The sequence below is a fragment of the Amblyomma americanum genome, chromosome 2 (genome assembly GCF_052857255.1).
Source record: "Amblyomma americanum isolate KBUSLIRL-KWMA chromosome 2, ASM5285725v1, whole genome shotgun sequence".
In the NCBI taxonomy this organism is placed as follows: Eukaryota; Metazoa; Arthropoda; class Arachnida; order Ixodida; family Ixodidae; genus Amblyomma; species Amblyomma americanum.
Genome location: NC_135498.1, coordinates 132468564 through 132529511, shown reverse-complemented (window position 1 = coordinate 132529511; position 60948 = coordinate 132468564). Strand labels below are relative to the sequence as shown.

Sequence of the window (60948 nt, the reverse complement as noted above, 5' to 3'; positions counted from 1 at the left end):
TAGGTAAGGAAGGGAGGTAAAATACATGAGCTACTGGCAACTTGTTCGCGATCGACTGAGAAAAATGGACAGTGGCCTCCCGCGATGCGACCGTATCCTTCCTCAATGCTCAGTAATAATTTTCTCAGTGTTCTTGGTCAAAATACACTTGTTTAGGCTGCGATATGGAAGACTTACTTCGTCACAATGAGAACTGATGGGCGAGTTAGTTCCTCAATATGACGAAACAGCATAAGCGTCATGCATCGGCTGAAGGGCAAAGAAAAAGACATGTTGCAGCGATATTTTCGCGGGTTCTTTGCTCTTGTGCTATTGGGTTGTTTCACCTTCACGACTTTGATGGGAGCCTCCTTTTAGAGCTACTGAGAGTCGGCCTTCCCGATCTGGTGTGAAGACGCGTGTACGTATGGGCTACGGCCATTTTTCCAATTTTAACCAACTTTTGTCCTTCCCCCGAATTTTATTTAGGTCTCCCCTAGTTCATGAACGTGCCCGGCACCAGCCCAGCCCATTTTTGGGACCGCTGCTCTGATTTTGTGACCTGCATGGACACTTGTTTCAACCGAGGCCAGCGCCAGCCTCGCTAAGCCTACCTCCGCTGGCGATAGGCTCCCTTTCGCTGCCGGGCCAAGTTCTTCGCCAATCATGGACGTCGTCACCATAGGGGGAGAGGATCTAGCCCCTAAAGAATATTTACCCACGAATTGCGAATAGCACCTACGTAGCCCTCTGCTACGAACGTGGCTCCGCCGCTCCATTATCTTCGAAACGCACTCCCAAGCCACCGCTGACGGCGTCACCTTCCGCGGCCGCAAAGCATACCGTTTCCCAACAGCTATCTCCCACCTCGTCACGTAAGCTACCACGCCGCGCTCAGTCACTGCCACGTCACCCTCTTGAAAACTTTAAAATCAACAATCACTAGCCTTCGAGGGGGCCTCAATAAACGGGCCTGGGGCGAGAACGCTCTTCGCAGAGCAATCACTTCAAGCCTTGATTTGACGTTCTCCGGGTGAATTTCGTTCACAACACCCTCACCTTTAGCACCCCGAACCGGGACCGCGCCATTCCTTATGCGAAGCTCCAGGCAATTATCCTGGGCCCAAAAAGCTACCCAGGTGCCGCCTATTTGGCCCCATCAGGCGCATACGCCCGGGGTATCATTCACCACCAATACGTGGATGAGACGCAGGAGGCAATCGTCGAGTACTTGATACCCCCAAATTCAGAACACTGCATTCTCTACGCCAGCCGTTTAGGCAAGACCCAATTTGTTGTCGTAACATTCGCAGGGACCAAGTTCCCCCGACAAGTCTCCTACGCCGGCAGTGCTGTGCGCTACGATATATCCAAAAACAAAATGGAAGCCTGCCTTAACTTTCGCGAAACGAGACACCGAGAGGACGTTTGCCCGTCTCCCAAGCTCTTGAAGTGTCCTCACTGCTGAGCTCGTGGCCCTGACCAGGCCCATGAATGCACCCCCACTTGCTTGTTTGTTCTGGTCCCCAGTAGACTTGTTCCTCCAAGTGCAAACGCCGCTACAAAGTGCCTCCTGTCGTACTGTAACGCCAGCTACAAGCTGCGAACGAGAGAGTGCCTCCACCTACCATCGTTCACGATACCGGACCCGTCGCCAAGGGGCTGAGAAAACCTCTGCCAAAATGGATTCCGACCGCTCCTACTCGTCTTACCGGCGCTCCAACCGGAATCGCTCCTGGTCCTTCCCACCCCTGGACTCCAGATTGTCTCCTCACCGAGTGTCCTCCACGAAAAATTAGGTGAGCTGGGCAGTCGCGGCTTCTCAATCTCAGCAATCTTAGTCTCGCGATTCAGAGCTGGAAACCCTGCGCGACAAGATAATAGCCCTTAAAGCTAGCAACCATAGGCTACAACAAAAAACGCTTCTTTAAAGCGTCCACTCTTCGCAGCCCATCCACCATCTCAAACAAATCCTACTCTACCACTTCAACCTGTTCCCACCACCTCGCTTCAGGCGTCCACATCTACTCCCCCGCAACCCAAAGATACTACATCCAGTCTTCTCTCTAAGCGGACAGCTACCTCCCGCTCAGAACTGTACTCTAATTTTGCAGACGTCGAGGAATTTCAGCCTCTCTTAGAAGTCGAATTAGAGGCTAAAATTGATGCTAAACTCGAAGAGAAATTTGCTGAGTTTTCTCGACAAACCCAGCAGCAAATGCACCAGTTGCAACAACAAATATGGCAGAAAATGCTACAAATTAGCACCCTCGTGCTACAATTCCAAGCACGCGTCACAGGCCTTGCAGCTAGGGTAGATGCAACGCCCGCCTTCCCCACGACGCTAGTTAAACCATACGATCGCTTGCCGCCCGCTTTAGCTCCCAAACCCATCTTAGCTTCACCCACACTTAACCATGGCGCCCCGCCACCTAATTAACGTGTGGCAATGGAACTGGAAGCGGTTTCGCAGCAAGCGAGGCAACCAGTAGCAGTACGTCCAAAATTCGGAGATCACCCCTGATATCATCACCCTCCAGGAAACCCATGGCCCCAGTAAAACTACCCGGCAATAAACCATATTCCCCCCTTAGATGTCACCGCTCCCGACACCACTTTTTTGTTTCAACGCAACCTGCCGGTCGTCCAACGCTCCTCAGACGACGTTGGCGTAGAGAGCGTCTTGCTCGAACTCCTCTCGTAAAAAGGGCGACAAAAGCCTCTTGATTCCTAACCTTTTTAGCTCCCCAAAAGACAGAAGACGCGACTTCACCCCCCTTCTTTCCCGTGTCAACAAGTTTTCGCACCATTTAGGTCTCCTCATTGAAGGAGATTTCAATGCCCATCACCCCGCTGGGCTTTCCACGCCGCCAACCGAAAGCGTAACAATCCGTGGTTACAGGCACAGGAACTGGGCTTCACCTTTTTTACTGACCCTTACACTCCCACCCGTGTAGGGAAGAGCGTGTCTGTTGACACTTCACCTGATCTAACATTCTGCAAAAACGTGCGCTTCGATCGGGGGCTCAACACTAGAGATACTCTTGGCAGCGACAAATATATCCTCGCTACCACCGTCACCACGTCCCCGTAAGGTCGAAAAGGTCGCCCGACCCTAATGGCGGATTTGGAGAAGTTTCGTTCCCTACGTCCTCAGAACGCCCCTACCCGGATTAATAACCTGGGCGAGTGGATCTCCAATCTCCAGGCAGATGTCTCTGCTACTACTAAGGAATCACCTGCCATTGCTGATCAATCCAATACAGACAGCCGTCTCCTCCACCTATGGCAAGCCCGCGAAAGCACGCAAAACCGCTGGAAAACACAACGCCTATATGGAACACTTTAGCGTCGAATAACTATGATAGACAAAAAGATTGAGGTGCACACTCTCCCCTTGGCTGCCCAGCAATGAGGTCAAGTTTGTGACAACATGCGTGGCCACCTCGAGCTAACCCGCACCTGGCACCTCCTTCGATACCTTTTAGACCCCGGACGGTTGCAAAACATCCCAACGAGACAGCATTTCCTGCAGCGTCCAACAACACCCCGACTCTGACCAGAATCTTCTCAATGAACTTCGTGTTTGGTATCTCAATACTACTTCCCCGGACCCTCTACCCCCCCCCCCCCCCTACATGGGTGGCTACAACCCTGCCCTTGATGCGGACCCAACACCATCCGCTATGTTTTTCGACGAAAATAAAGTTTGCCTCCACCTCCTTAAAGTACTCCGGTTTTGGTCAAGGTGCCTTCTTGGATGTATCTTATCGCTCTTACCGGGGGTGCGACTCTGATTGTCGCCGGGATGCACTCACCTTCCTTCGGCTGAAGGAGGCAGCTTACGATAATACGGACAGTTGCTGTTCTCTTACGGGAGCGTTGTGGTGCACCGCCGATGTAGTCTTGGATTCGATTTGATCGTAAGTTTCATTTGTTCTTAGCATTGCTTTTTTAAATCACAATTGCCAGTAACCATGCGCCAACATTGTTTATTCGACCACGTTCAAAACGCCGCACGCTTTTGTAGAACCGTATCATCACCAAGTTTTTGCGTTATGGTAAGGTAAGCTGCATGCGTGCGTTCCCGCTAACGTGTCTGCAAATAGTGATAGTTGAGTCTGCTCATTGCTTGCTATTCATACAAAACTGAAGTGAGAGGGAGATGTTCGACTGCAGAAACGCGAGCCGTCGGCCCCAGCTATCATTCCTCGGCTTGCTACGGAGCTGCTTGCGGAGGGGGTGGGGGCGAGGGGGGGGGGCGGTGGCTGTAGGGTGATCCACATAGGTTTGTTCACTTCTAAGTTCATCTTTCTTTTCCTCAATACAGCGGTCGCGCCCTATGGCACACGATACTCCGCGGAGGAAATGTATGCCCTTTTCCCAACTCCGCGCATTACGCTACCACTGGCGTTGAGTATGGCTGACGCGTTCGCATGTGAGTGCATTAGATTGAGTGTCTGTATTATTATCAGCCTATATTCTCTCTGTAGTCTTTGTTTGTCATGGTGAATTCGAGTGAACAACCGATACCAACCTGCCTTCAGCCAGATCCACAGGAAGGAAGTGCTCAAACATTACAGTCGTGAAGACAATAAAGGGAATGGCTCGCCATGATGTTATATATCTATGCTACATGCCATTTTCTCAACTCCGCGCATTACGCTGCTACAGACGTTGAGTATGGCTGCCGCGTTCGCGACGATGGAGACAATAAACAGAGCTGCTGCCATCCCAAGAAATCTTGCTTGAAGGAGCATTATAGAGACGCCGAGGAGAAATTGCACTTCGCCTTCATCGATACGGTATCGTGCTCTAAGCACAAACATACCAATCTCACTGAAAACGGAGATTTTATAAGCAAAAAGACAATGAATAAATTACAGGTATCTTAACATCCCTGACTGATTTCCCAATCAAACTGCTTTCGTCGACCGGATTTTTTTGCGCGGAAACCATAGGCTTCGCTACACCGCCATTCGCTTGAAACCGTTGGTGAGCATTACTTTACAATAAAAATGTTGCGAATTCAATTCGGCTGGCAGGAAGATATTAAAATCCATTTTCACGGTAGTAAATTCATATTTCGCAGCCGCACGAACGTCAACATACCGAGGTAGATGCAAAGAATGAATTTTTATTGATAAAGTACTGTGTTCAGTAATCCTCTTATCTGTTTTTAAAAAGCGAATTGTTTAACAACATTAGCGAAGATACTGGTTTTCGTAAGGGTCTGTATCGGGAGCTCTTGTCGTGCGAGGCACTTCGCCCCCTACTGGCGCCATAGGATACCCTTGACACCGTCATCCATTATCTGCAGGCACTCAGAGAGCTGTCAACAACGGGAGGCCGCAGTCGGATGTGCGTGCTTGTGTGTGTATGTGTTTGGGGAAAGGGGGTGCTCTTTTGCCTTACGCGAATGTTGGCAGGGTTCTGCAACCGCGAATCTGCCCTATCACTGCAGAATCAAACCACTTCTTTCGTACTTTATGTGCTTAGAGGACGCCTTGAACGAAGCACGGATTGTTGATTTTTTAGTTTGTGATTTAAAACTGGCTTGTCGGTGGTAAGATCTAGCTTAGTGGCAATCGCAGTCCGAGTTCTCACTTGACCGGTCTAGAAATTTATCGCCTTTACTAATAATTGAAGCCAACATCTCTACTGCGCTTGGCTGCGACCAAGTGGCGCTTGCTGTAAGATTCAATAATAGAGCGCTGAAATTATGGAAACAAATATTTAGGGAACAGCGGAGATCTGGCCACCTGTTTCAGAGGAGCGGAAGTTACTGTTCTTGTTTGCCGCATAAAATGCGACATACACACAAGGGGAATTGGCTGCAACCAGGTGGAAGTAACATCTTTAGACCACTTGGCCCGAGACCATTTATTTGTTTGAGATGGTATTTATCCTAGTTATATATTGTTACATGCAAATGAACTGTGTACAAACCATTAGGAATGATTGCCAAATCAACACGATGCTTATTACTACACACCTTAGCAAGCAAGCACTATAAAAGTGCCAATGCAGAGCGCATCAATAATGCATCGTAATACGACGAGCCTAAGAAACCAAACACTAGAAAGAAGTCCATGCAGTATAGATCACAAAAATTGAGTGCCGCTCACGCTCGAACTGGCCCTACGCATAAGCTTCCTTTACATGAGCAATTAGACAACTATAGTGGTCTTCTGTATAAACAAGATTCGCAATTTCTGCCCATCATTCGTGCTTTCAGCAGGTAGCGTCCACTTAGAAAGAAAATGCCTTAGGGATCACCAATAGAAGGCTGTGCCGTGAGATACTGCAATGATTGTGGCAAAGATTGTGGTGTGAAATTGTGTTTTCTTTTTCAATATTCTTTGCATGATACCTCAGAAGTGTATTTGAACTTTATAATTAATGAAACAGGGCTCAATTGTTTCTGGAGCATCTCATGGCGGCAGTTAACAAAATATACAAAAATGCCCCCCTTTCTAAGCGTAATTTAACGGGTAATTCTCTAAGCGTGGCTTATAAAAAATGTATTTTTACACAACAGCAGAGTTTTACGTACTCCTTTGACTACGTAATCTCCAAGTAAAAAAAAAGAAAATGCAGTGAGCGGTACATGGTCGCAGGAAAGAGCATACAAATTAGATTCGTGCGTAACCATTTTCTCAGCACTGAAAGCAGGACCGCAGGGCAAAACAAAGAAGTAGGAAACGAAGAGCCAAATGAGCCTCATGCATTAAGCCCCACAAAAACGGATGAACGGGAAGAGTGGATAAGACAATGATGTTTGGTAAAACATGAGCTACGTTGACTTGTAGGAATGCATGCACTATTGGGTGTGTAGTGCGCAGAAAAACATGAAACAATAAACTATCATTCGGTAATACAGGTGCACAAAATCACAGCTGCCAGCGCTTACAGGCCAGACAAAGTACTCACAACTCATAGATTCAGAACACCAATAAATATAAAAGTACTTAAACTCCGTGAGAATGCTGGATATAAGTGTTGCACAATTATTACTTTGGAATACATAATAATTTTAGAGGCGAGAAAAAGACTACAGGTGGTCGCCCTGCCAAAACTCTAAAGCTTTAGGAGACAAAGCTCTGAGCATGGCGCTGAATAGTTGGCGCGCGGTGTAGACACTCACACGGACATCAAGGTACTTGGGTAGCCTCTATGTGCACACCATACCATTACATTCAGCAGGTCTTGATCACGCAAAGCACATCACAGACAGTAATTCTTAAAACAGTTAATCCGAGTTCCTGAGGCTGAATCTGAGTCTACCGATGAACGTTACATCATTAATATTTGATTGATCAGCGCTGAAAACGCAAAGACATCTGAACAAGCTAGCACTCTCAATTTTTGAAACATGATACAAAAATTACACAACAGTTTGCATAACACTTATGGAAAGTGGCTCCAAGTGTAGTGAGAAGAATAGCGGAGACAGTGAGCAACCTTGCTGTAGACAGGACTGAATGCAGACTAATTGGGAGGGACAGCCATTTACAATCAAGCGCTTGGGATTTTCTGTAACAGAGGCATATTCTAGTAGAAAGAACGGAACCACTACTTACGTGATTGAAAAGAAAAAAAGTATGAACGTCACACTAGATCAAATGCGTTTGCCAGGTCTATTTTACACCAGTGCTCATTGTTCATGAGCGTAACTGCAATACTAGAACACCGCGCGCTAGATGTAGATTTGACCGTGTTGACAGTCCCCTCAATCAACAGGTAACGGACTGGACTTCAGGAGAAGGCAAGCGCCGCAAGGGGTGGCAGAGAGATAGGTGAGATGATGAGATTAATAGTGTTGCGGGGATGGCGTCACAGCGGCTGGCAGTAGATACGGTTACCTGGAGATATATGGAAAGATAATTTGTCCAGCAGTGGGCGTAGTCAGCCTTTTAACAAGCTGTTGGACAAGTAGTTTAAAAAAAATTCAGAAAGCCTGCACCGAGAAGAAGTATAATACAAACCTCACGCAAGTAAAGAGCACTAATAACTGGCAGTTTATTTTCCTGTCACACAAATTAAATGCTAGTTAACATAAAGAAAGGTTATAGGATCAAGCACAGTACATGCGGGCGCCATCTCTGCCGTTGCCTTTTATGTGGTGAACCCTAGATAATCCAACTTCTCTGCCCATAATGATGCTGAAGGATTACTAATGCGTGATTCGCCACTGTTACTGATTTCCACAGCTTCAAGTATTTCTCTTCTTATTCGGTTCTCCGCTCTTTTCAGTACATAGGTCTTCTAGAAGTCAATTTGGCATCAATGTCTTTCCATCCAACCAAACAGCACTGTTACAAAGAAAGTTATATGACGGCAGTTCATGAGAAAGAAACAGAGGAAGCTCCCGAAGTTCTGTTAAAAAATTGCGTACAAGATTTGGAATAGCGTCGAAGACGAAGAATTCCTCACGTGGCTGCGAAGGGTAGCAAATAGCGCATCCAAGTGCAACATTGTATTTAGCGGCCGTTTGTGGCGCCAGCCTACGTAATGACTGTCATGTGATTTAGTATATTGTAATCTAACATATGCTTTGTCCCGTGGAAGGACTTAGCTACAATAGAGAATCACTTGTCCAAAATAAAGTCTGAAGGAAAGTGCTCTTTGATAATGACTGTAGCTCCCGTGTATTTCGCATGAAATATTCATTATATTCCTGATTAACGACCGCCCTTAAAGGGACGCGCGGAAGAGAGAGAGAGAAGAATAAACATGTACTATGCAAAAGGAGACCGGAGCGGATGGGGGGGGGGGGGGGGTCTTCAGTTTAGGACTGCAAGTGCTTCCGCCGACGCTTTTGAAAGTCTCTTGTAGTGTCTCCTTCCTTTGAGCTGTCGCTCGCTGGCTGTTGTTACGTTTACCTATGAGCCAACTGGCTCAGTTTCAGGTCATCGTGCAGCATGTTAAAAGAGAGCACGTGTCAAAAAATTTATATCCCGCGCGTTCTTTCCGGCACAAAGATCGGCTTACATGTGAGGTGAAGCAAGGTTTTTTGTTGAAAAGGAATTCCATCGTCCTATCAATCACCAATCTGTTCTTTTATCTAAGGGAGAATTTGCCCTGATGGCATTCGACAAAATTTTTAGACGGAGGTGGTCCTTGCATCCATCGGGAATTAATCTCCAGCGTTCTTATAATATTACAGTATTCAGAGACGTCTAGGCATGCCTCCCCTTTTTGCCATCTGCTCTTCTTGTGCGGCGCTGCTCGCTTCACTGCAGTTGAAACTGAACAGAGCACAACTTTTCAACACGCAGCCACTGTGACAAAATTTTCCCGAAATTTATTCTAAGATGTTCAACACTGAAGAATAATCATCATAAAAAAACAGCACATACATCGACAGACCACTAAGCACAAGAAGGGAGACACTACCAGCGCTGATTTGCAACTGTTTAAAAAGAAAAAAGAAACAAGTATAAATACGTTAACTACCATAAACTGCTCACATTATAAGGACATGGGGGGAAGTGAACACGCGCAATAATTACTAAACTCGACCGAAAAACCGCCACTTGCCGAAGTAGAATTCACTATCTAACAAGGCCAGAAAAGGTTCGCTGACGCACCGGTTAGTATATTTTAAATCAAAAAGGCGTCCATCCTTTTACTGGTGAACTACCCTTTGCGGCGAAAAAGAAGAGTACTTCATAAGATGAGGGCTTGCATTTACAGACCAGGAAGTATGAAGGTAAATTGTTTCTCGAGCCACTGCCAAGTGAATTCACAGTGTTTGAGAGGCCTCACATTCAGAATCCTGTTTGGCCGATACGCACTTTAGCGCAGCACAACGAAAGTCGCTACACAAAAATTTCCTACAAATACTTAAAGACGACAGCTTTTTTTTCCGCTAGCCCTCCGGTTCTTTTGGCTCCCGACCTCCAATTTTCAGTCCCCTTGTGGGCAAATAGAAGCAAGCTTCGTTGGTGCCAAAAATACCTCTCTAAATCGTACCTCTCTGACAGGCTCTTTGGACCATGGTAAGGCCTGTGAGCGTAGGGGATGACAAACTATCTACGGCGCTCACTATCATCCTGACCTAGTCCTTCAACCTCGTCTACTATCATCCCGATGCCGTTTGTTGCTACCTGACGACGCACTGGAGATCTTTTTCTTCTGCCAAAGAGATGACGTAGTTTATAACACCACCACTTTTAACAGAACAGTTTGCTCTGAGACACTTTGTGCTACACGGTGGCAGCAACAGGACCCAGAAATGGCGGCGCTAAGGCAAGAAACCTCAATGACACTCTTAATCAATTTAGCGTGATCTGAATTATACGCCAGGACCGACTGTGCAGACGTCGATCGATACATCCGGCAGAGATGCTCCGACGTGGCCCTCAAAGACAAACCAAGGAAACTTAGCTTGTTGCCCTCAAGGACCTCTGTCATTAAATATATGCCATAGCCATACTTACTGAAAACGCTTAGAATTTCTGCCATTTTATTGGAGATGTCTGCCCGTCCACGATGATACAATATAGTCCATATCTCTGGACACCCTCAAAAAGGAATCCTGCCAAGGCGCCGGCCACCGTTCCTATCCATGACATTCAGGAATACGTTGCTAAGTACTGGGCAACCCTTGACCCGATGCACACGATAGAACTGTATAAAAATGAACCGCCCTGCCCGGTCGCTGTCGATTTCAGGTAAAAAGACAAGATTTAACAGAATGTGTCAGCGGAGACACCGCACTTGTTCCTATCGTCATAGTCAGAGATGCATGCTTAAGCGATTAAATTAACTCGTCTAAGTCACTGCTGAACATACAATATATTCAAGCATTGTGAAGCACGAGAACATCACCTGTCTTAGAATTTGGCACGAAAGATGGATCAGGCATTTTTAAGGACGCCAAGTGCGGCTGTATATACACGGCAGCAACTTGCTCTCAGGTGTCTTCTTCTGACCCAATGCGACGGAACGGAATATAATGCGTGGATGTTTTGGCTGAAAAAAGCCTCCAGCTAAACGCCTTTTGCCTACTTTAGTGAGCAGGCTCGAGGTTTTTGCTCCAAATAAAGGCCACAGCCGTGTCGATTTTTGGGGCCATGGACCATCACCTGTCAGAAGTTCTTGTTCGCTGCGTGTCTTCTCCTTAAAGAGGGCATTCGAAAACATTACAAAGTGCCTTCGTTATCCGACAAAAGCACCCACATTTCGTTCGATATTATTACATAGGGACATATATTTGGTTGGGGCAACCTAAAAAAATTGCAAATAATGCGCCCGTTAAAAGTAATGTCTTAACAACACATATATAGGAACATAAAGTAGTGTGTGCCATAAAAAAGAAAAAAATAATTGTGCCCAGCCAGCACAGTCATTGAGGAACAACGGACTGAAACCAATATAAAATAAAATATTGAGATGATTAAGAATTTGGCATTGCAGAAAAAAAGGGGGGTATCTACCATCAACAGGAAGTCCACCATTGGACACGTGTCACGGCGCATACGCCTCCTGTCTTCTGTTTCTTTCAGCAAAGAAACTCTTTCCGTGCTGCACCTAGACTGGCCATCACCACCAGAAGCGAGTCGGTAGATTTGCTTCGAAAGAGCAAGTTTCTCCGCAGAGCGGAGGACAGGTTCAAACCCAAGCATTGGTCCTAGTCGAAGCAGCTTCTGATGTTCGTTATGAACTACATGTCGTCTAGAGTCACAATTTTCCAGTCCGTCTTGGGGAAAGCCTACTTATAAGGAAGCCTACAACACACAATCTTATAGACGAACTCAGACTGACTATTTCTCCTGGTGCTCCAGTCACGATATAGCCTCTTATCGCCGCATGTGTTTCGGGCAGCCACGTGATCCTTGAAGATTAGCGCTAGACGCTAACACTCAGCGTGAAGAATTCGTCACAACGTTCTCGTGTGGCCCCTGGATGGAGTGAACAGACCGCAGGCCATCTGAATGTCCACAGGGCGCAGTCGAGGTTTAACATGTCAAAAGAGCACACGTGCATTGCTCACACACACCGATTAGCGCCGCGAATACAGCAGACTTCGTTACATTGAAGTTATAAAAAAGAAAAGCCCACTGTACAAGATTTTAACGGTAGCAGAGCAGACGTTAAAAACACGTGCGGAGTGCAGCCAGCTGTGCAAGCAGCAGAATTCATTGTGTGACAGGCCCACAGAAGTCTCGCTGACTGACAGGCTAGCATCATATTCTATTCAAAAAGGCTTTTATTATCAGACGTGTGACCTGATCTTGATATAGGAAAAGAACTGTTGTTCTTAAAAAGAAAGGCTCGCATTTACAAAACGCGGCAGTGCGTAGGTGGGGCGTCCCGCGAGTCACTGATAAAGTAATTACGGTGATCTAAGAGCCTCAATACTGCGAGCAAGTGAGAAGCTCTAACAATTGGGACTGCTTAGTGAAATTGAACAACGTGATCTGATTAACCGGTGTTGGAAACCTCTGGCATCGCAACCACGACGCAGAGCCCTCCACGTGACCCACCTTCAAGAAGAAAATCTCTCGAGCGTTCGGTCGTGCTGCTGTTCGCAAGCTGCGTGCTGAGACACGCTTGCGCCGAGTTGCCGGCTACTGGCCTCCTCACCCACAATACCAGCGACAGCCCAGCCGCCACAGAGCCGTCCTCTTACACCTGACTGCTCTGCTTTCTCCACCCACGCTCACCTTCACCGCGTCGCCGCTTCCCTTCTCCCATGCCCCGGCGCCCTACTCTTTCGTAAGGGGAAAACTATATTACGCAGTTCTTCATGCCAGACCTTCGCCGTAAGCAAAATATCAAGGGCCTCATTTCTCTCGCGACAATCTTAAAGAAGTTTTTGAAGAGTAACTTCCTGTTCTGGCGCTTGTCGTTACCGGTGCTGCAGTTGCTGCCATGTAGCAACGTTTTGCCGTCCCTTGCGAAAAGTAACACCACTTCCTGTATACTCACTACGCACAACAAGCGTTTAGCCTACTAGAGCCATTAGCAGCGTACACTTCCCGAGTCGTTATACACAACGTTATGTACGGAATTGAATTCGTCATTTTTCCAACCTGCCCTCATCACACATTCTTAGATTAGGAATTTCTGTCGCTACATAACGTCGTCATCGATTGTGCTCGTGCTGAACTGGAGTTATTTGCGCTCAGCGATTCCTCGTCGGCCGCTGCCCTTTCTCCTGCTTCTCCCAAAGCCGTCGTTGCCGAAGACGTTCACCTGCCTGCGTGCTCTGCTGTTCTTGTACCCATCACTTCTGACCTCGTTCGTGACGGCAACGTACTTTTTACATCATCGGCCGTATTTCTCCGCCAAAATAACTCGCATATGTCGTACTCACCGTGTCAGCTGGCTTTAGTGAGTTTTTCGTGATCAATACAAGTCGCGCTGTATGCTTCGGGACCGTCCAGCTCATTCAATCTATTTTTCATCTTGATGAGAACAATTTGACGTCCGTCCCGTAGACACCCTCAGTCCGCCGGTTCCCGCGCACGACACTTCGGCCAAAGACGTTTTCCTTCTCTCCACGGCGCCACCCTTCCTGCATCTTAGCGCGCTGAATTTCCTGCTCTCCTTCATCAGTTACGTTGCTCCTTCTATTCCCACCAACCCGCTTTGAGCCGCACGTCGACTGCCGCTCACCACATCGACACCGGTGTCGATGTCCCTCTGCGTCAGCGCCCATACCGTGTCTCTGCCACTGAGCCCTTATTATTAAAGAATAGGTTAACACCATGCTACAGAGGGGCGTGATTAAGGCCTCTGTCAGTCCATAGACTTCCTCCGTCAAACACGAGAAGAGCAAAAAATGCTCTGTTCGATTCTGCGTTGATTACTTGATATTTTTTATTTCACCTATTGTTTTCGTTTTGACAGTACACAGACTGCAAATCGAGGGTGAGCAACCTAAAGGCGTCTAGGAACGCCTTACAGAGGTCTGCCCTCGCGATCTAAATTAAACCAAATTGGCACTTGGGAATGGTAGATAATTTTCAATCTGTAAATTCCTCTCATTTTGTTTAGATTTAAACAGTCATTCATAATGCTAGGCACAACACAACACACCTGATTAGGTCGAGAAGAAAACACAATTATCTAAAACAGAAATATTCCTGAACAGTTTTCCTATATCTGGCCTCGGACATATTTCATAGCCACAATTCAGTTCAGTAAGGGTAGGTGTTTAATGTATGAGGAATTACGTCCGTTAGTTTTTGGAACCCGTGGTTTGAACGAGATTTGGATGCATGGCACTGAGCGTACGTAAAACCGTATACTGTTTGGACAATTAAATATGGGGTCTCAAAAGTCCGCCTGTTTTCTTTCATAAGGTTCCTAACATAAATATCTATTTTCTTATAGTAAGCGGCCGTGATGGTAAGCTATCTACAATTGAGAAAGGAAGGTCCCGTGGCGTCACTGTCATGTAAATTATCAAACGTTTGTTTAGCTCTTTTTTTTACAGTTACTAGTTCACAAGACCAGTTGAGGTAGTCGTTCTCAAGACCAACAACAATATTGTACATGTGAAAACCCTAAAGAGAAATAAATTTCTAATTTGCCTTTCGAGGTAAAATTGTGCGACATTTGCTTGGGATACCAAACAGAGCGAGACATTTTAGTGTAGACGTGATCTGTGTATTCTGTCCAGAGTAAATGCTCTTCAAAAAAAAACAACAACTCCAAGGAACATGGTAGAGCTGAGACTAGTTGGCGGGGTTTGTTCGAAGTGAATTCGGAAGATATTCGGAATTTCCTTATTTTTGGCTCTGAACAATATGTACTTTGTTTTCCTGATATTTAGTTCTAGTATACTTGATTTTAACCAAACTGAAAACTGGGATAAGCAACATTTGAAAGCTGCTTGTAAAATATTACTACCTAGCCCTGCAAAAAATACGTTCGTATCGTCTGCATAGGTTACGATGTCATCCGCTGGACAAATTTTGACGATATAATTAATGTGATATAAGAACAACGCTGCTCCCAGAACTGAGCCTCAGTTGTATTGTTTTTTGAAATTCATACGGTTGCTTGGAGATAACATTGTTTTTGTCTAGATACTGTGAAAGACGTATGTAAATTGCAAGTTGTGCAATCTTAGAATAAACTGAAAGAAAGTATGTCGGCCAATAATTATTTAAATCATTAATGTCACCCCCTTTATGAATGTCAGTGACGCGGGCTATTCCCAACTAATGTGGAAAGGTACCTGTCTTGAACGTTAGGCTTATTAAATGCGCTAGCGGTACTGCAATCACATCTGCTACTTTCTTTATCAGGACTGAAGCTATGCCATCGATACCTAGGGCACTGTTACTACTTAAAGAGTGAATAATGCTAATTATTTCAGAGTCGGTGAATGGTAAAAAAACACTCAATTACTATGTTTACTGGTTATTACAATGCGGCATTTTCTTGAAGACCATCATTTGATTTTGGTGGGAAGACAGATAAGGAATGCCTGTTAACCTTATTCGCAAAGTCAAGGCGTCATAGTTCGAATCGTGAATATGAATTGAGATGAGTATGTTGGTTTCCTTTTTACCTAGAATATTGTTAAGTCTGTTCTATTTTCCCTTCGAGCCTCCAGGCAGCGAGAAATTTCTCATGTAATAATCAATTTTGATTTTTAAGGTCAGCGCGTAACTTGTTTCGGAATTTTTTGAATTGACGGAATTTTTTGAATGTCATTGTCTATTGTTCGCGCAAAATGAGAAAAAAAAGTCAATTCACTTCCTGTATTCGGTCATATAGTTGTTTTGAAGTGCACGGTTTTGTTCGTTTCCGATGAGTTCTGTGTGTAGATTGCGGAAATGCAGTATTGTAGTGTGTGTAAGACGTTTACCCTCTGGCATTTATTGGTGGCGCTATGGACGACCTACAAGAAGCGGAACTCTTCTATCGAGTGACGCTCTGTGTACTGGAACGTTAACTTGGCAGCCGAAGATCGCCCTAAAGCCACAGTTATGACTGATGACAGCCTGTATGAATTTACTGTCATGACTTTCCGCCCGTCTAATGCTCCAGCTACATTTGAGCGCACGATACGCACCATTTTACGCGGCCTGAAGTGAACGTCGTACCGGTGCTATCTGGAATACACCGTGGTATTTCCGCCCGACTTTGAGACTCATTACTCCTGTCACAGCGTGGTCCCGCCTCAAGCACGTTTTGACCCGCCTTATGGGCGCCGGCTTGTAGCTCAGTTTCATAAATGGACGCTTTGCTGCCCGTGAATTTGCCATTTTAGGCCACATTGGGTCAAAGCAGGGCGCCTGCCCCGACCCCTACAAACTTCGTGCTCTGACTCCTTTTACGAAACCAACTTCAAAAAGGAACTACGCAACCTCCTAAGCCTCTGTTCTAATTTTCTGCATTTTATTCGCACCTTTGTTGCGGTTGTTGCCGCTTTAACTCAACTCTACGGCAGAAACTTTGATTTCTCGAGTATGTCGCCCACACGACGATGCGTACAACACCTTGCCAATCTCCTCAAGGCACCACCCATCTTGCGCTACTTTGACTCGCAACACAAACCGAAGTACACGCCTGACCCAGCGGTGTTCGATTCGCTGCTGTGCTTGCTCAGTCTGGATTCGGCGAACAATTTGCCGCTTACTACAGGCGCACCGTCACGACAGCTGAGTCCAATTACTCCGTTAAGATAAAAGTGCGCGGCCATTTTTTGGATCTCTGCAAGTTTCACCCTTACCTCTATGCACGTCTTTTTCACGCGGTCATGGACCAACATGCCCTTTGTTGGCTTTCTTCTTTAAAAGATTCCTTCAGCCGACTGGCCCGATGGGCTATCCGCCTTCAAGAATAAACCATGCGCGCCGTCTAAAGCTCGGGCAGCAAACATCAGGACGACGATGCCTTGTCGCGCTCCCCGTTACCTGCATAGATTGCCACCCTTTGCACCCTCCAAGCGGTTCCGCTTTCCCCCACCATTAGCAACATGATTTCAGAGCAGCGTAAAGACAAATGAATTACCTCTCTTCTCGACTTCCTATGCGATCTAGCTGCGGTTCCAGCATCTGGCGGCCTTCACCGCCAATCTTCACATCTTGCCATTCGCGACAGCATCTTTTATCGGCGTAACAGCAAATCTGATGAACGCAAGTGGTTCATCGTCATTCCTCGACACCTACACTGCCTTATCTACACCTGTGTCCACGCCTTCTCGCATGTGGTCATGCCAAAGTATTCAAGACGCACACTCGCATCCATCTCAGGTACTATTGGCGCGGCGTGTACAACTTCATCCTCAAGCATGTCCGCTCGAGCCCGGGCTGCCAACGGCGTAATTTAGAGCATCTCTCACTTCTTGTCGGCTGCAGCCATTATACCCTGCCCGCATCACCTTTTCGACAGCATTTAATCGATTTATACGGATTTCTGCCGTACATCGCTGCTGGCAACTAATGGTCATTGTTGCCATTGATCACCTGACCAGGTATGCTGTAACCACTGCGTTCCCGGCTGCTACAGCCTGTGATGTGGTATCGTGCGTTTTGCAACGTTTCATTGTTCGGGACACTGTGAAGAAGATGAGTCATAGCCCAGCCCCATTTCCATCGCTCTGGGAGAGACCTTTCTCAGCCTGACCGATGGCTTACCGCCGCTGCCTCACAGCTCGTTCCATCGACCTCAGCGTAACCAAATAAATCGATGTTACACTACGAACAAAGTAATATTCGTGTCTTGAGCTATGCGGCTATAATACAGAGAGATGGGCGCTACATGCGTTGGAATGAACAACGTTGTGGGAGAAACACAACACTAGTTCTGTTTTTATTGGCACTGAAAACACTGCTGTAGAAACGCGGCACTTTAACATAGGCCGGTAGCTTACACTGCGTAAATTTGCATTCACAATAAGAAGTAGAAAACGAGCATAACTGGCTGCCTGGGTCAGTGGACACCTGAATCGCGCTTTTAGGTACGTGATGGTGCTGTCCTACTGAAAAAACATTGCTTTCGCACAATATTTCGTGGTTATCAAAGCCAGACCCCAGCTAATTATTATTTTAGCAGATTTCATCAATTTCCTGTCTCGTAAAATTGAAATACATAATTACTTCGGTCCGGTACGCAGAGAACGCCTACATTTTTTTATTAAGCACTTTTGCGCTCATTTTATGGCAACATTCATTTAGTTTTCTAAAGGCTCTTGTCTCCTGCATTCACATGGGTCATCTTTTTGGCAGCTCCCAATGAGTAAGCTTACTTTTATATCGTTAGAATGTTTAACTTTTCTTGCCTTCCATGTTTAGGCGCATCCATCTAAACTTAATCTTATCGAGTGCTAACTGCTTGCTGCTTTTGCTCGTTTGCTGTACTATACACAAAAACAATGTTTTATTTGTACTACAACCATGTCCTTTCCTGCTCCATGCAATATTATTTTACTTTCTTTCAGGAAAGAGAAAATTTAGGAAAATACCCAGGCCTGATCAGCTACGATGGATGCTTCGAGGAGACGAGCAATATTGGACCGCTGCTGGGCCGTGCCCTTCGCCGTGGCATTCTCGGCATTCTTGTTGGTCATGGTGAGCTCATGTGCTGGCTACATGACCGTGCTCTTCAAAGAAAAGTACCTCGTCAACCACGGACAGGCCTCCTGGGTCGTCATGACTACGGTCATCTCTCAGAGCGTCGCGGGTAAGTGGCTTGTCAGGACAGAGAGCGAAAATAATTTAATATAATTTAATGAAAGTAAAGGTGGAGAGGTCAGCCGGTGGTAAGGTGACCCTCTCCTGCTACTCCACACTGGGGTAGGCGAAACGGAAAGTAAAATAAGAGTGCGAACGGTGGATGATGATGTCATATTGCAATGAATCGCAGTGCAATATGAGTTGCTCGGAGTGGTCTTGGATAGAAGACACTACGTGCACACTGGTTGTAACTCATCTCAGGAGACGACGTGTTGCACATCGAGCGCATATCCTCCTCATGGAGCTTATGTCTTGAGCGCACGCTCACACACACACACACGCATGAACGCACGCACACAGCGCGCACACACATATCGCGCACGGTTGCACAGAAGGGCTCTGCACACTCTCACATCTCAGCGCAAATGCGTGTGCACTCACATCGCGCACTATTGGTAAAAGGTAAAAGTACACATTGACATGTGCCGGCGCAAACTTGAATGCGCACTTGTGGTGCGTACTGTACACCGTATAGACGAGCACAGCACAGCACACGCAAGTGTAACAGGCGCCAATCTAGGCCTATTTTATCGAAAAACTTAAGAACAGGCTTCATTGCACGCCAGCCGCTAGTTAGTTTCAAGGAGCCTAGGGTTGTTTCATCAGAGGGAGGGCGTCCGTCCAACTATCTGAGAGCATTTTCTAAGGCGCTCCAATAATATGATGGCGTTTCTCTGCGTGGCTACAGTTAAATTTTTTCCGGGTTGCCTCTACTCCAGTCTTGTGTAGGTAGCCTTTAGTATACGCTACATCAAGCCGCAAACGATGGAGTCGATGTTCCTTTGCGTGGCATAACATTTGATGATAGGTGAAGTCGCGAAACAGCATCAAGACGAGAGATGCGGTCGGGCTGGTGTTCACATCTTGGCAGTGCAGTTTCATGGCAGCCTGCACTGAATGAGCCAGTAATGCTGATGCGTCACTTCTTCCTGAGAACGAGATTTGGATGGAAGCCCGGTCAGCATGTGGCAGCTTAGTTTCCGCATCAGCACTCTCATTTCCCGCTATACCGCGATGGCTGGGTATCCACTAAAGCCGGGAGGTAGGGCCGCGTTCGAACGCCTCAGCCAGCAAATGTACAATTTGTCTGATTGGCTGTTCCCATGTGCGTGGTTTCATGCATGTTTTATAATCTGCAATGCGGGTTTTGAGCGCAGTATATACACTCTAAGCGAAAAACAACTAAAAGGGTGAGAGGCTAGTCTCTTTGGGGATCAACTGATTTGCAACAACCATTAGTCTTTTTCGGGATCAACTGCAAAGGGTGCAACTATTGGTCCCCTAACAAAGAGGTGGAACAGTTAGTCCCCGGAAGCAGCCTTTTCAAGAAAAAATGCAAACTAAGCGCGATTTGCAGGGAAAATCAGAGTGGGATTGAAAGGGAAATAAAATAACCAGAATTGTTTAACAATCTGTCAGAAGAAATATGCGACATTCTCACCACCCCAGCAGTTCTTCACAGAATTGTTTAACAATCTGTCAGAAGAAATATGCGACATTCTCACCACCCCAGCAGTTCTTCGGCTTTGTGCACCTTCAAACCACTTTCTTACAGGCACATTTGCACAGAAATTGGCTTGAACTTGATCTTTAAGAATCTTTTTTGGGTTAAACAGTAGGGAGAAACCAGGTTTTACCCAAGAACGAAGGGCCCTACACATTGCATCACAAGCCCAGATGGTGCACTCGAGTCGCCTCTTATGCTTACGCAAGCAACAGGAACAGGGATATCTTGACTAAATCGAAAAAAGAGGAAGTGCAATGCATGTGTAATGCAGAGAAGATATAAGCAATACCACACTAAAACACTGGGAGGATTCCAAGAGTAGGTGAATGCATGAATGGGTGGCAATCAGATGGCTAAACCAGATTAGAAAATTTGAGGAAAAAGGGTGGTAGCACGTGGCACAGGATAGAGTTACCTAAGATGAACTGGAGAACCATTCTTTTTCACTAATTTTAACGGCCCGTTCACACGATAGACAAATTCACTACCTGCAGGAATGGACTGCGCATCATGCGACTCAATGTCAATCTCCATTGCAATGGCACCAGCACCGCGTACTGCACATGAGGAAAAGTAGACATATTTTTGCTATCAACTTTGAGCAGCGGTCAGCAGCGCTTTTAAGAGCAAAGCTCTTAAGTACGGCAACATTGGCACTTTGTTTTACTGACATGAGGGTCCTCGTGAGCGTGCAAGTCCCATGTTTGTTTTGCACCAAATGTGTTAACTGCGAGGTATGTTTAACTAAAAAGGGGCACCTAACAAGGGCGTCAGCGCTCCGCTAGGGCAGCTTTTTTTAATTTCCTTCTATATCCCTCTCTTATATCACGGTTCAAGTGTCCACCAGAAAGTGAGACAGTTACTGTTACATTTCCTTCAACTAATTTTAAATTTTTCAAGGATGCAGCTTCAAGAAGGTAGATGTACAAACTGTGCAGTATAACCATATGCTATGGCAATAAACCAGCAATAAGTCTGTGCTGACAGCAGCTTGCCCAGGGCATAGCAAGGATGCTCTGCCATACAAGGATTGGTGTCATCGTGCAATGTTACATTACTGACTGACAATTTGGTCTGTATCAGAAATACTGGTAAACCATCATTGTAGAGCACAATGTTTTCAAAGGGATAAATGAACATATAGGTCCTTTTCGAGGACACATATGCATACCAGGCAACAGGTGTGCAATGTCAAAGCACGTTTATGTTAACAGCAGCTGTGCCAAAAGCTACATCAGCGACTATATTTTGTACAAATCTACAGTACCGGTAATTATAAGCTGAGATAGTGCTGTGAAGTGCATGTAAAGTTTGCATGCATTTCTAAACCTTGCTGCAAGCCTATGTTGAAAATATTTTTCTAAATAGGCAGCTAAGGTATGCATCTATGAAAAAGAATAACTACTATGTACGGATAGGGAGGGATGACACAGCCGAAGGCAGGAAGCACGCATGGCCCAATAGATCCTGGCAGCTGGCAGCTGCAAATAAATACATCCAGAGCAAAAGCTGTCAATGGCTGTAGCCATGTCATGAATGACAAGAGAGGAAATTGTCTACTGCTTTAAAAGCTAAAATTCGATGTAATATAAGCAAATAAAAACGAATGAGCTAGCCTATGACAAAAGAAATGAACAGATTTTATGTAATGCACCCATATACATTTGAATTTGAACATTTATTTATTGCAGACAAAAAGTAAAAAGGTGGAGAAAAAGCTGTTTTAACACAACTTGACAGCGCTCCATCCCCCCAAAGGCAAATGTAACAGTAACCGCTTGCATATATCCCGTTACAAGGTTACAGAAAAAAAAGATTAAATACTGCATACAAGACTACAGGCTTGAAAGCCTAGAAGTTTACACAGGCACCAGGCAAAGGACAATCATTTTTTTACAGAGAAAAAAATGAAATTTAAAAAATAAAAGATTTGGACAAATATACGTGGAAGAGAGACATGCATACGCAACGCATCTGTCTAAGGCGAAAACACTAATTATTTCAATGAAATGAAAAACTTATCCACATTGATTATTTCTCTTGACATCACAAATATTGATTATGACATGATAATATCAGTGAAATGCGGTTGTTTTTAAGCCTTTCCACATCCACGCCTTCCGAGTGGAAGCGGTTAAGAATGCTTGGCAGCGTGTGCGCAATTCTTTGTTGGCCATAGTATGTACGCGAAAAAGAAATGCTCCAGTGTACCTGATGACGATAGGGACAGATGTGTGTGCTCTCTAAGTTTGCCTGTGTTAGGAATGTCTCAGGATTCCCCTTAATTGCTCTCTTGTAGCATCTATTTAACTTGAAGCTATATATGTCAGTAGCTTTTATGATATTGTTTTTGGGGAAAAGTGGTTGAGTGTGTTCCAAGTAAGGAACATTCTCAATGGCTCGTATTGCTTTCTACTGCAATTGAATTAAGCTATGTATATTCTTTAATGTCGTGTTCCCCCAAATCTTTGAGCAATAATCAAGCTGCGACTGGATTAACGAATTATAAAGAAGTTTTCTTACGCCAGTTGGAAACGAGTGACGGCACCTATTTAAAATACCGATAGCTTTTTAAACTTTCCTGAAAAGAATCTTGACATGTTCGTTCATTGTGACAGAGTCACAATGACTGTTATAACCACAATGAAAGATGAGCTGGCTGAAATACCGAGCACCAGTTTGAATATAAGATGTGCAGGTTTTCATTAATTCCTATCATGGCGCCTTCCACCAATGTCTAGGTATTAAATTGAAAGTTGCATCCAGTCTGCCTTGGTTAAATGAGAAGAGAGAATGGAAAAAAGCATGCCTTCACTAGCAAGAAGCTTGATATCTCACAGCACAGCTTAGCATCATAAAAATATTAGTAGCGCATTTAACAAACCTGCATACAATTAAAAACTGCACAAATTTGTCGACTGGCAAAGAAAGTAAGGGCAAGAGAAACCAAAAATACCAAAGAACACTCGTGAGTGCGATGAAGGGAGGTCTGTCGGTAGGATCCCGTGCTTGGGAAGAGTTCCGAGCTCGGAGAATCGCCGGCACCACAGTTGATGCCACGCAACCAAGAATAAATAACAAAGCGAAAATAAGTAACAAAAAAACCATCGACAATGGCGAACGACTTGAATGCGGGCCGCAAAAGCGAGGGATTATAGCAAAAAGGTAGAAATCCTAAATAAGCGTGCAGTTGCATCCCCGATAGCTCGCAGTGCTCAGAAGCAAAGGAAGCATCGACGCTTACTGCTCAGGAGAGGCGCAAGATTGATATAACTTTGACAAAACACTGCCTCATATCCTGTTCCACTGGGGAAGCACAGATAAGTTTACAAATGACAAGGCGAGGAATATGCACCAGCTTTTCGCATGCGATCACTGTCTCAGAATAATTTAGTATGACGAATATTAAGGCACAAGCACTAATCCGATAAGTACCAACCCTGAGCAAAATAGTGTGGTATCTGATCGCAGCTCGCCTAGCGCGAGCGCTCCGCCGCGCGGCAGTTCTTGCTCATCGTCTTCTACGCAGTGCAAATCCATGCTTTAGCACTGAGTGTCGAAGCGCTAGCAAGCGAAAGCGTAACTCGGTTGTGATATCTGGTGCCATTTTTATTTGCCACGTCACGCGAGTATTAAACACACATAAGGACAATGAGAACGACACTTGTCACGCAGGATATAGGCTCTGGTTTTTTGGCGCCGCATTATAGCTGCGGCAACCGCATTCAGACTGCCTTCACTCACATCCCTATATAGCCGCATACAAATAGCGCGTGTGAATACAGATCATTAGCAAAGAAACGCAGAGCGGGACTCACCGGTCATGCGATTCATCCGGGCTTAGTAAAACTGCGCAGGAGTCTTCGTTCCCTTTACAGGTGACAAGACGTCGCAGCACTGTCTTTCTTCGTGGCTTACCCGTTGAAACTCGCCAATATTGACAGGCCGTAATTCTGGTCGTTGGCTTCCAAAACACACTGCTTTTCACCTTCCTATTGAATGAGTTCTTCACGCGTGCCCGCCGTACCAGCACTCAAGCAATACCTCAAAGAGGCAAATAATCTAAAACGCGACGCGTCGTTCGCGCTGAAATGGCACCGATGGCTGCGTTTTCGCGTCGTCTGTCGTCTGTCGTCGCGTGAGCAGCAAGAGTTTCTTCGTGGTTAGGCTTCGCGATTAGGCTTCGTGGTAACATGGCGTTTGTGGCGTCCGTTCGTGGCTGTTGCTGCTTCACAACTGCCTGTTTGCTTCGTTTCGTGGTGGTGCCGGGCGTGTCCTTGGTGACGCCATTCCACGTTCGTGGGGTTTGTGCCAGGGTTCAGGGTTGCTGTGCTGTCTTGGGTGATGTAAGGGTGCAGGCGTACAGTGCGTGGGCATGTCTTTCTCCTCCCCGGGAGGAGGCTCGGCAGCCTGGTTCGCCAGCCTGTCAACCGAAAGCTTGCCTCTAAAATCTTTTCTAAAAAATGGCATTGATACAATCCCTGTGGCGATTCTCCCGATTGGAGATGGAATTCTCAAAATGAACAATCCAAAATCACTCCAGGAACAACTCAAAACTGTAACCGGTCATTATCTCGACATCTCGGAAGTCTGACCTTTCGGCAGGCGTAGCATTGTTTGCAAGTCGGCAAACATTGAGTGTGCGTTGGATCTGCTCCAATGTTAAACCTTCGCTTCTATTCCAGTTAAGGCCTTCATTCCTGAGCAGCTTGCGCGCACTAAGGGCATTGTCCGAGGAGTGGACCCGCATTCTTCAATCCAAGAAATTTTGGAGGAGTTCCAAGAAGCCGGGGCGGGCATTATTTCTGTACACCGCTGCTCTCGCGAGATGGCTGGAGTACGTGTACCCACGGAGTCAGTCATAACTTTTGCTGGGCGTACATGCCCCTCGGAGTTGAAGGTTTGGCCAATTGTCTACCGAGTGGACCCGCTACATCCTCGACCCCTTCAACGTGCCAACTGTTGGAGATTTGGACACAGTGGTAAAGCATGTAAGTCGGCGACCAGATGCCGGGTGTGTGGTGAAGGTCATTCTTTCGATAGCTGCTCAGCTGAACAGCAAAGCTGTTGCTTATGCAATAGTCATTGCGTCGATGATGCCACTTGTGAAAAGTGGTCTCAGGAGCAAAATTTATTGCAATTAATTGAGCAGAACCGCTTCTCACGGTCAGATGCTTATGCACTACTTAACCGGAGGAAACATTCATATGGCAGCATAGTGCGTTCCTCTACTCCTGACCTCGAGGCCACGTTGTCTGCCTCAATAGTGGCATCCGTCGAAAAAGCGCTCACAGTGGTGGCCGAGCGCATGCTCAGCAGCTTCACTCAGGCCTTGGTTGATATTGGTACAAATAAGGCTATTGCTCAACCTGAGCTCGTAGTTACTACACCTCCAACATCGCAGCAAGCTGCGCTCAATCTGTCGTTGCCACGTCAATACGCCAGGTGCCGTCTCATGAGCCGCCTCTCGACAGTGACCCTGTAAATCTGCCTCGCAACACTGTTTGCACTAATGACATAGAAATGGCTTGTGCTACGCAGAAGTTTCGTGCTTCATCCTCTTCTCCTAAGTCTTCTGTTCCCCAGATCAAGACCAAAAAAGTCTCTGCTAGTGTACTTTCCAAGTCAGATATTCTTCAAGAGGCTGTTTCAGCCTCCATCCTCAAATAGGTTCCATGGCGGGTTTATAGGTTCTACAATGGAAATGCCGCTCCATTGCATCTTCTCTTCCTGATTTAAAAATTCTTCTATCATCTCATAACCCAGATATCGTGCTCCTGCAGGAAACTTGGCTATAACCTATTAAGCCATTTTCTTTAAACAGGTTTCGTGTTTTCCGTGCGGATCGCATAAATGGTAGGTGCGGCGGTCTGGTGACCATGATTTCGTCAAAATTGTGCCATCGGGCATCAATAACTAAAAAAGTAATGGATTCCACTTGCGAGCCCTTAGCTATAGAACTCACTTTACCACACTGCTCTATAGACAAAGTTGCAAATATCTATTTTCTAAACGGAGTATGTAGAACAGCCCACCTGGACAGCTTACTTGCAAACTCGAGCAGGGTAATCATTGCTGGGGACTTTAACTCCCACCACGTAGTCTGGGGTTCCTATACTGATTCAAGTGGCCATAAGTTATGGGCATGGATGACTGCAAATGATGTGCGGTGTTGCAATTCCCGGGCTATAACCTCCGTCCACAGACACTCGCGCTCAGTTCTCGATTAGTCCTTGGCAACAAGAGGTGTAGATATAGGGGCATGGTCCACGATTGACTGTGGCACATCTAGCGACCATCTGCCAATTACTTTCACTATATTGGTGAGCCCCCTCCGAGAGCATGGTTCTGCCCGAAAATCAGTTAATCTTGAAGCCTACAAATCTTCTTTGCGTTTCTCCCTTACATCTGATCCATGTCCATGTAGGACCAGTAGGGCACAGCATGTGTTTTCTTCAGTTTTGAAGGCTACCGAGAGTTTCCAGTTCACTGTGCGTTCTGCTCTTTGCAATAAATCACCATCCCCATCGTGGAATGATGAATGTGAGACAGCTTTCCTTCGTAGGAAAGCAGCGTGGAGGTCTCTATCGCATAATGAGAGCCCAGAAAATTGAATCAAATACAAATTTTGCTCGGCTTCATCAATAAGAACTAAAGCAAAGGCAAAGAATGGCTACAATAAAAATTTAAACACATATTTGTCAAACCCAAAAAATAAGAAGGCATTGTATCGTTTTATGGAACGAAATGTTAACACTTCAGTCACGCAGTTAACCAGCTGGGTGGTGCTCTCTTCACAGGAGGCGCAAGTTGAGTTAGAATGGATTGCCCAAGGACTTGCTACACGTTTTCAGGAGCAGCGTAGAGTCCCCCTCTTGTCCCGTACCCCTGCTCACACTATCTTTCCGTTGATAAATCAGAATTATTAACTGCAGTTTCTTTAATGCAATCCTCAGCTCCGTGTTGAGATGGTTTTACTGTCGGTATGGTGAAAATACTAGCGCAAGACTTCACCCTGCACCTTCACCCTCGACCTGATTAATACTTCATTAGAAACTGCATGGCTGCCGCACTCCTTTTAAAAGATTCAAAGAAAGGCTTCCATATTGATAACATTCGGCCGATAGCTATAACATCCAATTTGTTGAAGCTCATAGAAAGAATTGTGCGCAGCCGCCTATCCGCTCATATTACAGTAATTAATGCATTGAGCTCTGCCCAGATTGGCTTTCGCCGGGGATGCTCCATTTGGTCTGCTCATGTCGATTTGGAGAGCATAATCCGCCTTCCTATGCACAAGGAAGTCTCAGCATTAGTGACGCTTGACATTGCTAAATCATACGACAGTGTTGATTATTCGATCCTTCTTTCTAAATTGGTATTATTACGCACACCGTACAATATTTTTGCATGGATCCGCGAATTTTTAACAGGACGGCAGTTCTTTTGCTCCGACGATTCGTTCACTTCAGACACCTATGCTCAAACCAGAGGCGTGCCACAAGGGTCAGTACTTTCGCCACTTCTATTCAATTTGTTGATGTGTGACATTACTGTTCACGCTGAAGTTACAGTATATGTTTATGCTGATGACATAGCCTTCTTTGCCTCTGCAGCAGACATTCATGAAGTATATCGCTCTCTCCAGGATTATCTCAATGCACTTGAGGTTTGGCTTGATACATTAAATTTAGTATTAAATGTGCACAAAAGCAGCGTACTAATTTTAAAAGATTGGTACGAGAGTGGAGAGAGGCCAGACCCGCCGCGGTAGCTCAGTGGTTAGGGCGCTCGACTACTGATCCGGAGTTCCCGGGTTCGAACCCGACCGCGGCGGCTGCGTTTTTATGGAGGAAAAACGCTAAGGCTCCCGTGTGCTGTGCGATGTCAGTGCACGTTAAAGATCCCCAGGTGGTAGAAAATATTCCGGAGCCCTCCACTACGGCACCTCTTTCTTCCTTTCTTCTTTCACTCCCTCCTTTATCCCTTCCCTTACGGCGCGGTTCAGGTGTCCAACAATATATGAGACAGATACTGCGCCATTTTCTTCCCCCCAAAACCAATTATTATTATTATTACTACTCTTTAAAACCAACATACCTCTGTACATATCATTACGCTATCGCTCGGACATTATAACTCAGGTAGACTCGTTTAGGTATCTAGGCGTGATTTATGATGCCACTCTGGATTGGCGGCCCCACATCAAACATAACGTGGAGAGAGGAGAGCGTGCACTGGGTAGGCTACTACGGATAAGCAATAATAAATTTGGTATGCGCCGGGATACGCTTGTACTTCTCTACAAAGCCTATGTCAGACCCATTTCGGAATTTGGCTGCATACTTATTTTCTGGCTCCCCTAAATATAAACTTCTTCCATTGCTGCTGCTAGAAAGGCGCGCACTACGAAACTACGTCGATACTTGCATCACATTTAAGCTAATATGCAACAGCGGCTAGCACTCGCCGCATGCTGATCGCGTGTAGTTTCACAAGCAAAAGCCCACTTGCGCATCGAAGCAGCCGTGTTTTCTAGTTCGTATCGTTACGATAAATACGAGCTGTTTTGGCACGTACTGGAATTGAAGTTCTCAGCCAGTGCGTAACGAACGCTGACGATGGCTTGAGGACGATCTTAACTAAGACGCCGCAACGCAGCCGATAACCAAAGCTTATTGACGTTAAATGTTGTTCACCAGTACTGCAAACGTGGGCATAAGGTATCGCTCAGTCGCAGGCCAGTCGCTCGCTGCTCGATTTTCTAGACTTCCGAGTGAAAGTCGCAAGCTGTTGAGCCAATCAGCGAGCCAGCCGGAGTGAGCGAGCCGAGCTTCCGGGAACGACGCCGCCCGCGGGCGCGCAGGGCAATGAACTACGCGCTACCCCCTGGCTGTCCTAGTCGTCGCTAAGCCTAGCTGGTTTCACATTGATGCAGCAGCTGAGTGCACTTCGAAACTGGCTAGCGCTGAGGTGCTGCTCTCGTCATCGTGTTACTGTGAACCTCGTCTCATAGTAAAACAAATATATGCTCAGTTTCCGCGACACCTTCAGGAGCGGAGTCAGCTGAGGCCAGGAGAGCCGCAATTGAGCAGCAGCAATTTAAGGCCCTGTGGGAAGACATTTGCTTATATTCATGTTATCGCTTCTACCAAAGACTCGATATTGGCCAACGATACTCCATCCGACGGCTTAGTATGGACTTGGACAAGCATTACTGTCGCATATTTCTGACGCTGGCAACCGGCATCCAGGCTGCATGGCATGCCGGCCCCGAGAAGGGCGCCCGTACGTCATCATGGCGCTTATCTGTATAGCCGTGGTGCACATAAAACCCCCCTGACATCCTCCTGTTCGCTCAGATTCTCACAGCACACAGTCACACTGGGACCAGAGCAGTTTAGAGGACCGAGCCCGGGTGCACAGGGGTTAGACAGGGGTTAGGCGAAACCCATGAAAGCGCGTGATTGACGTCAGTCCAGACTTTATTCTCATTTCGACCGAGAATCAAATCGGTTCAAACTCGCCGGCCGCCGCATTTCACCTTCGACTGCACACGCTGTTCTCTATATTTAGCGACATTTTCGTGTCACCGTCATGAAATTTTCAGTGAAGGCAATGAACGACATCGTGAAGTATATTTTGCTATTTTATAATAAGCAGTACGTCACTGCCGCTAAAAAAATTCATCGCCAACATTGTATCAGTGTTGGACTTAAGAGCGTTAGCTACGAGAGATTCGAATGTTTAGATCGGGGTGCTCAGCAAACGTGGAGAGGACAAAATACAAACATCTGAGAGCGTTTCGTTCCGGAAACATTCCAAGATACAAACAGCGCCATCTATTTCAAAGATTTTGCACTAATATTGCGATTTACAGCAACCTTCGCTATAACAGGTATGTTTCCTCCTTATATATCAGTTAACGAATTGTATAAACGTGTGCATTACAACAAGACGAATCGTTTGACCGCATCCGGAACCCTCTGCGACAAACGATTAGGCCATATGGCTGTCTGGAAGCCCCCGGAATGCATGGTTTAGGGGCGAAAAGGTCGTCGGTGCGAATCCCACACATATTCTGGGCTTCATCTAAAATATATATTTTATCCTCAGGAACATGACAAGTCAAATGACACCACTTTGATGATTCTGAGTCAAACGGGCGGCCCCAAATTTGATGCAAATGGGGGTCCCCGGGGTTCCACTTCGATAGCCGTTATACTGGCATATGTAAAACGGTTCGAAGGTATCTGTGACAACTGAGGCTCCACGCGCCCGCTGTTGCTATATGATATAGTGTGGTAACTGTCTTGGCCAGTTTGACCTTCCATGCAGACAGACGTGTCCTTGACAAACGTGAGTAGTGAGAGCTCACGCTCTTACAACTGAAACGCGGAAAATTGATATCGGGGTTGCTTTGAACATTTGTACAGAGAACTGCGTGCATGTACATACATGCTGCCTTTGGAAAGCCGGATGATTATGGCAAGTAATTTTCCCTGATTGACGATTAACGACATTCTGTTCCGCGACGCGCGTATAACTGTTCTTGGCCTTTTCTGCGCATGTAGTAGTAGCGGTACATTATGTTGCATGTCTTGAACATGTCACAGAAGCCAAGAGGACACAGACTTTCAGTAGCGCCATTCAAATTGCACATGCCGATTGGCGTGCAGGCGCTGTCGTGGCTGGCTATACATGCCGCCACCGCAAGCACGTGCGGATACGCAGGCACCGCTGGCTTCGTCGCTTGTGCATTACAGGTTTCTGGGCATTCAAAGCCGCATTATACTCTTGAGCAAGCACTACTTTCGTCACACTGTCATGTGGGAACAGAAGGGAATTAAGTGGGTGTTCGAGCAGTTCCTCTCCTCTAAGCCAATTCTCGTTCGGTGAGAGAGCCAGGCCGCGGGAAGCGAGTTGAAAACTCGATTCGCCAATGTGAATGAGCACTTCATTTCACTCGGTGCCCGTCACCAACAGACCAGAGCACCTTGCATCCTCTTCGGGACTCGCCACTATTGAGCGCGCTTTGAAGGATCATTGGTCAATTTGATCATATCGCTGTAACACGATGGCACGGCAGTATTTATAGAATTCTGCAGTAAAACAATTACCATCACCAAGAATCTCTCGTACGACACATCCCACGATAGGTATCTATCGCGCGGCACAATCCACGACAGGTATCGGTCGTGCGACACATCCCACGACAGGTATCTGTCGCGTGGCATATCCCACGACAAGCTGTTGTGTCGCGCGACAGGCCGCACGACAGGTACGTTTGTCGCGTGAAAAGAGGCGCGCTAGAAGTCTGTCGCGCGACTGAACCCACGACAGACAACTTTGCTGAGGCACGCAATCTCTGTCGCGCGGCACGACTCCCTCTGTCGCACGACAGTATCTGCGACAGAAACCTGTCGTGCGACAAATGCTACGACAGGGACCTTCTTCGCACGACTAAATGCAGGAAAGATGTCTGTCGTGCGGCAGAACCAACTACAAACAACTTTTCGCGCGAAAGAACCCACGACACGAACCTTGTCGCACGACACAAGGCACGACAAGACAGCATGTCTTGCGACACGAAATTGTGTCGCGAGACAGATGCGCGACAAAAAATTCTCGTGCGTTTTTATCGGGCTGGGTATGCCAGGGGCAGATTGAGGACCATACACCCGGACATTTAGTAATGCCGTGGGGGATTGTTTCAAAGTTGTGCATAAAGTATGACTAGCGTTGCTCTCTTTCAAGGGTGTTGTTGAACCCACTATACAGTACTGTTTAACTTAATTACGTCAAATAGGTGCCTCTTCTCATTAATGTGTATTGACCAGGGAAGGTTGGGTAGAGATAGAATATGAGCGCGGTGGTTATTAAAGCTAATGTATAGAGCGTTAACCGTGCCGAACGTACTGCATACTGCACGCACTGCATTCAAGGAGGTATACTACATTGGAGGAATCACAAAGTTGCCATTGATTTTGCATTTGCAGCCTGAAGCTGTGCTTATTGCGCAGCTTGGTGTTTGTGTGTTTGCAGACCTGGCATCTAATTTTTCCACAGGGTCGGCCCCAACCACGGCTTGTTCTGTGTTTTTCAGTGTACTAGAATGTTCTGAATGTTTTTGGTCATCTGTTTAATACGTGAGGGAGAGCAGTGAAAATTTTGGCGAGGCGCTCACTTTGTTCCAGAATTTGGAAATGTTTTCTGAGTATTTTGCTCGCGTTCGGAGGGTTACTCGTGAAGGTGATTGCGAGATTTGTCCGGAGATCTGTTTCCTCGCTGTACCGGCGTCCCTCCAGTATTTGCTCTCGGTTAAATTTAGATGCCCTTTTCGAGGCATCGCCGACAATGGCAGGAGGTGGGAGGGGGGTATCGTTGCCTAATGAGGGCTTCTCACATGCGTTTGGAATTCTTTACGAAGTCCTGATCTTGAGAAAATATTCTTTTAAATGGATGTGGCTAATAGTATGGGATGCTTGTTTTCGAGTGACGAGGACGGCAGCTTTGGAGGTGTAAGTATTGTTGACGGTCCGTCGATTTCTATGTTCACCGTGGGTAAGTGAGCCTTCCTTACCAAAAATTCAACATCTATGAAGGTAATTGTGCTTTGAGAGTGCGTGTAAGTTCACGACATGTTGTGGTGGACGAGGTTGAAGTGTTCAATAAAATGTATAAGTTCTGTAAGAGTAGCGTTTCTCTAGAATGGGTTTAATGAGGCAGTCTTGCAAAACTTTAGTTGGCGTATGTGGGGGCCATCCTTGTACCCATTGCTGTGGCTTTAATTCGTAAATAGTGTTGATTGTTGAATTCACAGTTGTCATATTATTACATGATTTTTGCCAGTATTTCTAAAACACGTGGAGCGGAAACAAACAAAAAGGAGGAATGCGCTACTCCACTTGATTTAAGACGTCGACTCAAAATAAATTTATGGCTAAATGAAGCGTTTTCAACTTTAAATTTTATATATATATATATATATATATATATATATAAATATATAAATATATATATATATATATATAGCAATTGCGAAAACATTACGAATTTGACTGCTTAAAATAATATACATCGAAGTATACGCTTCGTTTAAGTAAACGTATTTATTTTACCCGACGTTTCGATCGGAGGACCGATCTTTTTCAAGAATGATATACAGTGCATGGACGCGTGTTCTTAGAGCATGAGACTTCGCACACAGACAGCTTAGAAAAGAATAGAAATTTAAGAAAAATAAAGAAAATAAAAAGGGAGTGGGAGAACGACGGAACACAACAGACACCTATGCCATATTAGGGAGGCAAATGCGGCGCGTCGTGTGCCCGTGGACTCACTGCACACACACACGCACACACGAGGTGAAAGATGGAGGCCGAGCTAGGTGCGCACGCGGCTACTGCGAGATGAAAAAGAAAAAAAGAGAGAGAAAGACAAGTAAAGAAAAAGAGGAAAGCAAAGAAAAAACGTGGGGGGCGGGGTTAACAAATGAAGGGAAGTGTTCGCCAATTGTGGGCGACTGTACCCCTCTGGCCGGGTATGTGTGGCCCTGTGCAACTCCGAAAGATAGCCGAGCGAGGGGCATAGGTTGCCACTGTCCAGTGTGGCTGCGCATAGGTGTATGTGAAAGAAATATTTGGATGTATGTAAATGAATGGAGTGATAAACCTACTCAACTAATCACTAGCGTTTACAAAAAACCCACAGACAGACAACAGTATCTTCAGTTCAACTGTTGCCACCCACGCCATTGCAAAACTTCAATTCCATACTCACAGGCTATCTGATTCAAACGCATTTGCTGTCGATCAAAAGATTTTCAAAAAATTGCTAAACACATGAGCGAACAGCGCTACCCGTCTTCTATCATCAGCGATGCCATTAAAAGGGCGGCAGCTACTAGTCATAATCACATCTCTGCGGAATCCCCGCCAACACCGCATCGCTCTAATCTAGTACTGTCATTCACAGACAACCTCCCGAATACCAACAATATCCCGAATATCAACAATATCAACAATATCAGGGAGGCACTGGTGTGGGAATGTAGGCAAAGGCCTGCGGCTGCGATGGACGTGCGACGACTTTCGCATATGTGAGAGACCCAGGCATGGGTGCAGGAGGCATCGCAACGGTTGCATCATAGCCCAAACGTGCAGCAACGGGAGCGGGCTGCATCTCAACAAGGTTGACTTGAGGAGCTACGGGAACCAGCTGCCGACGAGCTGGAAGTGCATCGGTACCTCCTGGGCGATGGTGTGCCGCAGCGCAGGAGTCAGTACCGGGGGCGAATAGTGTATGCCCGAGAGGAGCGAAAGCTGCCGGGCCACTCATCGCGTACGAAGTCTCTGATTTGACCCAACAGGTCACTGTTGGCAGCCAGGCCGGATATGTACTCGCCAAGCACGACAGATGAGCGACGAGCACTAAAGCATAGCTTGCGCAACTCATCATAGCCCTGGCAGAGGTTTTACACGGAAGCGACAGTAGTTGGACGTTTCGCCACCAGCATGTGGAAAGCGTCGTCGTCTATTCCCTTCATAATATGATTGATCTTGTCGGCCTCAGCCATAGACGGGTCGACACGTTTGCAGAGATCGACCACATCTTCGATGTAGGCGGTGAAGCTGTCCCCCGCAGCCTGAGCCCGAACCCGCAAACATTGCTCTGCGCGAAGTTTCCGCACTGCGGGACGGCCAAAAACTTCTGCAGACGTCGTCTTGAAATTAGCCCAGGTAGGAATATTAGCCTCGTGGTTCCGGAAGCAGAGGTTGGCGACGTCACTCAGATAAAATATGACGTTGTTGAGTTCCATGCGGTCGTCCAGTTGTTATGGCGACTCACCGGTTCGTACGAGACCAGCCAGTCTTCAACATCTTAATCGCAGTGCCCGCTGAATACGACGGAGTCTCGCTGCCGGACGGCACCGGAGAAGATGACGGGGGATACCACCTGCACGGCTTGGTGGTGGGCTTCCGGCTGGGCAGGCATAACGGGGGCCGGTAGCGTGCGGTTGCGGAGGTCCAGAGCGGTACGAGGACGGGGAACCAAACCTCCACCAAGCGAAGAGCGGTTTATTGTAGAGCTGAAGGGCTGGCGGCGTAACCGTTGCACAAACTGACCCTGCAGCAGAGGCACCAGCACAGACTTCTAGAGCCAGCTCGAACTCTCCAATACGCGCGGCAGCCGGTCTTCTTCTTCTTCTTCTTCTCCTCAAGTAATATGGCACATACCCACGTGGGGGGATTGGCCAAGGTATAGGGTAGAATGCCAATGAAGCATTTGCGCGGGGAAGGAAACATCAGAAGACTGAATCAAGATAAAAGAAATTGCGAAAAATAAAATGAATTCAAGAGGTATGAGTCATCCGGAATAGAATCAATCTAGCCTTTTTTGGACCTGCGAAAGAATTTTGTGTATAGCTAACAGGATAATCGATTAGTTGCACTTATGTAATCGTGAAGGTAGCCGCATACACTGCTTAACGGGAATCCCTTGGCACTCGCACCGAACGATAGAAGAACTGTAAGAGACAGAGGCAGTCCTAGGCTCGAAAGAGGAACCTCCAGATATTGCTTTCTCTGAACCGCGAACCGCCGGCAAGAGAGGAGAAAATGATCGATTGATTCAACTTGCCCACATGATACACAAAGGTTTGTCGCAGCGAACCCGCACCTGCATAAGTACAAGTTTAAGTGAGGGATTCTACATCGCAGGAGCGTCATGGACACTTCACAAAGCCTTGACTTACACCACCGGATATTCCATGGGTACTTTAGGTGTTGAAAGTCCACGGTATTCAGCAACGGATCACTCAAAGTGGCTGAAATATGTTGGAACCGCTGGAAACGTGAAGCTGCTAACAGAATGAGGTGAGGGACGGCATATATTACAGGTGCGCTGAGGGCTGACCTTGCCAATAAATCAGCCACCTCGTTAAAATAGACGCCTGAATGCCCAGGTACCCAGACCAAACGGATCTCGCGCACTGTTCTCGGAACAAAAAACCTAAGTGAACGAGTCAAGAAAGATTTTTCCGAATTTTGGAGAGAGACAATAACTGAAAGGCAGTCTGTGAGAATAAGAACCCGTGCGACATGTCTGGGAATTTTGAGAAGAGCCAAACCAATGGCCAAAAACTCTGCGAAGAATATAGGAGTATAATCAGGGATACGAACGGAGTAGCTCCAATCTAGATCCTGCGAATATATGCCAATCGCCGCCTTCTCACAGCTGCCGGAGGCATCAGTGGAGAGAACAGTATGATGTGGAAAATTCTGTAGGTGTTCAGAAAGAAGACCATTTAGGGTATGTGCGGGCATATGCTTCGCATGGGACGGGAAAATAAAGTCGTAATAGAAGACGGGATCAGCCTGCGTGTCAGCAACTCGTTGCAAGGAGATCAGATCAACCTGAAGCGGAGCTAACAGATTCTGCGTGAACCTAACTTGCGGAAGCTGATAACGTGGCCAGTGATTAGTCAAAAAAGGTGTGGTTGGGATACAAAAATTGGAATACTAACGCCTGGGGCCGGGTCAAAAGACTTGAGGAAAGTACGCACTGTTAGAAGTTGGAAGCGGGAATAGAGGTTGGGGATACGCGCTTCCAGATAAAGGACAGCGTTGGAAGCTGATTTTGGGAGCCCGAGGCATAGCCGTAGGGCACGTCTTTCCAGTAAGGCTAATGGCTGCAGCTTGTAGTTCGCGCTACCAGAGAACAAGGGGCAACCAAATTCCAGAATCGGTCTCATATAAGCCTTATAGAGCAACAGTAGCGTGTCACGACGCATGCCAAACTTCTTATTGCCAACTCGGGTCAAACGGCCCAGTGCACGTTCCCCTTTAATAACATTATTCTTAATATGGTGTCGCCAGTCCAAATTTTGGTCATAAGTAACACCTAGGTATTTAACCGACTCCACCTGCGGAATTGGAGTGGAGCGGTAGGCTAGCGAGATGTACATAGGAGCGTCGGGTGGAAATACCAGCACGCCACATTTGCTGACATTAGGTGATAAATTGATTTGGTCCAACCAGACTTCAAGAGCATTCAGATATGCCTGCAAATACCCGTAGAGCACATGAATATCATTTGCTGATGCGAAAAAAGCTATATCATCTGCGTATACATAAACTGTAATGTTAGGATGAATGGGGATGTCCCGAACTAATATGTTGAAAAGCAGCGGAGAAAGAACAGAGCCTTGCGGCACACCTCTTGATTGACCATAGGTAGTAGAACAAAAAGATCCGTCTGTACAGAAGAAAAATCTATCTTTTAGAAATTCACAAATCCAGGCGTAGAGGTAATGCGGTGGTTGTAGTTGAGCAAGCTTGTTAATGAGGACTGTGTGCTCCACGCTGTCATAGGCCTTCGCAACGTCAAGCGTCATCAAGGCCGAAACTTCTCTCTGGCGCATTGAGAGTCGTATTCGGCTCTCGAGATCCACATGCGCGGACTATATGGAACAACCGCGACGAAAGCCAATCTGTGCGGGGCTGAGGCCGTTAATATGATGAACATGCTTTGTGAGGCGACTGTGTACTACTCTTTCTATTAGCTTTACTAAATTTGAGGTTAAAGCAATCGGCCGAATATTGTCTAATGGAAATCCATTATCTGCATTTTTTAAAAGTAAAATTATTTTCGCAATTTTCCAACTGTGAGGAATCCAAGAGGTTTCCAATGACGCATTTACAATATCTAGAAGGTGAGTTGGAAAGTCGTGCGCTAAAGTCTTTAACATGCCCACAGTAATCCCGTCAGATCCCGGAGCAGCAGAGTGCATCGAGGAAACAATTTGCAGGAGCTCCGACACGTCAACCTCAGGATAGTCCGAGCTGGGGGTGAGAGTGTGCAAAGGTTCTGCTTTCTGTACCTGGAAACGTAAGGCCAGCCCCTGCGCGATGCGTTCAAGGTTTTGCTTAGCCTCCTGCGGAGACATTACCATTGACCTTATGCGATTGGAGGCCGGAGAGCTGTTATTCTGCGCCATGAATCTATAGAGAGCCTTCTTATTCTGGGGTTTTGAGAGATACGTGTTTAAATTTTGATTATAATCCTCCTTTGCCTTTTTAACAGTTCTTTTGAAACATGCAGAGAAGAACTTATAATTTATCCAATTAGCTGGGCTCTGATTATAGGAAAGGCTTTTCCAGGCTGCTTTTCTACGACGATAATCTTTCTCACACTCCTCCGTCCACCAAGGAGACGGCTGTCTGGCAGGAGCAGTAGTGCACACCGAGAATACAGAACTCTCAGCAGCATCTTGCAGAAAGGTAATTGTCCGCTGAGCTCTTTGTGCTCGACCTGAGCTAACTATGGAGGGGAGTGAGGCAGATATCAATTTTTTGTACATAATGTGGTTTAGAAATTTCATGGTTGCACCACCTTTTCTGATAGGCGAGGATATAATAGAAAACGTTATTGGAAAGTGGTCACTAGATGTACCTGATTCTTCAGTTGACCATGCAGATACGCCAACCCCACGAGATGCTAATGTTAAATCTATGATTGAACGGGATCCTCCACGCATAAAGGTTACTGCTCCGGAATTACAGCAGCGCACTGCATTCATTGACATCCAGGACCACAGAAGCTGGCCGCAGGAGTCAGAGCGACTATCCCAGGCACCGTGGTGCAAATTAAAATCTCCTGCGATGACTGTGCTGTTTGCGCCGCTCAGTAAGGTGTCCAAACAGTCTGTCCTGTGAACACCGATTGGGAAGTAGACGTTAGCAATAGTGACTTTGGCGCACTGTGGAAGGGAGATTTCAACCGCCAACAACTCACAGTCAGGGCGCATAACTGTCTGCGAGATTGATGCCCGGTGACATATTTTCGTAGAGATCATAGTTATTAACCCACCACCCCTGCCATTAACGCGATCTACCCTGAAAACACGAAATTTTTTAAATGTGAATGATTTAAGTGGAGAGAGCCACGTTTCTTGTACAATCACAATATCTGGATTATGTTTATGAAGAAGTAATTCAAGATCCGGTAAAGAAGAAAGTACGGAGCGACAATTCCACTGCATAACTTTTAGACCCGCCATGATTACCGACTGGTTAAAGAGGCATCAACAGCCTCCTTCAGCACATCAGTTTGGGGAATTAATTTGGGGGGTCCTTTCTTTGCTTTGACTTGCGGAACAGCTGACTTCGAGGGTGAGGAAGAAGCTCGACGCTTCTGGGAAGTGGTGAACATTTCAACGTCCATGCTACAAGGATCAACGTGAGCGACACTGTCAGGAGCGCTGTTGGCAGGCGGTACTTGGGGCACGGTAGGAGGCGACATGGAATGACTCTTACTAGCAGCACTCGGGAGTGATGCCGGCGTAGCCGCCGAAACATGTGATTCAGTAGGCAGATATTGGCCAGTAACAAGTTGAGATAGAGCCTCGGTGAAACTGCCCAGCATTCGCTCGACCACCACAGAAAGAGCCTGTTCTACTGAGGACACTATTGAAGTAGTCAAACTTGACGGTATATCAGCAACAGAGCTTCGCGCACGGCTGGCATATGTATTATCCCTCCGATCCAGAAGTGCATAAGCATCTGCTCTCGAACATCGTTTCGCTTGAATGATATCGAGCAGGCTTTGTTCGTCGGCTCGTTTCGAGCAGTTGACATCATCAGCTGAGTGGTTGCCCTTGCATAGGCAACACTGGGGCTGATCAGAGGCGCAGCTGTCATCTGAATGCCCTTCTCCACAAACCCGGCAGCGGGTCGCCGACTTACACGCTTTACCACTGTGACCGAAACGCCAACAGTTGTTGCACTGAAGAGGACGGGGCTGCAGAGGGTCCACACGATACACTATCGGCCAAACCTTGAGTTCAGAAGGACAGGAGGAACCAGCAAACGTAGTGATAACTGACTCTGTCGCAACACGCACACCATTGAATTCTCTACTGCACCGGTAGACAGAAAGAACCCCCACACCTGCATCCTGAAACTCCTTCAGTATATCCTGCGGGGAAGATGCTGGGTCCACGCCACGAACAATACCTTTGGAACATGCGAGCTGTTCCGGGATGAAGGCTTTAACCGCTAAGGACTGAAATATTTTGCACTGGAGCAGGTCTGTGACACAATCAATGTCAGCGGACCTGCAAACAATGCCTCTCCGGCCGAACGGTCGCACCTCAGAGATCTGGAGGTAGTGGGTAGTGAGAGATCTTAGCTCCTGCGGAAGGACCTTGGGGCTTTTCATCTTGATCGTTCCCTCACCGATCGGCACGAGAGCCACAGGGATGATGTCAATTCCATTTTTACGAAAATTTTCTAGCGGCAAGCTTTGGGTGGGCAAGCTGGCAAACCAGGTTGCCGTCCCTCCACCCGGGGAGGTCAGCGACATACCTGAGCCAAACGCAGCCTCAAATGCACATTAACCTGGCCTACAGACCTAACCTGAGACCTGGCCAAATCCCCCACACAGAACGGCCTCACCAGAGATGACCACGTAGGCACCACCAGGACACCACAGTTGAGCTCGAAGCCAAGCACCAGCCGGTCGCCGAGGCCGGCCGAACCTCTTCATCGTCGTCGATGGTGGCGCACTCTCGACTTCTTCACCGAAACCAAGGTGCATAGGGGAATGTTAATTTTTTTTTAATGTGTTATGCTTATCAGAGGGATAATAATACTTAGATTATTAAATCGCTTAAAAAATTACTTATAAAGCAGCAGAAAAAACAACCATGCCGCCGGTGGGACGCGAACCCACGACCTCCGAATATCGCGTCCGGTGCTCTTACTAACTGAGCTACGGCGACGGCTGTCCAATCTGCTGCTCTCGTGGGTATTTATGTTTACTGGGTGTAAGCGAGCCTTGAGAGTGTTCACCAGCGCCACCCTCGACCATAGCGGCGGACGTAGCACGTCCTATAATACCGCGAGCGTGACGTAGAACGTCATCTAACGGCGAGGGCGGAAACTGTGCGAGAGCCCTCTTATGCTACCTATGGCATCAAGACTGCCAGAACCGAGACCCTCGTTAAGCTATTAGCAGACAAGTTAAAGGAAATGAGGGGCCCGTTTGACAAATTTATGAAGGGAGCCAACAGTCACCGAAACCAAGGTGCATAGGGGGACGTTAATTTTTTTTTAATGTGTTATGCTTATCAGTGGGATAATATTACTTATATTAATAAATCGGTTAAAGAAAATTACTTATAAAGCAGCAGAAAAATGGTCGAGGGTGGTGCTGGTGAACACTCTCAAGGCTCGCTTACACCCAGCAAACAAAAATACCCACTACGAGCAGCAGATTGGACAGCCGTCGCCGTAAATCAGTTGGTAAGAGCACCGGACGCGATATTCGGAGGTCGTGGGTTCGGGTCCCACCGGCGGCATGGTTGTTTTTTCTGCTGTTTTATAAGTAGTTTTCTTTAAGCGTTTTATTAATCTAAGTATTATTATCCCACTGATAAGCATAACACATTAAAAAAAATTAACGTTCCCCTATGCACCTTGGTTTCGGTGACTGTTGGCTCCCTTCATAAATTTGTCAAACGGGCCCCTCATTTCCTTTAACTTGTCTGCTAATAGCTTACCGAAGGTCTCGGTTCTAGCAGTCTTGATGCCATAGGTAGCATAAGAGGGCTCTCGCACAGTTTCCGCCCTAGCCGTTACATGACGTTCTACGTCATGCTGGCGGTATTATAGGACGTGCTACGTCTGCCGCTATGGTCCAGGGTGGCACTGGTGAACACTCTCAAGGCTCGCTTACACCCAGTAAACATAAATACCCACGAGAGCAGCAGATTGGACAGCCTTCGCCGTAGCTCAGTTGGTAAGAGCACCGGACGCGATATTCGGAGGTAGTGGGTTCGGATCCCACCGGCGGCATGGTTATTTTTCTGCTGCTTTATAAGTAATTTTCTTTAAGCGATTTATTAATCTAAGTATTATTATCCCACTGATAAGCATAACACATTAAAGAAAAAATTAACGTTCCCCTATGCACCTTGGTTTCGGTGACTGTTGCCTCCCTTCATAAATTTGTCAAACGGGCCCCTCATTTCCTTTAACTTGTCTATATATATATATATATATATATATATATATATATATATATATATATATATATATATATATATATATATAAGAGGTGCTTGACTGCTTAAGATAATATACATCGAAGTATGCGCTTCATTTAAGGAAACATTTTTATTTTAGTCGACGTTCAATCGGAGGACCGATCTTTTTCAAGAGAAATTCCTCCGATCGAAACGTCGAGTAAAATAAGAATGTTTCCTTAAATGAAGCGTATACTTCAATATATATATATATCTATCTATCTATCTATATATATATATATATATATATATATATATATATATATATATATATATAGTCTGAGGTGGCAGCGCAATTAATCGTGAGAGACTGCTGGGGAAAAGCGCCCTGGGTCACAAGCCAACACAAGCAACCCAGCTTCCATCGATGGCACCACCTGCCATAGAAGGGCAGTGCCGCATCGGTCGACCACTGAACCACTGCGCCGCTGACGTATGATTGTAAAAGAGAGAATGACCATCGCGCATACAAATGGACATTAACCCATTATGCTATCGTATCTACGGACATCTGTGAACACTGGGTATGAGCACCGGAACCGCACTGAAAACCAAAATTCTAGCGCACATAATTTGCGTTTGGCCTAACTGCGCAGATAGACCATCTTTTTTTAAATTTGAAATTTTATTCACAGGTGGTTACAAAAAAAAAACACTATGCTGAAGAAGGTTCAAGAATGAAGGACTATATCGGGCAAATCTGCTACTTGGAGATTATCACTCACTTCTGCAAAAAGCAACTTCTGCACGCATTCATTGGCTGGAATAGTGCCAGGACACAGTTGCCCTGTTAATGTTTAACGTGCACTGACATCGCACAGCACACGGCGAATGCCTGAGGCGACCTAATGCAAGCCTAAAGTTTCTCCAAGAAGCGGACAAGTTACATATTAGCGGGTGAAGTTGAGATGTCGCAAATTTAGTGTTGCCCACAGAAATCACATGATATAGGGTGCGAAAACGACAGAATTTTTATTGCACTTGCAAGTCATGATCTTAATGTTCCACTTGATTGATAGATGTGGAGATGTGCATATCGTTCGTCGTATATTTTACAACTCAGCCCAATAAGCGGCGGCTCTGAAAATATTTATTTGCCAATTTTGGATGCCAGAAGAAGGAGCGTTTAGTTTTGTCGCGTTTGGGTGTGGAACACTGTAGAAATTGGTGCCTATTCGATGCCTAACTCCACACGCATTTGCAGGTCTTCTTGTCACTCAGATGCAGCACAAGGTGTCAGTCCATGATATCAGTCTTATAGGAGGTTTTCTGGCTTCTACCGGCCTTGTGGCTTCTGCATTCGCCCCCAGCATTGCGTGGATGACATTCACATTTGGCGTGATATACGGTAAGTTCAGGAGTACTGTAGGCTGAATCATTCAGCTGTTTTCCTAAACAAAGTGCAATGTAGTGCACAGCTAGAACAGGTAGATGATGGGTGGGGTGAAAAATACTTGAGAGCTCGTTTAGGTACCTTCTGCATGTGGTACTTGGTTTCTTCTTTAGAATTTTTAACGATTGCTTATTCTATTCGGTTCTAACTTTCCTTGTGCCGTTTTAAAGTTCTTAGCTTCATTAATCTTCTTATTTAGTTGTGGCTTTCTAGATTAATATTTTTATCACTTTTATTTTAAGGTGCACTATTTTCTTAATGAAGGTTATGGTTGGCCCTTTGTTACAGGCTGTACCGTGATGTTTCTCGTTTATCTCACGTTATTGTTGTTCATTATTTATGAGACTCTGAGACTGCTACAGTGGACTGGTACAAACAGCTGCGTTGGTCACCTAGTTTATGGAGATCATTGACAGAATTTTATAGCTTAGCATTAATAGTGGGCATCCCCAGATTTAGCCGTTGTGTCTTTGTATATTTGGTTGCTTATCTGTTGCCTGTTTTGTAGCAGGCTGCTCATCTGGTTATCGTGGCAGAGGTCTGAGTGCAATGAATCGTTAGAGGTTGCTCTGGAACCTCAGACTCAACCACACCCCAGAAACCGAAGTCCTACCAACAGCAGGGAGTTGGCGCGTCGCTTAACAGCAGCACCACTGCACGAGGAGCGGGATGAGAAATACCACACATCTACACTCTACAGATCTGAACCAGTACTGCTACAGATGTGAACTAGAAAATCATTAATTTCGCATATATGGACATTAACGCACTATTGCTGTCCGAACAACTGGCTTACGTGAACACTGGATTTGATCACCGGAACCGAAGTTTGCAATGTGCATTTGGCCTGGATATGCAAATCGACCATCATTTTTGTTTCGTACAATAAGCTGTTTCCGCCGAAGCAAATTTCAGTTACCTATAAAATAATCACGCTCTGATGATGACGTGATAATTATTGGTATCCGTTTTTCATCATTATGAAAAGAAAGGCTTGAAGGATTATAGTTCCCGATTTCATATTCCATCCTAAACTGATGAAATAAAAGGAATGTTTAAATATTGCGGTTCCATCTTCTTATTCTTCAAGGCCTGATATGTCTACGCCTCGACATATTCAGGGTTAATGCGAGATAACGACTTAAGAGCGTCATTCTCAGGGCCTTTGCTTACGAAAAAAAATTGATGCATTGCTAGCCTAAAAGGAGCATTTTCGAGCCTCCACAAAAACGGGACCATTCGTTTTCATAGTCTTTATATTGTCCTGCTCATAAAGTACAACGCTCCAGTTCAGAGATCTTGTTAAATAAAAGCAGGTTCGATAATGAAGTTATAGTGACGAGAGCGAAAACTGGACCATGCCATACTAGTGAAAAGCTCGCTATCCGCACTATTGAACCTTCAAGGAAAATATACTATAGGCTCGCATTTAACTGTTATCACTGGAAAGATCTCGAACTGCTGTTTAATAAAGGTAATGTGTAGGCGCACCAATTAGTTTGATATACGGGGAAGAATTTACATTGCATATCAATACGCGTAAGTGCAGAAGTAGACAAAGATATGCGTAATATTTCACTTAGTAGGCGTGCGGTGTCATCTAACAATCCCGAAAAACGAAAACAATTTTCTCGCTGAACCGATGTATTTAAAGATTAGTTTATTCTGCAAACGATAAGAGAGTTAAATACTCTCACCCCCCGTAGAGCAGAATGCCCGCCAGTCCGTCATGCTGCATCATGCTCAAAGCATTTAAGCTGGTTGCTCTTTCCTTTATGGCATTATACGCAAATCTCTTCGGGCTTCTTTTGCTTGCGCGTTATTACTCGACATAGATCTTTTTCGCTGCTCAAGCAACCGAACATGCCTGGTGTCCCTTTTCTAGGGGAAAAAAGAACTGTATGCGGCAATACCCTCATACAGGCTTCGTCATACAAATGTGTAAGAATCTGTACAATATTGTGATCATATTTGTGGCAAATGTAGAACTTCGTAAGAACGTTGGGATTAGCTTGACATTTGTATGACAAATTTGGGTGGGGTTATTGCATCATACAGGTCTTTACACTAGGGTTGGCATATGGGCATGAATACGACACCTTGTTCCGCGCATTGTAATCGATGTCGCGTTTTCATTTTCGTTCGAAATACTGCTGCTGTCATTCTTCCCTCTTTATCACTTTCATTGTTTTTATTTTCCTTGCATATTGCTCGAACATTGGATACGTTTTGTATTGCCTGCTAAATTTGCAATATTTTGCTAACCCTTTTTTAGATAATTTTTTTTCTTGCAATGCTTTTTTGTTATTCCGTTTCTAATCTCTTGTAATCTTTTTCACTTGGTTTGCATTTCGTTCATGTCATTCTCAGACTGTCCAGCCCCGCCCAAGGCCTTATACTAAGGTGCGCAGTGTCTTATAAATAAGCACTTTTTGCGCTTTCCGATACGACACCTTGCACATAAGACGAGTTAGCAGCGCTGTAGCAGTGCAGTTAAGTTTTGATTAAGGTCTCTCTAACTAAGAAGGTGGCACCGTTCCTCTGCCTTGTCGGATTTGTCTTACCTTTCCTTTACTTTCATGGTCAAGAAAGCTTCTTAAAAGACTGAAAACTTCTGAGTGCACATAAAGAAACGCGGGCCTTAACTATTGCTTTAGGCGGGAATCTGAAACTCAACCGTTTTTTTTTCTCACTCAGTAGTTACCGTTTTCAGCATTGCAATCGCGATCTACTACTACGTGACGATGAATACATGCGGATGATTTAATTAACACCACCACCTACAGTGCGTCGCATAAGCCGTTGTAAGCATGGTGGGAGAAACGTGCCCCTACTGGGTGGCGTGTGACCGGACGAGAAAACCGCCACTATACGTGCTACAACGAGCTCAAGGGCCTACGCTGTGCGCACATTCTGTCCGCTTCCCTACGGAGCAGCAGCACGCGCAGGGAAAATTTGCTCCCTCAGTCATGAGTCCGTGGCCTCAATGTTGAGAGGTGCCTGTTTTCCGTATTAAGACGCCCAACTCTATAAAAATAGCTGCCACGTCGCTCAATTTCTAAACAGCATCAATTCCGAGTTCTGAGACACGTCGCCCATTCGAGAAGACAATGCGCGTCGCTCGTCGCCTTGAAGCGCGCAAGGAAGGTGCGTCCGATGATTTGCTGCTTTTTTTGGAAATTTGAACAGCGGTTTCACATTCATGCGCGCCTTGCACAAACTGGAAGCACTGCAGGCGCGTTGCACGCTCTCTCGCCTCATTTTATACATATCACCAGGCTCTGGAGTGCTTCTCATAAATGTAAATTTTTTAGGCGTGCTCGGCCCAAGCTTCCAAAGTTACATTGTAATGCAACTCTGGGTTTAGAGATGGCTGCTGGAATTATCTGCCGGGTAGAAGCTGGTCCGGCCCAAGTTTCAATGGTAGCGTGCAATATAAGTGAATATATAATATATAAGGAAGTGTGCCTCTAACCGGAAAGACTGGTTTCAGAGAGAAGAACGCGAAATACGGATCGAAATCAGGCGCCTTTTGCATGTGCTTCCATAGAAACCTTAAATGTGTGAGCAAAACTAGCGGTGCCAGTACTGCCTTTCGTGCCCGCGTAGTGGGTATGATGACATTAAACACCCTCGCCGCGGGTGGTCGTTGGACCAGATTTCTTCCACCGTAATCCCGGGTCATTTGCTAGCTTGCCTTCTACTAAAATATAACGGGTGTCACCGCGACGGTGATCTGCAGAGACCGCTCCTCAGTGCGACTGCGTAGTGCGACTATGGCTGCGGTCTGGCGTCGTCCTGCGCATGAGCGAGTGTTTAGAATATTTTCTGGAAGAACAAAAGTTAATACCAGCGTTTGTAAAATCACTCTTACGGGAGAGCACACAAATTAGTAAATGCAAAACAGAGGAGCATTGCGGGAACACAAGAAAATGGGGGCAACTCTTTCTAGGGGAATATTAGTCGCGATGAGACAGTGTGAAGGCGGCTCTAGCCGGTGTCTGAAGGAAATGATGTCGTCAAGCTCGTGTTCCTCGTGCTCATTGCCTAAGGCCGTTGTCACCGACCCAGCGGAACGAGCAGAATGCACACAATGGTAAAGGTTAAGAGCGAAAAAAGAAATTGTTTGGCTTATATTTTTTATAACGGTCTACCAAGAGGGTTTCGGCACTTACGCGTAGAGATGTCGCATCCTAATTTGTAGAATCGTATGCATCAAAAGAATTCATTTTTATCAGCACTTGGTCTGGAGTTTCATCCCAACTGTAATATGCAATTGTGAAGAATTCTTTTACAATATTTTAGGAAAGAAAATGATTTTTAAGGTAACGCACAAAGAAAACAATTAAGACGACCTTCAGAACACAACCCCGCTATATATTTTTCACTGTGAGACGGCACAAAAGCACTGCATAAACGTGGTTGCTATGAGCTATCAAATCCGATAGACACCAACCAGCTGCTCACTTGCAACAGGAGTGATAACTTTCAATCATTACAGTTTACTCTATCTTTTTACTATCTGTCAAACTACACAGAGCACTCATCAGGGACTGTATTGTGAGTTTCGTCCTTTTACAAACCGTAATTTTCGGCCACATCCGACTGATAAAAACGCTGTAAAAGGATGTAGCGGCTTGGATGTAGCTCTGACTATCGAGGAAACCACACCGCACGGTTTCGTCGACACCGTACACACTGTAGTCAACCATAGCAGATGCTCAAGGACCCGAATGAGATAAACAACCAACTTGACGGCACGCTTTGAACCGGAGTCTCCCTGCTCACAGTGAACTCTTCGCAAGTTACTCCGTTTTTCGGCACCTAAACTGAGTATATACCGTACCGTCTTATCTTACGCATTACAAATTGGATAAAAGATAAATTTGGTCTGTTTTTTTTCTTTCGCTGCACGGATAGGTAGCTCCTCAGCCCGAGGAGCACCGCTTTGTTCCAAAAATGTTTCACTTTATGAAATCCAGACGGCATCAGTTACGCTGGAGTTACCATTGCGTGTGGTTTTCGTATGTCGAACCAAATTATATAAGCGTAATGCTAGTGTTTGCTTCTTGCAAGCGTGCATTCGCTGCTCTGGCAGAGCGTATCCCGCATCTCGATCATGTGCAATGCGTTGCAACATGAAACCGCTCTTGATGGGATGGTAAGTTTCCTGGGTCTAGTAACTGCACCGACGTGTTTGACATGCCTGAGGAGGTTTTCGGCATTCATTACGGTTCTCGATAGCCGCAGTGCTGCGGCTCTGCGTTGAGCTCGCGAGATAGCTCGCAAAGTTCTTAGGCGTCAGTGTGAATTCGCAAACTTAGTGCCAGGCCGAAGCTCTCAAAAGTACGTCTGCGGAAACGCAAAAAGTGTATATGAAGACAAACAGAGCAAGAAGACTTTTTAGCTCATCCCTTTGATGTCTTTTTACTCTAGATGAGTGACAAATCCAATAGCTGCACCTCGTGGTTGTCGCAGTGACTGTATAAAAGGAAAGTAAAACGTAAATTGCCATCTGCACAACGGCCTGATCAGAGCAAGAACTTACATTTAGCGTCGACACAGTTACCAAGTCTTCATGACGTCTTGCTGGTTCAGCACGGCAGCAAGTCAGGGCGCGCCAAACATTTCCTTCTCTGCTGCTTTTTCCCCTCAAGATCAATGTAAAATGCTGTGTTGTGCAAACAAGCCAGCAGAATTTTACGTTCCATCAGCGACCGGCGGGTTCAGTGGCCGTCATCTGTGACAGCGTTGTCGTATGTGGTTGCGTTAACTGATCTTTGTTCTTAAGTAGACCTGCCGCCATTATGGTTCAGAAAATTCCATGAAAAATTTTTATTTACTTTATTTCACTGGGTAAAAGAAGCAGCTTTTGATTAGCTGTTTACTGTGACATCTGAAGCACAACTAAAATATCGCTTTTATTTTGCCGTGTTCTCCATATAAGCAAAGAAAAACACTGTTGCTGAGCATTTCGTTGCAGAAACTGAAAGGCAGTAACATTCTTCCGCCGCTCACTGGCGCAGCAGAAATGGCATGCGCTTCCCGCATTTCAACCAATCGGGTGTGACTTCAAATCATGTTTTCGAAAATGACTGAAAGTCAGATTACGGGCCTGTGTGGTGAAAATTGTTGCCGAAAAATATCTGCAGGAGACAGCTCCGTAACGTAGAACAAGAGGCTCAGACTTTTGTCCTCGCATGAAATAAACTGGCTAAAGCCACGCTTTGTGAGTGGGGCATTTTGCAAAGAGCGACTCGAACTTCGGCGTCCCTTCCAATCCAGCTTTCAGAAACCATCATAGGCTATCGCGGTAGCGTGTTCATTCGAAAAAGCCACGGTAAATTTGGTTACAAATAGATTATTACAAGTAAGACCCAGCTGGCTCGAGCCATACATAAACACTAACCACATACGGCTGATATTTTTCGTCCCACATATTGCAGGTACCGGTTTAGGTGTTTCCTTGCTGGGCCTATGCTTGTACCTGCTGCTCTACTTCGACGACTACCGTGGGACTGCCACTGCTATCATGTGGACTTTCAGAGCTACGTCAGGGATGGCCGCCACGAGGCTGCTCTGGACACTCACAGCGATTTACGGAATGCAAGGATCTCTCCTCATAACTGGTGGCCTTGTATCGCACGTTGTTCCCCTCATCTTGCTAATAAGGCACCCTCGACCTTGCAGGCTGCCCTTATCAAGCCTGGCAGCATGTGTGACAAAACTTTGCAAAGATTCAAACAAACAAGTTGTTGACATTTATGCCAGAGAGGAGAAGACAAATCATTCACTCCGAAATCAGCAGCCCCGACAATTCTGTGTGTCCGAGGAAAAACCGGCCAACATTGGGCAGCTTGCTCTAGAGAGCTTTCAATCTCTACCCTTCTACGTGTTAGTGTTTTATTCAGTGATCTCCGAGTACGTGTTTGTGACATTCTCGATAACCATCGTTGCCTATACTGTGGACAAAGGATGGACGCTTGATCACGGTAATCAGATTGTGATCTACAATGCGGTAGGTCTCCTCGTTGGACGCCTGGTGGTGCCTTTTGCTTCGGACAAGATCCGCCACAGCCGCTGCCCTCTGGCTATCGCCACCTTCTTGACCGCCGCCGGCTGTTTTCTCCTTTTGCCCCTCGTGACGAACTTCGGTGAGCTCGTGGCCCTAACGACTATATTAGGGCTAGCCCAAGGGTACATACTGTGCATTAAGACTGTTCTGATCGGGGACTACATGCCGGTGATTAAGGTTAGCTTCTGCTGTGGAGTCGGTGGCCTGACAACTATTCCAGTGTGGCTTTGCGGACCAGCAATCATTGGTGAGTCCGCTATGGTTTTTTATTATTTTTCAGTACTGTGCCAAAAAGAACAAGCTTGCGGCTCAGCGAGTTGAAACTTTTGCTTCTTCTGTTGTCTTTTCCAGGCTTCTTCCGTGACACGAAGGGCTCCTATAATTTTCTCTATGTGGTCTTCTCCGTACTGTCTATACTCATGGCGACGATGCTAACGCTCCTAGCCTGCAGAGACAGAGCTCAACGAAGACGGTATTCAGTGACATGTCTTAACATGAACGAAGAAGACGAAAAGACTCCCATGGATACGCTCAATACGCAGAGCACAGAGAACGGCGTGAAGAGCTAGCACTGTGTGCTTTCAGACGAAATGACTTCTTTGTCACCGTTTATGATAACCGTGAAATAATTTTCTAGGTTTTATCACCGCTTATTCACCGGATCATGCTCAGGGTGAAAAAAAAAGTAAGTTACAGACAGCGTTGAAAAATATTCTCTCGTTACTTCAGTGCAGAATTTTCAATGAACTTATCACGGTAATATTTCCAGTTTTTAGTAGGATGATGGTTTGGCTTATGGGGGTTTAACGTCCCAAAGCTACTCCGGCTATGAGGGACGCCGTAGTGAAGGGCTCCAAAAGTTTCGATTACATGGGGTTCTTTAACATGCAGAGATATCAGACAGTACACGGGCCTCGAGAATTTCGCCTCCAGCGAAATTCGACCGCCGCTGCAGGGATCGAGCCCGCGTCCTTCTGGTCAGTTGCCGAGCGCCATAACCACTGAGCCACTGCGGCGGCCTTTCCTAGGATGAAGTTCGCAACAGAATGTAAGGAAACAAATATACGCGAATTATATGTCACTACAGCCATACATATCGGAAAACTAAATTTCCGCGAAGTATTTAAACAAGATTGTCCCTAATTTTAACTTTTCTTTGATAAACATGCTAATTCCTTTCTAGTTTCTCAGTCGTTCAATTTACAGTGTTAGTTTTTTTAACGCGCAGGATGCGACTCCACATAAGTGGTGGCACTTGTCGATTATATATATTCTGCAATCTTTCGCACCTACTAGTGGTATTATGCGCTGGAAAATGCGGATGCGCCAGGCGTTCAGTCGTTCAAATACAATCGGGAGAATACCGTTCTCCAGGGAGTGAAGGCAAGTTAGCGTAACGATGGGACACTGACGCCAGCTTCTAGAGCCTTATGGCGTTCACACGACAAAGATCTCTCGCATAAGTGTTCTGTTAGTCCTACATTGCTCTAACCACACCCAGCGTATGTAAGCTTGCCTCGCACAAGCTGCAGCCAATAGGAGGAAGCTCTGGTAAGTTCGGTGGAGCGTGGCGCGAGTTTTAACCAATGAGGGGAGGCTGCCCGGACATCTAGGCCCGTAACCTTTTAGCGTCATTGCAACCTACTTTCCATGGCAGGTGGCAGTTTAATTTATGACTGATCTCGAGAGGCTGATCAGAAAGAGCAAAATCGGTTGCAAAATTCTTGCCGGTAGCTGTGTTACGACCAGCCACCTGGCAGTGCAGTGGCGCACCGCTTAGCAGCTGCGCCACTGAACTGATAGTGGTATGGGGACTCGCCGCCATCTTTAAATGTTAAGTAAAGAATGACCAGTTCTGCAAATATGGGCATTAATCACCAAAGCTATCTCGTCATACCTTAAAGGTGCGTGATTAAAGAATTGAAGCTGGGCTAGTTGGTGCTTTTGATCCAGAGACTGCGACATATTACTAGCGTTAAAATACACACGAAGGATAGAGAGCGTCTGTCCAGTGTGTTTCTGCTCTCAGTCCTTTGTGCGTATTCTAACGCAAGTAATATGTCGCAGTCCGTGGACCTTAAAGACGGAGCTTAAGTTTACCCTCGGATTGAAGTATCAACACTTGCTTTAGCACGTCTACTAGGTTAAATACATTAAACCACTCTTTTTTTCTTCCACTCCCGGCTGCTGATAATATCGTACCAAACAACGGAAACTAGGATCATCCTTGCAGCAATTACAGTGTCAGCCGATAACGTCGTCGAGTCAGTGAAAGCATAAAAGAATACCGGTATGGATTTAAGATGTGCTCGGCCCAGTTTTTAAAAAGTTAAATTCATTTCGGCGACCTCATGGTCTCTTGTAGTGAGTATGCCAGAAAGGCAGACTATGTTTGGCGCAGTGTCGTGCAATAAACAGCAGTTGAGAGACTCGATTTATCTCCTCAATTAGTACTGTTACTCTTTCAAGAAAGAAGTGAGGTGGGAATATCGATGCCATCACTTGTCACGTACGCGTACAGCCTCTCTCCTCATGCAGTGATGATGTCCGTTAAACAGGCATCAGTCGATCAATCGAACCATTTTATTTTTTCAGAAGGAAAGCTGCATGGTCTCCTGAGCTAAAAAGGTACTCAAGGAGGTTTACTGAGGCCCAAGCGACGACTACATTGCAGTAGCAGTCAAAAAGAAGGCACAGCTCTAAAAAATAGATGCACCAGCAATAATAATAAAATAATGAGTTGAGAAACAAATCAAACAATCAAATAAATGTTGGTCATTACGCAAAAAATAATTTTGCCCGAAATCTGGTAATTACGTCATAAAACAATAAACTCGCCAAAGACAACAAGATGCTTTTTTAGCTCCAAAAACAAAGACATGATTAACATTGAATATTACAGTAGAAGATCACTGAATAAAAAATCTAGTACTTACATCGTAAAGTGTGGGCACAAACAAGGCAATATAACGCTTTCTACAGTTCCAACAACAAAGAGCTGAACTCTGTTCAATGCAAGCCTGCTATGCGTGTGAATGTGCTGGGTAGTAGAGAAAGATGGTTAGCCAAAGACTGGCGTATGTAAAATGTGTGGAAATGAGGAATTTTCTATATATCCAGATTTTTAGTAGGTATATTAGCGCTTCGGCGCTGTAAACAAGCCAGTCAGGCTATGTGGTTAGTAACTGTAGCAGTGGAACAATAAAATAATTTAGGAAGCCGCATTCATAAATGTGTTTTACACGAACTGTATCAAAAACCTAAGAGCATTTATTTTAGTGCCTATATATGTTCAACTTTCCCAATAATGCGAAATATTCGATTTTGAATCGTGAGAAATCTGTTTAAATTTCCTTTTGTGACTGCACACCAAATAAAGGTACAATAAAACAAATAAGAGGTAAACAATGCTTGGTGCTCTGAACTTCTGTCTTCCGGGGAATTATGCTTTGGTAGCGTGACAAACCTGCCGTAATCGAAGATAGTTCCTTTTAATGTTCATTAATATGAGTGTCCCAGCTTGAATTTGTCGAAAATATACACCAAGGTATTTATTGTAGTGAAGGATTTCTATTTACTGGTAATTAAGCTGAAATGAGTGGTTAGCTGGAACTTCCTAATTTCTAGCTCAAAAATTAATTTCTTTTTGTTTTGGCGCATTAACTTCAATTCGATTTACTTTTGACAATCTTGCCAAGTTTTACAGAACCTCGTTGCTTTTAAGCACTGAATCATTAATGTTCAAACAAGAAATTTACAAAGTTCTCTCATCAGCACAATAATAAATTGTATTGTACTATCTACACTTTCAATATAATTGAAAGTCTGCCCTGCGGGACACCGTATTTAACTGTGAGAAGCAATGAGTTATGTTTATTTAGGTGTACAAACTATGATCTATTTTTAAGGTAAGAATTAATTCAGCCTTATCACCACCCTGGAATTCCATAGAAATGGAGTTTTTTTATTAGAATTTTGTGGTCAAGGCAGTCAAATGCTTTACTGAAGTTCAGGAAAAAAGTTACTGTTAACATACTTTCTTCTATATTTTGCAGAATACTTTCCTTTAATGCTAATAGAGCTGTTCCACAAACCCAAATTGGACTGCAAAAAATTGGTCACTCAGAGAAACAGTTTTCCAGTGCTTTGCTGAAAACTGGGTGGACGGATAGTTGATAGCCTTTATTAATTTTGCAGCTATACATCGCACGTCCCTGGACAGCACCACGATGAAAACCGCTACACTGTTCATTAGTTTGTGTCCTATATGAAAAAACAAACACAATATAGCTGCACTGCCAGAGTCAGAAGTGTAGCCTCGCGCCATCTTCTTCGTTTTTGAGTAGGGCATATACTAGCCAGACATCATGCGACCATTTGCACCCATTTCGTGACGCAAGCCTGCGTTCTCACTACATTTCTCTGGGATATAATATGTTTACTCGTTGCAAGAGCAAAATTTTCATTGGCAGTATATCGCTGGTAGTGTTTAGGTGGTGCGTGCGATGTGTGGCAAAAGCTATCGTCAACTTGTGGGTCCGCTACGTTGAATTTCTCTGATTGCCCGCAGGTGCTTTCGTCACATGCTGCCATGAAAATGTGTGCAGGCCGAATAAAGCGGAAAATGATTGTTTGACCCTGACAGAATACTTCTCTTGATTAATTTTATCAAAGATGGTACCAGAACAAATGTATCGACAGGTACTCTCGTTTGTCAGGTGCCGCGCTAACATTGCTCTTTCTTAAAGTACCATCTGGGCAGCATTCTTTTGCACCCTGATGGTTTCTTTCTTTTGCAGGCCAGCAATTATGGTCGGCTGCGGCAAGAGTGTGAGTGGCAACTTTCTGGTTGTGTTCTTCGCCTTCTTGGCACAATTCGTGGGCCAACGGTTACACATCGCCAGACAAAAAAAATGCTCTTGTTAGCAGCACCAGTTGCCAGAAAAGCTGGCGATTCCCCCCAGAACACGTTAGTCTAATTTGGTCTGTCACTTCACGAAGCTGAAGACACATCAAGAAAGCTTGTGAATATCTGGTTCGTATTATAGTGGGCTTCCATCGATCAACTACGGGTTTTAAACCTCTGGTAACGAGAATTTTATAATACAGAATATTTGTGGATAAATTTAAAAACTGAGAATAAGAAGCGAGAGAGCAAAAAAACACGGCCACCGATGAGACGTCCAATCGGATTCACTGCACTTAAACGCTTCCAACGCCCTGATTCGAGGACCTTGCGAGTTTAAAATCTTCGCTACGACATTGAGTAATTTGACAAAAAATGCAGGCTGGTATTGCTCAAACACGGGAGTGCCTCAAATGAGATTCGTAGGGCACGCTACAAATTATCTGTAATCGAATAGGAAAAAAAAATCTTAATTGGTATACAGTTCTTAGAGCGTAAGCTCTGTTTCCCGCTTTTCAGGTATCAGTGTAACCCTGTGGTTCCCATGGTAACCGAGGTGTTTACATAATCGAATAAAACAGGAACAGGCGGCAGCGTGATGCCCAAGAACTACAAGCACAAACTAAGTCGATACGGTATAATATAATATTTTCTGGTACGCGTCTTATTCAGGCAGATTAGTCGCGACATTCGTGTAAAATTTGGGAGCCAACCGTTTGCTGCAGAATGCTCCGGAAGATGTCATACCATTCAGCGCCTCGTGCATCATAAAATTACTCATTAAATTAGAACATGCCTCGAGGTATGGATTCGAACCAGCGACCTATGTACACCCAATTTTACGTCTTAGCGAAAATTTACATGAATATTGCGGCTCAACTGTTTGTCGCGAAGTATTCGGGGTAGTGGCATACGATTTCGCGTTTCGTGCAGCATAAACTTATTAAGTTAGAGTCTATGTTGCTGCAGCGATTCGAACCGGCGAGCTAAGTTAGGAGCTTTAACGCTCGATATTCGATCGATGCCTCAGCTACGGCTCATTTTCTTTTCTGTAGAACCCGCGATTTCAATATTTAAAGAAAAAATAGCATCGTTTATGCCCAGTAGAAAAACGAACTGTTCTATTACTGTGTCTTCTCCTGCAAAAAAATGGCCTGAAAGACCACAAACTACGCATTTTTTTCAGTAACACAATTTTCACCTCAATTTTAGCTCAAAAATTGTCGTCAGGCGTTTACTGTCCATATTACGCAACATAAATAGCAGCAATGAAGGGATGCGTATATATGGCTTGAGCATGCCTCCTCAGCCAGTCAGGGCGTTAACTTTCAGCCACCTCTCCAAATTCGCTCCCACAGCACAGGTGTCTCGCTGCATCCACTGGTGCTACGGAGTCACACACGCTCGTCCCCAATCTGCGTTCCTTGCACTAGACCATAAAATATCTATCCATTTGGTTCAGTAACGTCGTCGCGGACCCGACTTCAAATACTACTAGTGTACAATTTGGAGCATCTGCTTCGGCCTGTAAGTAAAAAAAATATTGTGTGACGATAAAAAGAACGAAAAATAAAATGTCCCTGCCCGTGCCACTAAGTAAGTACAGTGATCCTTAAGGAAATCTTGAAGCATACACCTAACCCGACGCGGTGGCTAAGTGGTTTTTGCAAAAAACTAGTTGTCCCAGGAAGCGGACGAGCATGTGATTGAATGCTGAAGCCAATCGTGAATGCCATGCTTGTGCTGCTTTCCAGCATGCGCATGCCGGCTGCACAGAATGCACTGCAGATGCTGGATTTGTTGAATCCCGTGCTTGCAGCTAATCAACAGCTGGCACAATGCATCCTCCAGCCTCATCCTTCCGAGAAAAAGTCGGATGCTTACGTTGCCATCAACATTATCAGTCGCAACGGGAAGCAGCCTTTCTTGACACTAAACCGTCTGCGCTGCCTTGCGATAGAGGGCCCTCGATCTTCTCTACTCAGGTCGCAGCAGTCGGCAGCCCTGAAGGGCTACAGCTGCGGCCGCCTGTGACTTAGAGTGCTTGTGTCATTGCCGGCCGTCCTTGGTAGGGACCGCATTTCTCTACTACTTCTTATTCTTTTAGCTCCCCCTCATCCCTCTGCTCCAGTGCAGGGTAGCCAACGGGAACAATTTACTGCTTAGCCGCCCTGCCTTTCCTGTACCACTGCTCTTTCTCTGTCTAGTTGTCCCATGGCCGAGGGTTTGATCCTGGCTTCTGCGGCAGTATTCCGCTGTGGCGGCTTCATAAGTTTACCGGGATGATCTGCGATGTCAACGCATTACGGCCTCTCTTGAAGCCTATATCTGGTCTCTGCTCCTTTAACACCACAGTTTATAATTCAAAACTTCCTAACGCCACCATTTCAGAATTCTCAAAGAAATGATTATCTTGTGGCGCTAAAAGCCTGATTTTCTTCAATAATGAGTTTATGAGGCTGCTGTACTGCGGCAGCTTCCAGGGGAGGAAGATACTTGTTGCGATCGCCTGCCTTTGTCAATATTTTCCGACAGTCTACAAGCTTTGCCAGCAAAGCAGCACAAATCACGTCTTTTGCCTTTCGTCAACCTCAATCACGTTTCTAGGTACAATTTTTTCTCCAACATAAATGCCAGTTAAAATCCCTGCTCCATGTAATTTGTCTGTTATCGAAGCTTGTTTCAGCATTTTATGTGGGACAGAAACATGGTAACGCTCCCTGCAGCCATTTTATGTTGAACTTATGCGGAACGCGTTGGTTTAGTGGAACAGCCGTGAGATGTGTTTCCTCGGTAGGGTTATGTGGAACTCAGTTTTAGCAAACCGGCTATTCGTCTGGTTAACCTCCCTGCCTTTCCTCTTCCTCCTCTTGTTTCAATTATTTGATCATGCGTTCCAAATGGAAATAGGTCACTTCTCCCGAGTGGAAAAGGAGGCGAGCCGAGTGAGGAGGAACTCTTCCTTCCGCGGCAGCGTACTTCAGCAGACGGCGCACCCAACTGGAGCCAAGGTCATCCGAGATAGAGAGCAATTAATTTTTTTTGAGAGGAAAGGAGGAGATGTCGGCCGACGGTAACATGACCCTGGCCTGCTACTCCACCCTCGCGAAAGGGTAATAGGAGCGAAGGGAAAGAGCTATTGAAGGTTGATGATGGCATAATACAATTAGTTTCATTGGGTGATGTGCACACACATACTGGCTACCATTCGCATCGCGGTAAGTAAACGCACGTGAAACTCGTATCTTCAACACACACCGATTCATGTCAATAACACACACTGGAGTAGGGGCTCCATGAAAACACAAGCGTGCACTCTCACGCGTGATGTCAGACCGTAAACCGTGTAAACTGTGTAAACCGTGTAGGCAGTGCACAGGCGGTCAAAGATGGGTATCCAGGCCCGATTCACATTAAAACTTGACCACTGCCTTCGTCACTCACCACTAATCAGCACGTTTCGCCCTGGCGCCTAGAAGAGTTTCTTCAGAGAAACGGCGACAGTCCAATCTTCTCACCGTCGTTTCCAGTGTTCTCTCATTAGTGTAGTTCGGGCACTCGCAAAAAAGCTGTCCAATACTCTCTGGACTGAGGCACTGTACAAAATTTGGATTGCTTTTCATTTTGATCTCGTTAGGGTAGTGTTTGGTGTAGGCAACGCCAAGCCGTAACCGGTGGAATGAAGTCCCTTGATGTCGCATTACCCTAGATGGCAGATGAAATCGTGAGCCGGCGTCAAGCTTAGAGATTCGTTCCGGTTGATGGCTTGAATAGTTACAGTGCAACAGCATTGCGGCTTGCTTTAAATGCGCGTGCAAAGCTCCAATGTCATATCTGAAAAAGGCTATTTCAAGGAAAGCAGCATCAGCATGTGCTAGTGGAGCCTGGGCATCAGCACGCTCGTTTCCTGCTATGCCACAATGGCTCGGTATCCACTAAAACTTTATGATATGGCTGCGGCAAAAAGCCTCAGCTAACAAAAGCATAATCTGCTGAACTAGCTACTCGCATGTCCTTGGTTTAACGTGAGTTTGTATGACCTGTAATTCCGATGTCGAGTCGACGTATATAGAAGTAATTCATCGGTGTGCTGACTGGCGACCAATATATAGACGGCCTCTCGTATGACTGTTAATTCGGTTGCCTTCGATGGCGTTTTAGGGATTAGCCTGATAGGGTGACCTGAGGCATTTCATGGCACTATCAACGCTGCAGCTGTAAAGGTGGTCGTCACGGATCAGTCCAAAAACATGCTGGGAGTCACCATACATAGGTGCAATCTATAACACCTTCAGCTGTTTCTGACCGACTAGTGGGATGTGCGTCTTTGTTATCCCTGGAATGGTTGTGCGTATATACGGCTTCGGTACTGCCAAATGTGGCATCTCCGGAATTACTAGTAGCATGTAGCTCGTAGGCACCGCATTGCTCTGCATCTAGAGGGCTTTGAAAAAGGCTGAATCTGGACGTACAGTTCAAATATTCATGAGAGGTTGATGACGATGCCTGGTCAGATGTCACAAATGCACATGAAGTGGCTCTTGTTGAAAATAAATTCGTGCGGGGTATGTGCGGGTCTTGCAAAATGTGCCCCATGCAGACATTTTGCATGCCAAACCCAAGCATACTCTTAAAGAACAAGCCTATGCGCTTTCAAGCGCACGCAGGCCTGATAGTATGACCCCGAGAGAACGGGTGCACTGTATTTCAGAAGACCGACCACCAGCGCCTGATACACGTGAAGTAAAGATCGCTCAGTGGGACCACAGTTGTTCTCTGCCACGCACTGCACAACGCTAGCAAAGCTCTCGAGCTTTTCCTTGACCAAATAAATGTGCTACGTCCAGGACAGGTCGCGGTCTATCGTAGCACCTAAGAATATTTGATGTGTTATGCATCGAACAATTTCTCCGTCAATTATTACCGAATACTACGCCATTAACTTGCGTGTGGAAGCCAGAATTAAGCTTTTAATTGGTAACAGTTGAAGCCCCTGACAGCGCAAGCACGCAGACGTAATGGAAACCGAATGCTGCAACATTCCTTGCACTTGGGGACGCGTGACACTTGATGTCTATATTCAAATATCATCTGTGTAGGCGGATATCGAATCAACGTTCGCTAGTTGCTTGAAAAGGCCGATAAGCACGAGATTAAACGGAGCTGGACTGAGAACTCCTCTCTCAGGAACACCACGAGCGACATGATGATCTCCTGTGTCTCCTTCAAGAGTCTCTATGTGTACTCTCCAGTTTGTCAAATAGCTTGCAATCCAATTGTGTAGACGTCCG

The 60948-nt window shown here is 45.8% G+C and overlaps 1 protein-coding gene across 3 annotated transcripts; it reads left to right on the top strand.

Moving 5' to 3' along the window:
- The first annotated feature begins 3794 nt into the window (after window positions 1-3794).
- Window positions 3795-55463, top strand: LOC144121811 (monocarboxylate transporter 12-like). 3 transcript variants are annotated; one of them, XR_013312709.1, is made up of 6 exons: window positions 3795-3902; window positions 18392-18633; window positions 43488-43631; window positions 50123-50998; window positions 51103-51799; window positions 53347-55463. XR_013312709.1 is itself a non-coding variant. In XM_077655216.1 (6 exons), exons 3-6 carry the CDS (start codon window positions 18435-18437, stop codon window positions 51318-51320), a joined length of 1437 nt encoding a protein of 478 aa, XP_077511342.1. In that variant the 5' UTR covers window positions 3861-3902; window positions 7723-7778; window positions 18392-18434; the 3' UTR covers window positions 51321-51619. The 3 variants fall into 3 exon arrangements, 2 of the variants coding, with proteins under 2 accessions (XP_077511342.1, XP_077511341.1); XM_077655216.1 differs by lacking the exon at window positions 53347-55463 and adding an exon at window positions 7723-7778 and having other exon boundaries at window positions 3861-3902; window positions 51103-51619; XM_077655215.1 differs by lacking the exons at window positions 3795-3902; window positions 53347-55463 and adding an exon at window positions 5308-5356 and having other exon boundaries at window positions 51103-51619.
- Window positions 55464-60948: the final 5485 nt, after the last annotated feature.

Bases quoted from the DNA above. Each gene is read 5' to 3' on its own strand.
- LOC144121811 (XM_077655216.1), top strand. From the start codon at position 18,435: ATGGATGCTTCGAGGAGACGAGCAATATTGGACCGCTGCTGGGCCGTG. The intron at 18,634-43,487 runs GTAAGTGGCTTG...ACGCATTTGCAG, and splicing joins CATCTCTCAGAGCGTCGCGG to GTCTTCTTGTCACTCAGATG. The intron at 50,999-51,102 runs GTGAGTCCGCTA...TGTCTTTTCCAG, and splicing joins TTGCGGACCAGCAATCATTG to GCTTCTTCCGTGACACGAAG.